The sequence below is a fragment of the Melospiza melodia genome, chromosome 12, assembly GCF_035770615.1.
Source record: "Melospiza melodia melodia isolate bMelMel2 chromosome 12, bMelMel2.pri, whole genome shotgun sequence".
Classification (NCBI taxonomy): Eukaryota; Metazoa; Chordata; class Aves; order Passeriformes; family Passerellidae; genus Melospiza; species Melospiza melodia.
Window position 1 is genome coordinate 7,245,203 of NC_086205.1, and position 69,309 is coordinate 7,314,511.

Below are 69,309 nucleotides of genomic sequence, written 5' to 3' on the forward strand. Positions count from 1 at the left end.
TGATGGATGGATGGATGGATGGATGGATGGATGGATGGATGGATGGATGGATTGATGGACGATGGATGGATGGATGATGGATGGATGGATGGATGGATGGATGATGGATGGATGGATGGATGGATGGATGGATGGATGGATGGATGGATGATGGATGGATGGATGGATGGATGGATGGATGGATGGATGGATGATGGATGGATGGATTGATGGATGGATGGATGGATGAGGGATGGATGGATGGATGGATGGATGGATGGATGGATGATGGATGGATGGATGATGGATGGATGGATGGATGGATGGATGGATGGATGGATGGATGGATGGATGATGGATGATGGATGGATGGATGATGGATGGATGGATGGATGATGGATGGATGGATGGATGGATGGATGGATGGATGGATGGATGATGGATGGATTGATGGATGGATGGATGGATGAGGGATGGATGGATGGATGGATGGATGGATGGATGGATGGATGGATGATGGATGGATGGATGATGGATGGATGGATGGATGGATGGATGGATGGATGGATGGATGATGGATGGATGATGGATGGATGGATGGATGGATGGATGGATGGATGGATGGATGGATTGATGGACGATGGATGGATGGATGATGGATGGATGGATGGATGGATGGATGGATGGATGGATGGATGGATGATGGATGGATGATGGATGGATGGATGATGGATGGATGGATGGATGGATGGATGGATGATGGATGATGGATGGATGGATGATGGATGGATGGATGGATGATGGATGGATGGATGGATGGATGGATGGATGGATGGATGGATGGATGATGGATGGATTGATGGATGGATGGATGGATGAGGGATGGATGGATGGATGGATGGATGGATGGATGGATGGATGGATGATGGATGGATGGATGATGGATGGATGGATGGATGATGGATGGATGATGGATGGATGGATGGATGGATGGATGATGGATGGATGGATGGATGGATGGATGGATGGATGGATGGATGGATGGATTGATGGACGATGGATGGATGGATGATGGATGGATGGATGGATGGATGGATGGATGGATGGATGGATGATGGATGGATGGATGGATGGATGGATGGATGGATGGATGGATGATGGATGGATGGATGGATGGATGGATGGATGGATGGATGGATGGATGATGGATGGATGGATTGATGGATGGATGGATGGATGAGGGATGGATGGATGGATGGATGGATGGATGGATGATGGATGGATGGATGATGGATGGATGGATGGATGGATGGATGGATGGATGGATGGATGATGGATGATGGATGGATGGATGATGGATGGATGGATGGATGATGGATGGATGGATGGATGGATGGATGGATGGATGGATGGATGATGGATGGATTGATGGATGGATGGATGGATGAGGGATGGATGGATGGATGGATGGATGGATGGATGGATGGATGATGGATGGATGGATGATGGATGGATGGATGGATGGATGGATGGATGGATGGATGATGGATGGATGGATGGATGGATGGATGATGGATGGATGATGGATGGATGGATGGATGGATGGATGGATGATGGATGGATGGATGGATGGATGGATGGATGGATGGATGGATGGATTGATGGACGATGGATGGATGGATGATGGATGGATGGATGGATGGATGGATGGATGGATGGATGGATGGATGGATGATGGATGGATGGATGGATGGATGGATGGATGGATGGATGGATGGATGGATGGATGGATGGATGGACGGACAGACAAGGCTACCCTGACTGGCTGATCTGAATAAGAGATTTATTTTGCAGGAGTTGTGCACACAGTGGCAGCTCCCCAAACAAGCTGCTGCTTTGTACAAAGCACACCATCACCAAAATGTTAGCACACCATGCAGAGCTTCACCCAAAAATGGGGTACAAAGGGCTGGTGGTCTGAAGACGTGGGAATAATGCAGGGGAACAATGCAGGAGAATAATGCAGGTGGGAATAATTCTCTCTGCAGGCTCTGGGGGGAGGCTGGTACCACCAGGTGCAGGTGGGTTGAAACCCAAAGGGAGGAGCAAGCTGTTCCCTGGTGCCATTCAGTTTAGAAAAGCAGCCAGGCTGTGTCTGGCAGAGTGACAAAACTCCCTGTTTCATGACTCATTTCAGGAGAACAGCTTTGGTAAGCAATAATTTTGCACTTCTGTGATTTCAGAGGGTGTAAACTAAAAAAAACCAAAACAAACCAAAACAAAACACCAAAAAAACAAAAAAAAACCCCCACAATAAAACACAAAAAAACCCTACCCAAAACAAACCAAACACAAAAAATCCCATGAGGGAACAGAGGGCTGAGGGTTTAGCTGTGTGCTCCGAGCCAGGAGTGGGGCACTGCTGCCCCTGTGCCCTGGGGCACGCCAAGCCAGGCAGAAATGGAAGTGTCTGAGCAAACCCAGGCTGGCTGCACACCAGGCTGGCTGTTGTCAGAGCAGGTGGCTGGGAATGCAGGGCAGGAATTGGGGCTGAGTGTGTCTCCTCCCCCTCACCTGCTCTGTGAGTCACCCATTGAGCTCATCCTGGAAGCAGGGATGGAAATGGGTGGAAATGCCACAGCTGCCCCAGGAGGTGCTGACCCACACCTCTGATGCTGCCTTGGGAGTGGGAGCCTGAGTTTCACAGTGCTCAGCAGTGCACTGAGCTGGGGGGAGCCCTTGTGCGGGGTGCCAGGGTGGAGGAGTGGAAAATGTCCCTGTTTCCAGCCTTGTCTTGCCTGTTCCTTCAGGCACAACCAAGGCAGCCAGCGTGCCTGTGCAGCACTGGCAATCTCGTTTTATCCCCCTGGAGGGCTCTGAGTGAAGCCATAAGAGCTCCACAGTGGGGATCTCATGGGCTTTCAGCATCTCTGCGGCAGCACAATGGGCACACTCTGCACATATTTTCCTCCCACCTCCATTGGGAACATCCCCAGTATCACCACCTCACTTTTTGGTGCTGTGACAAGCATCCACAGGGATCACTGACACCAAAAGAATGAGAGACTGCCATGGAAAGCCCTGGCACTCTAATTTGTTTTCAAAGTAAGATTGTTTTCTTTCCACTTCCATCTTGAAAGCAAAAAATTTTGAAGCCCAGGAGAGCACCACTAGCCCACCCACCGGCTTTCTGCTCTTCTCTGCTCCCTCTATACACTGCTTTTCTTTCTCTGCTGTCTCTGAGCATGAAAAGGAGCTTTGGAAAGGGTAGCTGAGGCTGCAGCCTGGGCTGCTGCTGCCCTCTCCTGGGTCCAAGGTGGCCAAGAAACCAAGAGATGATTTTTTTTAAAGAGATCCCTGCAAGCCTGGGTTCATGTCACCCTTGGCAGATGCTGTTTCATCCTTGCAGGGAGCAGCCCTGGAGGGTGCCAGGCCCGGGGATGGCACAGGGGCTGGCCTGGCTGTGCCATTTGATTTGTTATCAGATCCCTCCAGGAATCCCAGCAGAATTTATGGCAGGGCAATGGACGATCAGCTGGGAGTGCAGGGGTGCAGCTGTGCTGACCCAGTGCTGTGGGAGCTCAGGGTTTCTCACCTCATCTGCTGCCTGTTCTGTCCGGGATGGTTTTATTTATATTAAACTAAAAAGACTTCTAAATAAGAGGAATGGCTGATTCCTTGTGCTGCAGACAAGGTCCCAGCTCTGCCCCTCACCTTGGCTCCACTCCCAGCTGGAATTAAACCTCGTCTTGCACCTTTTGCTCTGTCTTAGCCAGGCTGACCCCGCCCAGGACCCTCTCCTGGCCAGAGGGAGGCACCAGCCAGGTGAGCACCCAGCCCTTCAGTGCAGGGTGGGGGGATCTCCTGCTTCTGCAGCCAAGTGGGGGCACCCTCCTTCCAAAATCTGAGCCCCTGGGGTCCTGCTGATTGCCTCTCTAAAAAGTGGCCAAGAAACCAAAGAAAGCTATAATGATTTGGGCTGGAAGAGACCTCAAAGACCATCTAGTTCCACCCTCCTGCTGTGGACAGGGACACCTTCCTCTAGGTGGGATGGCTGCCTCAGGATTGCAGGTTCCTCAGGTTCTCCAGACAGAAAATCCTGTGTAGGTGCCCCATGGCAGGGAGCAGTCCATGGGCACCTACAGAACACAGGAATAACAGACAGTTACTGCCACAGTTAATGATAAGAGGATGATGATAGGAGCCTCCCCTGCAGCTCTGAGAGCCTTTAATTCAGCAATTGGCTCATGGTTTCAGGAGCTACTTAAAGGCTTATTGCAGTGTCAGTGCCTTGTGAGAGGCTGGGAGCTCAGTGTTGGAGGGTTCTGGGGTTCTGGGGTGTTGGTGGAGCCCTGGGCCCCTGCTCAGTGGAGCACAGGAGGAGTTGTGTGACCGTGTTCACAGGGGTTCTTGGGCTGGGGAAGAGATGAGGATCTGACTCCATGTTTCAGAAGGCTTGATTTATTATTTTATGATATATATTACATTAAAACTATACTAAAAGAATAGAAGAAAGGATTTCCTCAGAAGGCTGGCTAAGAATAGAATAAGAAAGAATGATAACAAAGGCTTGTGGCTCAGGCTCTCTGTCCGAGCCAGCTGACTGTGATTGGCCATTAATTACAAACATCTAAGATGGGTTAATCAAAGTTCTACCTGTTGCATTCCACAGCAGCAGATAATCAATGTTTACATTTTGTTCCTGAGGTCTCTCAGCTTCTCAGGAGGAAAAATCCTAAAGAAAGGAATTTCCATAAATGATGTCTGTGACAGGGTGGTCTCAGCGGTCTCCCTGTTCCTGCAGCCTGCCAGGAGTGAGAGGCTTGGAGTCACCAACACAGACCCACATCTCCCAGGAAAGCCAGCACAAAGCAGGGAGAAGCCCCGGGAAACAAGCCGTGCCTGGAGCCCTGCCTGCCACAGAGTATGAGCCACATTTGGACACCAAAAGCTCTGCAGATGTGCTGCCACCAAACCCCGTGGTGGCCAGGAGCAGCAGCTGGACACCCACGAGGTGGTGCCAGGCCAGTGTGAGGGGAGCTGGGTGTCCTGCACACCCCCAGGTGGAAGCTCCTCACTTTCCCTCACTCACCAGCCCAGATCTTGCTTGCCTGATCTTTTTTGGTTGTTGCTTTGCTTTGTTTTGTTTTGGTGTGCTTGTTTTTGGGTATTTTTTCCCTCTGGGGTTGACTCATATTGGAGTTGGCACCGCACATGGAGCCGCTGGTGTTGCTCCAGGTGTTTAAGAGCCAAATCAAGAGCCAAATCACCCACTTATTGAAAACATGGAGTGTTTGAGGAGCTGGGCAGCAGAGGAGCTGCTGTGAAGTGACCTGCCTCCCTGGCAGAGCCAGCTGCCCAGCACAAGCACAAGGCCACCACCGTGGGCACAGGGACGTGGGCCAGGGGGCAGCTGTGCCTCCCTGCCCCTGGTGGGCCCTGCAGCACCTCCAGCCTCAACTTCTGGCCCTGTCAGCCCTGCCAGGAGCTGCGTGGGCAGTAATTCTTCCCCAAAATGCTCTTGCAGGCAGCAATGGAAAACTCTGTCATGGGCTATTAAATATGAAGCCCCTGAGCCACAAATCCTGCCCCAGTCGGAAGTGCCAGACTATTTATACACTCCCATGGAAGAGCCAGAGCAGACCCTTGGCTGTCTCTGTTGCTTTTTGAACATTTTCCAGTCCTGCTATATGCTTCCAAGACAGGGAGAGCAGAAATGTGCTCCATGAATTATGGATGTGTAAAGGTTTGTAATGATCCTCTCCTTTTTACAGGCTCCTCTTTTCCAAATGATTTTTAACCTGTGCCTCTTGGACCATCTGCTAACTCCAAACTCTCATTCCAGGGAGGGGGGAACTTGGGGCACATTAGAGAGACCATGAAAAGAAGAAAATAGGAAAAACCACATTTTTTGTTTGGTTTCCAATTTTTGGGGTTTTTTTTGTTTTCCTTTTTTTTTTTTTTTTTTTTGTTTTGTTTTGTTTTGTTTTGTTTAACCATTCAATACCAGCTGTCATTTTATTGTTTGCTTACCCAGTGTCACAGATTGTGATGGGCTCTTTACCACAACGACCACACAGAGGTGGAAGCTGTGAGCTGGAGGATTGGACATCAACACCAAGGTTTTCCCCAGCCTGGATAGATGAATCCTCCCAAGAATGGTTCCTCATTGTTCACCATCTCTTCTTGCTCCTCTTCATCCTCCCCTGGGGTTGGGAGGAGTGGGAGGAAGGCAGGAGGCAAATGGGAATATGGGTGGAGGGGACCAGGGTGGTGAGTCCTGGGGAGGGAGCAGTGATAGCCTGAGCCATTCCTGGCCCTGGGGGCACAGTGGTGGCAGCTACAGCAGTGCTCCCCATCCCATGGAATGTTGGAGCACGTCCTAAGAATGCACATCCCTGCGTCTGGAAGCAGCACCTGATGGGGCAGGAGGTGAGAAGGGAGCGCACAGGCTTCTCCATCTGCATCCCCTCCATCTCCCCAGCTCCTGGCAAGGGCTGGTCCAGCCCCTGCTCTGCTGGGAGCTCCTGCCCCCATCCCTGGGAGGCTGCAGGCAGGACACTGAGCAGCCCTGGCTTGTCCCTCAGCCTCGGGGTGGGGATGAGGGGGACCAGGCACCCAGGGCAGCTCCATCCCCTCTGCATGGAGTGTGACAACAGGGAGGGGTGACACACAGCAGGATCAAATTCTTGGTGTCCTAAGTAATAAAAGCCAGTGAGGTATCAAACCCTTTGTGGCCTGAACCCTTTTTGTCACACTGACAAACTGGAACACAAAAACCCCTCTTGCCAACCTCTCCCTTTGGTAAGAGCAGTGAGAGACACCCTTGGGGCCCCAGCCCTGCCCACAGCAAGATTTGCAGGGCCAGGGTCAGGGTTGTGGTGTGCCAAGATGCCTGATGAAGGCTTTGGAAGGCTTTGCTTTATCTGCTCATCCTCATCCTCACCCTCCATAACTGGTCCCAGCTCTGCCCCCTGGGCCATCTGCCCGCCGGCCGCGCTGCCGGTGCCCCCAGTTCCCCCGGCCCCATCCTGAGCCCCAGCACTCAGCCTGCTGAAATCCCCACTGGGCTGGGATTACCAGGCACTGTCTGGAGCTCAGATCACCTGGGTTTGCACCCTTGGGCAGAGGATAGAACTTTGTGGAAAATAAAGACAGGATGGGTTGGGAGTATAAGATGTCTCCTGAGGCTAAACAGCTGATTTAGCTCCTTGAAGGCTCCATGCCAGAGGGATTGGTTTTGCTGGACGTTTTAGAGCCTGTTTTGCTCTGCCTGGGCTGGGAGACAGCCACACTTCCCCATGCAGCTTAATACTTCAGGCATGATGGAAGAGCAGCTTAAGGAGCCATTAGAAAGGTGGCTGGGAGCCAGCAGGGGATGCAGGGGAGCTGGGGTGGGGGTGTAAAAACCATCATGGCACACAAGCACCTTTCATCCCTCCCCTGCCACATCCAGGGAGGGGTTTGGCTGGGCTCTGAAAATAAGCTGGAAGAGGAAACGTGTCAGGGCAGCTCCAGCAGCATCACACCAGCACCCTGCACAGGATGTCCATGGAGACCCTGGCTCAGCCCAGCTAGAATTGAGGCCAATGGCACTGGGAGTTCTGGGGGGTTTGAGTTTTTCTGCAGCCCGTCAGGAGAAACCAGACCCTCCAGCTGAATAAAGTCCTCACAGAACAGCCCTTGCCCTCCACCCACCTCCATCTTTCTGCAAATTTTTCCCCGAATTTTTCATAGCCTAGCAATGGGGGACCACTGCCAGTGGCTTGTGGAGGGGCTGTCCTGAGAGGTCCCCACCAGCTTTAGCCCTGCTTGATGACAGGTACTCGGGTTTCCAGGGGAGTGGAGGACTCACAGAGAATCCCTGGCAAGAGGAAATATTGAATTGCACCTACTGGGCAGAAGCCACCCCCATTCCAAAGGTATCCTCTCATAGGATGTGGCTGTGAAAGCCACGGCATCATCCACACCCAGGAACAACAAATCCAGAGCTGGGGAGAGAGCAGCCCTGGTGCCTTGGTCCCAGCTCCAGCCACACCATGCTGCAGGCCCCAAGTGCTGGGCTGTATCCTGGACCACTACAGACCCCACAAGCACATCCAGGGCTCCTCACAGCACAGGCAGCATCCCAGACACAGGCAAAGCAGGAGCCCAGGCAGTCAGGGAGGAACAGGAAGCAAGATCCTTTATTGTACACAGTACAGAATGTAATGCAGCTTTGCAGGAGATACATAGCCCTGCTTGAATAAAGATATTTCAAATCAGTCCTCAGATTAACTCCTTCTGCACTGCAGACCTGCCACACCGAGCAAATGGTTAAAAACCTGTCCCCCAAGGGTGGGGTTCCCAAAACCAAATGCTCCCCCATGGCTACAGGCCACTGCAGCCACCCTGGGGAGAGCAACCAAGTCATTGTAGAGTTAATCTTCATACTTCCCAAAAAAAAAAAAAAAAAAAAAAGAATCAGACAAAAAAAAAAAAAAAAAACAACCAAAAAAAAAAAAAACCCAAAACCAAACAAAAATTCCAACCAAAGCTAACTAAAGAAGAGAAAAAAATTCCTATACAGCATTTACAACAAAACATGTAGCCTGGTGCAGGGGAGGCAGGTATGGATATATATGAGTGGTGGAGGAGTGTTAAGAGGTGCAGCGAGGGGTGGGGGGAGCTGGAGAGAGGTGGGGATTGAGGAAGGGGGGGATCCCCCATCCCTGCCCACCTCAGCCTTGCAGCCCAGCTCCGAGGCCATGCCGAGCAGGGGGAGCATAGCTGGGCCACTATTGGGATTCAGGCCTGGCTCCCCTGGGAAAGAGGACTGGAGCAGTGAAATGGAGTGGACCAGATCCTTCGGCAGCCATCCCAGGAAGCCACGGGCATCGAGGGCTCCCCCTGCCACCAGGAAAGCCACTGGGGCGTCCCCAGGGGCTCCAGGGACAGCAGCCGAGCTGCAAAAAATAGCTTTGCCTTAAAATACAAAAAATCTACAAAAATCAGTTTAGAAACCTTTAGTATTTTCCTAAAACATCCCGAAAAAAAAAAAAAAAAACAACCGAAGAGGAAGTTAGTGTCAGGGTCTCCTCCCCCAAAATGCAACCCATGGCCCAGAGCCAGAGCTGGGGAGGATGGAGGGCACGGAGAGGATGCAGGAGGTTCTATGGGAACAACAGGAGGTTACATGGGGAGGGGGCTCAGGAAGAAGGCAGAAGGCTCCTCGGGGTTGGGGTAGGATGCTGCGCACATCAGCCCCGGGGCGCTGGCCCGGGCGGCCCCCCCGCATGCCTCCTCTCTCTCTCTGTGCAAATCAAAGCCCTTTCCACCACACAAGGCAGCTACGCAGATTGTGCTCGATGCAAAGCGGATTGTCGTGACAATTGGCTCGGCAGCCACGCAGCCCAGCCCCGGGGCACGGCCAGAGCCAGGGCCTGGGCAAGAGACCGCGCCTGCAGGCTCCCGGCGCCCCAAGACATCGCACTGATGCATGGCAGGAGGTGCCAGCCACGGGCAGTCCTGTGCACTAGCCCTTGGAAAGGAAGGGTGGGAATTCGGCGGCGACACACGTGGGGCGTTTTAAACTCCTCGAATTTGCGTGTGCACCCATGCTGTTTTGTCGCTGGGGTTTGGTTTCGTGGTTTGGTTTGTTTGTTTTTTTTTTTTTTTCCCCCTCTTATGGACAGCCAAAAATATTCTTTAGAAAACCGCGTTTGCCCCAGGTGCGTGCGCTAGTGCCAATGGCTCTGCCAGCCGGCCGAGTCAGTAGGCGAAGCCCTCCGCGTAGGGAAGGCTGCCGCAGGGATCCATCTCCAGCAGGAAGGCAGGGCTGTCCTCAAAGTGTGTCAGGGGCACCGTCTCCTCCTCGGGCACTGGGCAGTCCGGCTCTGTCTTCAGGAAAGGGCGCTGGTTGTCGGGATAGGCCATGGAGAAGAGGGCGTCGGGGTCACAGACGAATTTATAGACGTACCGCTCGCCGGCAACCTGCAGGAAGGACAAGGGGGTAAGGGAACATCTCCCTGCCCTAGGGGAGCAGCATACAACTCACATCAGACCTAATCCCCGCGCTGCTGCACCCTGGGACAGCAGGGGACGGTCACACCCTGCTGTGGCCTCACCTTCTGCATGATGCCCTTCTCGTAGTAGTAGCGCAGGGAGCGGCTGAGCTTGTCGTAGTTCATGGCTGGTCGGTTCTTCTGGATGCCCCAGCGCCGTGCTACCTACGGGGAGAGAGGGGCAGCCATCAGGGCTGGGACAGGGATCCTCAGGGGGAATCACAACTGAAACGTGGCTAGAGGCTGGCATGAGGGGGCTGGGGCAGCTGGAGTGAAGGTGTCACCGTGGTCTGGGAGTGGTTCCTTGCCTGCCATGATAAATGCTCAGGCTGTGCCCACACAGCCACCGCCAGATCAGGGGCCAAATCAAAAGTCATTTCATTAGGCAGAGCCTGCCAAAAAAGCTGCTTCAAAATACCGCAATTTCCATGCATGGCGCAAGAGACATTACGGGTAATCACCCACAATGTGCAGCTCGGGGCTGCCTACAGCTGCTCTCAATTACTCCCCAAACTGCTCCTTCCTCTGTGTCACCCTCCCGTGGAGCCGTGTGCTTCCAGCACGGAGCTGCTGCTGGAAACCCAGGGCAAAGGATGGGAGCAGCTTGGGAAGGAGGGCAGAGCAGCAGAACTCAGCAAGGCACAGCAGAGAGGCAACACCACCATGGCTGGTGAGCAGTGCCAGCTTTGGGAGCCAGCACGTGCCACGCCAAGGGGCAGTGAAAGGTACAGAAGGAAGGATCCACTCCTGCACCCCCCAGGCATCCCCAGCTCCAGGGCAGGACTCTCATACCTCCTCAGGCTCGATCAGCTTGAACTCCATGCCCCGGCCGGTCCAGGCGATGAAGTGGGCGTTGGCAGGGTCATCCAGGAGGGTGACCAGGAACTGCCAGAGCTGCAGGGAGCCACGCCGCTGGTAGGGAGGGCCCTCGCGGTACAGGGTGGGCTCCTGCTTCACTTTACCTGCTCACACAAAGAGACACCTGGGTAAACAGCCTGGCTCTGCCCCTCTCCCAGGCTGTGCCACCAGCAGGAGATATGTACAGCAACACAGGTCATCCCTGTGCTGAGACACCTGAGCAGCATCAGGCCATGGGGTGGGAGAGGTGCTGGGGATGGTGGTGCAGGCAGGGAGGTGTCAGTGACAGAGATGGAGCATGGCAGTGATGCCAAGCTGCCACGTGGGATGATGCTCAGCAGCTCTCAGAGCAACGTGCCAACACTGCTTGGCTTTACAAGCCAGGCACTGCAGATCCCAGCGCCCCCACATCTTCCTCCATGAGCCCCAGTTCCCCTGCAGGCCCCCCTGGGGCCAGACTCACCCTCCAGCCTCTCGGGTACCACGCACGTGTCATCAAAATACAATCGTGTGTCCTTTTCATATGAAAATCCTGTGGGGAAAAAACCCTTTGTGAGCATAAGGCCCCTCCACCACCCTGGCTGGACTCCAGAAAACCCTGCCTTGGCTGAATCCAGCTCAGGACCCCATCCACAGCTTGGGGAGCAGACCAATTCCCATTTCCTTCAGTGGCTGAGTGCTGTGCAGCTCTGCCCCCCTCGCTGCTCCCAAACCCTACTGGCAGCTCTGCATTATCCCAGATTCCATGGCACTGCTGTGCCCTCACAGGGGCTGCTGGCTGCTTTTGGGGCTGGTGCCAGCACGTGTGGCTCTCACAGGCCCCACAGTGCTCTCATGGGTGTTTCCTGGGTGCCCAGGGAGTGCTGCCTGACACGGGGGAGGGATGGGGTCACAACAGGGGACAGTGGGGGAGTCACTCACCGTCATGGCTGTTGGGGAAGACATTCCCCCGTAGGTACGAGGACTGGCAGTTAGGCACTTCTGAGGGGGAAATGAAATTACATTAGTGCTGTAAACCCATGGATTTGGCACATTTTCTTTACCCCAAGCATGTCCTGCAGTGAAATGTGGGAACCTTCCCCCCTCCCCACGCTCCCTGGTCTACTACACGTACCCTCAACACTGGGGAAAAGAAACCCAGTATGATTTGGGGTGGCACTGGAATTTAAACTGGAGCAGCTCGAGTTTTCACAGGCCCCACAATGAAGGGAGGCACTGCTGCACCTCCCCTACCATCTGCTTGGCTGTGCCACCCTCCATCCCGAGGTTGGGGTATTTTTAGGTCCTAAGGCGATTAGAGGATTTTTCCGTGATGCTGCTAGGGTCCAGCAGCCAGCAATCACAGCTGGCCCTAGGCCAGAGCCATGGGGGGACCCACCAGGCCCTGTGGGGCACCCCAGCCTGGGACTACAGCCCCGACCACACCACTGGCATCAGGTGAACTCCTGCTGTATGCCCTGGCTTTGGGAAAGGAGGAAAGAAGGGAAAAGCAGTATCCCAGCATCCCAGGAGCTCCAGGGTCACACAGCACCCACTCCCTGAGGCTCAACCCCACTTCTGATGTCACTGAAGCCCAGCTGGCTGTCCCCTGGCCCACACCCACCTGAGTCAATGCAGTAGTCCCGGGGCTCCTGCTTGATGCCCATGGGGGGCTGGAAGCTGTGCCCAGGAGGACCGGGCAGGCCAGGGCCGCCGTGCTCGTAGAGAGGGTCGTGGTACTCCTGCTTGAATCCCTGAGGGGGGCGGGGGGCAGCAGGGCCCAGGGGCTCCGACAGCTGCCGGTGGTACAGGGGGCGGCCGTCCCCAGGGACCCCGGCCTGCGGCGGGAAGGGGTGGCAGGGCTCCGACAGCTGCCTCTGAAACCTGGGGACAAGGACAGGGCATTACTGAGGAGTGGAGGGCAGCTCCCACCCCTAACCAGAGCTGCTGACAGCTGGGGTGGCTCCTCAGAAGCACAGCCACCACGGGGTGCTGAGAAGCCTGTGCCCCTCTAAGCACTGAGGACCCCAAGATGGAACAGCAGATAACACAGTAAAGCACTCTGGCCTTCTGGAAAGGAATGAGAAAAGGACCAAAAAACACCCCTCAGAGCTGGTATCTCTGTAACTCAGTAAAATCAGTGCCCACCGAGGGGGGCAGGGGCCAGGGATGCTGAGCAGGGGTGGGCGCTTACGCAAAGCCAAATCCACTGCGCAGCTCCAGCCGCTGCTAATCCGCCCGCGCAGCTGGGATTAAACCTTGAACCCGGCAGCAGGGAGCACTATTTTGGGCTCCGTGGTGCTGCCACCACGGCTCTGAGAGGTGGCAAAGGGTGAGGGACCATCCCGAGGGGGTGCTGCCACATCCCCTCGTCCTCCTCCGGCACCTTGAAAGGTGATCTTGGATCTCCGTGCGGCTCCTCTCCGCCGGGCCCTGCGCCATTTGCCTTTGTAACCCGAGCCCTCCCAGCTGCCGGGCTGGGATTACTCCATTTCCGAGCCGTGTCCCTCTGCCCTTCCTGAATGAAACCCAAGCCCTGTGCTGGCACCGTGCTTCCCAAGGGGTCGCAGCCAGCCCCCTGCACAGCCTGAAGGTCACACGGAGCTCTGCTGGGCAGGGATGCTTGCCTGCTTGGATGGGCACATTCCCATTCCAAGGGCTTCCCTGGCCCCACTGCACGGCCTTTGCCAGGCTGCCACATCTTGTCCCATGCCCACAGGAGCAAACCCAGGCTGAGGGAAGGCACTGGCAGAGCCTCCAGGGACGTGGGAGTGATGGGGAGTGAAGCCACAGCCTGGAGAGGAAGGAGGGAACAGGGGTCTCACACCACAGCCCATTAAATCATGGTGATGCCATGGGGAGCTCTGGACCACCCCCAGCCCAGGGTGCACACGGGCAGGACAGAGATGGGCACAGCTCCACAGCCCAACAGGGCTCGGGAGGCAGAGCTGCAGTGGGTGGGAATGAGCAGAGCAGAGCCCTGACTCAGGACCAGCACCTGCTGGAACAGGGGCGGATGCAGGAGTCAGACTCTGCCTCCCCTGCCCTTCCCAAGAGGGAGGCAAAGGCTCTGCAGCGTTCAGGGACTGGAAGGAGCATGAGAAAGAGAAATGCTTGTGCCTTTGTCCCCGTGCTGTGGCTGCACTCGGTGGGACAAACGTTGTCGGCTGTGGTGCCACGTGGCAAAACTTGCCACTTCCTACCGGGACCTTGTGGCTCTTTCTCCCCCACACTTTGGGACCACCAACCCACCCAAGAGCGCCCACAGAGCCCCGGGGGGGCACCCCTGTGGCCGCCGGGGTCTGCCTTACCTGTGCTCTGCGGGGAATTGGTTCTCAGACATCATCTTTGGCATGTGGATGGGCGGGTGCGGCGGCCTGGGCACGGCGAAGGGCGGCTGCTGCCGCTGCTCCTGCAGGGCCTGCGGGCCCGGGGTGGCCCCGTGAGCGGCGCCCGGCCCGGCGGGGCCCGGCGGCGGGGGCAGCGCCGGCCCGGGCTGCGCGGGGGACACCGGCGTGGCGGGCGGCGTTAATGGCTTGAACCCGGCGGGGGGTTTCCTGTCGTAGGCACTGCCAGGGGAAAAGGACCGGGGGATGGCGGTGGCACCGAGGGACGGCACCCCCCGAGGGCTCTGCGGGCAGCGGAGTGCCCCGGCTACCTACCAGCAGTTGTAGAGGCACTTGTCCCCATAGCCGGCACACAGAGCCTGCTCGTGGCTGCAGGAGGACAGCTCCGACGACGGGCTGGGCAGCTCCCGCTTGATCTTGGCCGGAGGTGGGGCGTGCAGGACCACTGCGGGGACAGCGAGGGGGACACGGGCTCACCCTCGGGGGACAGGGCCATGGGAGCACCGCCCCTGCAAGCACCAGCGCTGTGCTTGGGGTGAGGGGCTGAGTTATGCCCTGGGAGCACCAGCTCTGTGCTTGGGGTGAGGGGCTGAGTTTTTATGCCCTGCAAGCACCAGCGCTGTGCTTGGGGTGAGGGGCTGAGTTATGCCCTGGGAGCACCAGCGCTGTGCTTGGGGTGAGGGCTGAGTTATGCCCTGCAAGCACCAGCTCTGTGCTTGGGGTGAGGGGCTGAGTTATGCCCTGGGAGCACCAGCGCTGTGCTTGGGGTGAGGGGCTGAGTTTTTATGCCCTGCAAGCACCAGCTCTGTGCTTGGGGTGAGGGGCTGAGTTTTTATGCCCTGGGAGCATCAGCAGCTGAACCAGGGTGATGGGTGCCCTGCCAGACCCCAGCACTGGCTGAGATGTAGGGCGGCAGAGCTGGGACAGTGACAGCAGCCCAGGATATTGCTCTCAGGAGGGCTCCAAGGGCTGTGAGGCAGCTCCACAACAGCTTTGGATCAGACATTTGCTATCGCCAGCCCCTCAGTGAGTGGAGCAGAGCCCAGGCACCACAGGCAGTGGCTGTGACACAGAGCAGGGGGTGACAGACTGCAGCTCCAGGGCCTCACAAACACCAACCCACGCGCCCTCACAGGGGCATTCCCACACCACAAACCTGCCCTCAGAGGGCCATTCCCACTCACAGATCCACCACCCCACAGCCCAGGTGGTCCAATGGGATCTGGTCCTGGGGTCCCACAATTGCATGAGCTCGAGTGACAAACATCCCATTAAACCCAAATCCTCACCACCCACTCCCAAGCTCGCTTGCTATATATATAATTATAAACTGAGTACTATACGCTTAAGCTAATTAATTTCTAAAAGCAGGCGCCCTAGGAAAGGGAAAGCGCCTCAGAGCTCTGTACCTAAATAGTGCCTCAGAGGAGAGCCAAGACTAATCGGAAGTGGAGTATTAGCTTCATGTGAAGCCTAAACACAGCCCAGCTACACTGGAGAGGAGCAAATAGCTCCAGGACAACTGTTCACAGCTTGCCAGGTAATTAGCTGCCCCCCTAATTTGTCAAAACCTTTAAAGAGCTGCTGACTCCCCTTTCCTACCCATCCCCCCCTGGAAAGGCCTCCATACAGCTGGTACCAAGGGCATAAACCCCCCCCTCCAGCCGAGAAGGATTTGAAACACAAAGCCCAGCGCTGAGCCAGCACAGCCCCCCACACCCTGGATTTATCCCACTCCTCCTTCCCCCCTCCCCAGCCAGCTTTTGCCACTCTCAGCACTTCCAGCCCTAAAAAAAGGGGGGGCAGAATGGCGGCAGCAAAGCACAGGCACCCCCTGAGCCATGGGAAAGCCAAGGGGAACTGGCTTTGGAAGGGCTCCAGCTGCCTATCGCGGGCATGGCTCTCCCAAACAGGCTCCGTGTTGTTGGAGCAGAGTTGTTTTTCCGCCAGCCGTACAATGGGGTCTGGTTATTCATTGAAAGAAAAAAAAAAAAAGAAAAAAAAAAAAAAAAAAAAAAAAAAAGCCTCCAGTCCCCGAGCAGGCACCACCCTCCATTCACAAACACTTCGCAGCGCTCTCCATTCATGTGGCTGAGGGAGGGGAAAAAAAAAAAGAAAAAAAAAAAAAAAAAAAGAAAGGAAAAATTTCCCCAGAGCTTAGCACTGCCATTCAAAAAAAGGGGAAATGAGCCTTAAGATCCTAACAGAGACCAGCTGTCCAAGCCGGGGCTCTGAGCAACGTTTGGATTCCTTACACAAACACGGCGGGGCCGGCCGGCGCTGCTCAGCACGACGGCTCCAGTGCCAAGCTCACGGCCAGCCGGGCTCTGGAGGAGCCTGGGGGGCTCCCAGGGGCAGATTTTGGGGGGAAAACGCTGGGTTTGGCAGCCAGGTGGGAGGAGCAGCACCCGGCACCCAACACCTCAAAGGAACGGCGGGCGCACAAAGCGCTTTTACCCTTTCCGGTCCTGCCCTGGGCACTGTAATTAAAAGCTAAAAAAAATACAGAAAAATAGTCAGAGGGAGCAGCTCGGCTCTAGAGAGGGCTGGAGCAGATGTGTCAGCAGATCCACAGCAAGGCTGAGCAGTGAGGACACACGAGGGTGCCTGGCAGCCCCTCCGGAGGTGGAGGGACCCTGGGGACACCAGCCACATGTGCCACAGCTGTGCCCAGCCAGGAGGGGAGCTAGGGCAGGCTCACACAAACCCTCCCAGTGCCATGCAAGCAGTGGAACTGGAAATGCCCCTCATGCCAACCATCCCACGGAAAAGGGTGACACCACAGAGCCGCTCGAGGACTTGAATTCCCAGTGAAACCCTTTTTGGAGGACAGGGCGGGTTATTCCCACCCAGCAGCAAGACTGGACCTCCATGAGATTAAGCTCAGAGAGCACTGGTTTCCTCTGAATGAGCCAAGGGAAGGCAACCAAACCACACTTGCAGGCCAGGGACACTGGCACCCACTCAAGCTGTCACCTGGAGCCGAGCTCTGCCTGCCCCTCCATCCCCCAGCACACCCAAGGTCACACCAGGAGAGGAGTCAGAAATAGAAGCCAGGATCCTGCTTTCCTTTGTTTGAACAGCTCTTCCTCACAAACAAACCTCCCTCTCTCATTCTGGTGTGTAAGAAACTCCGTGCCCTGCCCGTGGTTATTGCCACGTGCTGCCTGGGCAGGGGAGGACACAGGTACCCTGGCATTAAAAAATCCCTTCTGGTGCTGCTTGATCTCCTCAGCACGATGCCATCACCTCCCAGGTACTTAAACAATCAGTGGAGACACAACACCCTCAGCCACAGGAACACATTGCTGGTGCACTCACACCGTGCCCAGCCAGGGGTGCAGCATGCTCAGCTCTGTGGGGTCACCACAGCCTCCTGCCTCCCATGGAAGCGTCCACCACTTCCCTGGGCAACTGAAAAGCTCTCAATCTGGCTTCTTGCCACCGGTCCAGGGCACTAAGAACAATGCATCCCTCATGTGGAGCAGCCTTGCTTTCCTTGCAGTGGGATTTCCTCCCCAGCACAGCGACCCACTGCCCTCCATGTTACTGTGCTACCAGGCCCCAGCTTTAATACCCTGTCTGCTGGGATCTTGGCTATGGAATTGGGAACAGAGAGTTGGGTATTACAGAGCTGCAGGCAGCTATGAGGGGGTTTCAGCAAGGCAAGAAGGATTCTGAGCACCTCCAAGACTCCACGTGGCACATTCCCCACTGCAGTGGGGTCCAAACTGAGCCTGGTTCGTCCCTTTTGAGAAGCTTGGCCCTGGGAATGCAAGATGGAGCCCAAGGCTGAGGTTTGCTCAGGATAAGAGAGCAGCAGGGAAAAGGCATGGAGCCACGGAGCTGCAGAAACAGAGCCCACAAACATCCACAGGGACTGAGGAGGGATCTACCTTTCCCCAGAAGCCAAGGGGTGCTGAACTCCACTGTGGCTGCCAGCCCAGGAAGGCAGCATGTCCCTGCTAGTGAAAGCTGGGTGCAGACCTCAGCCATCCTTCTCTCCCTTTCTACATGGCACACGGTTCAAAACTGGAGTTTCTCTGCTCTGGAAACTCTCAGTAGTGCAGGGATGCAAGAGCTGGGCTTCCCATTCCCCTCTGCCTCAGCCTGACACCCTGCAGCAGCAAGAGAGACCTTTGCTTTCTCTCCCCAGGCAAGATAAAGAAGGTTATTGCTGCAGGGAGCCACGCAGGCAGATCTTTCAAGTGACAAAATCGTTTCAACACCAGCTCCACAGGCTGAGCAGATCAGAACATTTTAAGAGTCCTGACCAAATGAACGCCTTTTTCTCCTTCTCCTCTTTTTTTCCTGCATCACCCAGAAAAGTTTGCCTCTCCTCTCTGAGCTCTTCAGGTTACAAGGAAAAAGAGACTGCCAAAAGGCACTGGAAACAGCTTCAGCTTCAAGAGCCACCCTCCCACGCACACTGCAGTTTCTGCTGCTCCGAGCAAGAGCTGCTGGGCTGTGCTGGGGATGTCAACAGACCCTTGTGCTTCTGACTCCGGGCTCGCCTTTTATCTCAGGGGAGACAGGGGGGAGAAAACACATCTGAAACTCGGGCTGTCTGGACGGGCTCAGTGGCAAGCTGCCCACTCCAGAGTAACCAAAGAGCAATAATTAACAGGAGGAGATACCCCGCTGCATGCTGTGACAGAGCTGGAATGAGAAAATCTGTTCGACTGCAGGCTAAATTTGATTTCCTTCGAGTTCCCTGGCTGCCTGGCTCGGCAGCAAAGCCCAGCCACCGACACCAAGCCACTACTTGTGTTTGCCAGGTAACAGCTCCAAACATCCTGAATCCGCCCCCGTTCTCCCCCGGGCGCCGTGCGAGGAGCCCCACGCGCCATCCCCGGCCCCTGCCCTCGCCACCAACCCTCTCTGGCAACACAGCCCGGCTCAGAACCCACTCTGGCTCTTATGCAATTCACCAGGGACTGCGTTTTCACTGGCCTCCTTTTAGAGAGGCTGCCTTGCCAGTGATTAATGCTGCTTAAAGCGGCTCAAGTTTCACCGCTCGCGCTCGCTCCTGCCAACAGCGCCGGGCCGGGGCTCGGAAAAGCTCTAGAAAACTGCAGAGATTGTGGCTAACCAAGCAGCCCAGCACGGGTTATCTCTGCCACTTGAAAAGGAAAAGGAGGGTTTAGGAGGGAATGCACCTCGCTGGGAACAAGCATCACGCCTCAGAGGAGCCCAGAGAGCAGCTCAGAGCCGTTTCCATGCATCTGGCCACGGTTTTTCCCCGTTAACAAAAGGCAGGAGGCCGCACGCTGCATCTCGATGAACCCAAAGCACACGTGCTTTCTCCCAAAAGCCCATGATTTCACGTTTTGAGCCCCAGGAACAACTGCTTTCCCAAGGAAGCAGCTCCAAACCCAGTGCAAATGTTTGCACAGGCACCCAAACGTCTCCCCCCCGGAGAACAAAACCCAGGAACGATCACTCACAGTTGTCAGACTGGAAATCTGGGACAAACTGTTCGTCATCGGGGACCTGAGCTAAAAAAAACAAACAAAAAAAGTGGGTTTATGGCTTTTTCAGTTCTCAAAAAGATGCTCACAGAGAGGTTTTACACGGCAAAAGGAGGGGGTGAAGACTTGCCTTCAGCTAGCCAGGCCTCTTGGAGCTGGCTGAGATCCTGGAAGAGCTCTGCAACAGAGTGAAAGACTTATGTGCTCCACAGAAGAATAAATAAAGCTGCCATTATTTGCAGGATTATTTGTAAAACAACGCTCTCACGGGGCCAGCCCTGCCTACCTTCCGAGTCATGGGCCAGGTCGGTCTCCAAAAATTTCCTTTTCCTATCGGACCCCGGCCGGCCTCGGCCCTCCTCTGTGCAGGACTTCTGCAAGGGACAGGGTGACAGCTGCCCGTGAGCGTGGCAGCCCCCAGGGCTGGGGGTGCCCCCAAGGACGAGGGGGGCACTCTCAACGATGAGGAGTGGGTGACCCGAGGACGGGGTGTCCCCAAGGTCGGGCAGGAACTTGTCAACGTGGGGATCAGGGCGGGCAAACTTACCCCGGGGCCCATGAAGGGAACCTGCTGGTCGTAGAAGCCGTCCATGGTGCGGGGGAAGCGGGCAGTGCCCCCGGCCCGCTCAGCATCGACGCCGGCCCGGGAAGGGGGGTCCCGCCCGGGCTCCGGCAGGTGCGCGCCTGGGGGCGGAGGGGACGGGGACGGGGAGGGGTCACACCGTGGCCCCTGCCACCCCCGGGGCTGGCTCGGTGCCGCCACGCCTCCCCGGGGAGCCGGCCCGCTCCTGTCGTGGCGGGTCGCAGCCCCCCGGCTCGTGATGTCACCTAATTTCTATAGAAACGGCCGTGACATCACGCGCCGTGGGAGCGGGGGGAGGCAGCGGGGAGGGCCGCGCTTGGCTTCCCTTCCCTTCCCTTCCCTTCCCTTCCCTTCCCTTCCCTTCCCTTCCCTTCCCTTCCCTTCCCTTCCCTTCCCTTCCCCCGCCCCTCACCGCAGCCGGGCTCGTTCCCACGCCACCCCGCGCGCCCCATTCATAAACTCCGCCTCCCCCCTTCCCCTCCCCGCGCTTCTCCCCCGGGCGCGCGCTCGAGCGCCCGCTGGCGCGCGCCCCCCGCCATTCACACCGCGCGGCCCGCGCCATTCATAAACACCGCCCCCGCCCCGGGCCCGCGCCCCGGCCGCGCTGCGCCCCGCCGCCAGGCCCACACCTACCCGGCCGGGGCGCCGCAGCCTCAGCGGCGGCGGGACGAGGCGGGAGCGGGGCCGGGGATGGAGCGGCGCCTCTCGGAGCCCGGGCACCGCGCTGCCGCTCTGCGCCGGCCCGCAGCCCCCGAGCCAGCGGCCTCCACCGCGCCCCGCCCCGCGCCGCTTGTTTACCCTCCGCGCCCGCCAATGGCGTGCCGCCGCTCCGCCGCCCGAGCCATCTGATTGGCTGCTGAGCTGCCCCGCGCCCGCCCGCGCGCCGCTCCGCCGAGCACCATTGAGAACGGCTGAGTGGGCGGGGGCGGAGGCGGCCAATGGGCGCGCGGGGATTTGCCTGGCTCCGCCCCGAACGTTTTTCATTCATAAAAAAATAGAAGGGGGAAAAGACTGACGGGTGGGGCCGAGGCCGCGCAGGATTTAAAGGGGCCGCGGCCCTTTGCAGCAGCGGGGACGGGGCTTCAACGGGCGGCCTGGGGGAGGGGGAATTGGGGTTACAACCCTCGGGTCCGGGTTTAGCGTGGCGAGGAGAGAAGGAGCGGGTCCGTGCACAACGTGCCCCAGAAGCTGGCACACAGCAAGGCACGCAGATGGCACAGAGCTCGGGCCTCACAGGCCCTGGGGTCCCCTCTGCTTTCTTGGGTTGTGGTTTCACACAAACAAGGCAGCGTCCGTGCGAGCTCAGGGCTAAGCCAAGCCCGAGTACTGATTTTGGCAGCCTTGCCCTGCAGCCACGGCTGCCTTTAAAATGGGGCATGGGAAAAATAGTTCCCACCTGCAAGGGCTTTGGAGCCACGGATCCCTCCAAGCAGATTCATGGATACACACTCTTGAACGTCCCAGAGGTTTGGGAACGAATTTAGCACACAATGGTGCTGCTGGGTGCCTGCCAGGCCCCTCACTGCAGCATTTCCCTGCTAAGTGCCTCAGTTTCCCCACCTGTAAGAGGGGGGTGAGACCTGCCGTGGGGAGCTGGCAGTGGCTGCTCAGGGACAGGATAAATGGGCTGTGGGGAGGCCTCACATTGCTGTGGAGGCAGACTAGGAAGTTATTGCTGGAGAAGGCAAAAACAAGGTGTTTGGTTACACTCTGCACATCCCAGCTCGGGAAGGAGAGGAACCTTCTGCTCGGATCCTGGGAAGCTGCCCAGGGATTGAGAAGCCTGTCAGCACAGAGATGTCCTGGCCAGCTTGAAATGCTCAGCCCGTGGGCTTGTCAGTGTCCTGGGCGAGCTGCCCAGCTGCCTTTGGGCTGCTGCTCTGTGGCTGCTGGGTCACTGGTGAGCTCCCAGAGTCCCCCAGGGATCGCGGCAGGTAGCTCATGTGCCGGCTGGAATGATGGGGGCAGGAAGCACAGAGGGCACGGGGTGTCCTTGCTGCTCTGAGCCCGCTCCTGGGGGCTCTGCAGGCTCTCACTTCCCCTCTGCACAGATGAAATCACTGCAGGTAAAATTAGCAGATGACACATGGGAGGGCAGGTGGCAAAACCCAGCCTGGGGAGCACGGGGGGCAGTGGGGATGAGGGAGAGCTGGGGGTCCAACAGGGCAGCTGCAGATCTGGGGCTGGAGCTGCTCAGCACCCCAGGGACACGCAGAGGTGACAGCCATGGCACAGATGACAGGGTGGGAGCTCACAGGAAGAGCTGAAACCCCTGGAGAGCCAGGGCTGCCAGGGGGGGGATGGTGACCGGTGCCTGCTAAATTTAGCCCCCACTGATGAAAAAAAAAAAAAAAAAAAAAAAAAAAAAAGAAATTTTTTTTGCAGGCTCCAAATTTAGCCGGATGCAGCTCGCACTGAGCACCACTCCATCGCTGCCTGCACCCCTTCAGCCCCGGCAGCATGGAGTGGCATTGTCCCTTTGTGTCCCCAGAGGGACACAGCTGGCCAGGAATGAGCCCCGGGCAGGCCAGGAGCAGTGAGGAGTTCATGACCATCTTTATTGGAGGCGAGGCCACAGCAGCCGGGCGCACACGGCAGCACACGCGACGGACAGCACTCCACGCACCACCACGGGACACACGGACACACACAGGCACTGGCTGAGCCCCTGGGGCTCCAGCTGGGGCTCCCCAGTGCCCAGGGGCTCGTTTGGGGGCTTGGTTCAACCCCGTGCCCTTGGGAGCTGGGCTGGACTGGGAGGCACTGGGGAATGGGGGGATAAAGGCTTCAGGTGCCCCCCAGCTGCAATGGCTTCATCCTCCCTGCACCAGGGACAGCTGGCATGGAGCCCAGCCCCTGGGGGTGCTGCTGGGCTCAGGACCATCAGGGTGAGGAGGTGGGAGAGGAGTCCCAGCCCCTGGGGGTGCTGCTGGGCTCAGGACCATCAGGGTGAGGAGGTGGGAGAGGAGTCCCAGCCCTGGGGGTCCTGCTGGGCTCAGGATCATCAGGGTGAGGAGGTGGGAGTGGAATCCCAGCCCATGTGGGTCCTGCTGGGCTCAGGAGCTTTGCACCACCAGGGTAAGGAGGAGGTGGGGCTGGCAGGCCTGCTGGCCCGGGCCTTTGGCAGTGTGGGAGCAGATGGAGCCCCTGGGGCAGGGATCACCTCCCTGGCCACCAGAGGGGTGTCTGGCTGGAGCCTGGCAGTGCTGCTGGTGTGTCACTGTCCCATGGCCCAGAGTGTGGCCCTGATTCCAGCCCAAGGCAGCAGGGACAGGCTCAGTGCCCTCCCAGCTCTGCCAGCTCAGCCCAGCAGAGCCCCCGGGGCTGCTCTTTGCCCAGAGCCCAGCAAACTGTGACAGGAGCAAGGGGCAGGAAAACCACAGCTCATTGCCCAAGCACTGCTGATCCCCAGCTGGGACAAAACACTGCCCTGAGGGCAGGGAAACAGAACCAAACCTGCTGACCTGGTGTGCTGCCATCCCCCACATTGTCACCTCCAGGTCTGGAGGTGGCTGAGGTGGATTTGTCACCCTCCCCGGGCGTGGGGCTGCGAGGCACTGCTGCCCTTGGCAATGGAGGAGGAGGAGAAGAAGAAGGGGAAGAAGAAGAAGGGGAAGGGGAAGAAAAAGAAGGGGAAGAAGGAGAAGGAGGGGAAGAAGAAGGAGGAGAAGGAGGAGAAGGAGGAGAAGGAGAAGAAGGAGAAGGAGGGGAAGAAGAAGGAGGAGAAGGAGAAGGAGAAGGAGAAGGAGGGGAAGAAGAAGGAGAAGAAGGAGAAGGAGGGGAAGAAGAAGGAAGAGAAGGAGAAGGAGGAGAAGGAGAAGGAGGGGAAGAAGAAGGAGGAGAAGAAGAAGAAGGTGAAGGAGGGGAAGAAGAAGGAGGAGAAGGAGAAGAACAGCAGTGGACTGATGCCCTGCAGTGACACTGCCTGGGCACACAGCTCCCCAGCAGGTCCCTCCCAGCCCCTCTGGAGCAGAGCTGGCAGCACCCTCTGCCAGGGAATGCTGCTGAACAGGGACCTGCAGCATCAGCAGGGACTGGGTGGGCACTGTGACTTGTCCCAGCCCTGTGGCAGGGACACAGTGGGGACAAGCAGGAGTTTTGCTGCTCCCAGCAGCCCAAGGGAGCAGGTTTAACTCAGGATGTGGCTGCATCCTGCGTGCAGGCTCACTGCTGGAGGCACTGGGTGACTGCTGGCCCCTTGCCATGGCCAGCCTTGCCAGCTCCTGCCCCTGGGAGTGCATCCAGACCACCACAAACTCCTTGCATCCATCTGCTTCTTGGTCCCTGGAGAGGAGCTGCACCCCCTGCTCTGTCCATCCAGGGGTGATGCCACGGACACCTGCCTGTGCATCCCAGCTGCCATCACCTGTGAGGCTTCTTGGGGCTGCAGAGGGCTGTGGGGAGAGCTGGCCCTAGAGAAAGGGAGGTGCAAGCACCCTGCCCCACTCCCTGCAGCACAGGGGCAGCACCAGCCTGGCAGAGCACACTGGCAGGTGTGTAAAAGGTGCTGGGGACACCTTAAAGTGAGAAGAGTTTCTGGTCTCCAGCCCCCAGGAGAGGCTGGCAGGATTTAGGAGAGAGGAGAAGTCCAGCAGAGAAGGGAGGTGGTGTCTGTGTCCAATCTGGGCTCCTAGAAAGGTGACCACCAGAGTCCCTTTTTTGTCCAAAGTTTGCTAAATAAATACATAAATATGAACACAAAGCCCAGAGCTGGGGCTGCTTCCCCCAAAATTCCCTTTTTTTGCCATTTCCCTGTAAAAACACAATCTCCTGCCATGCACCCCAGGCTTGTCCCTGTGCACTGGCTGTCCCCAGCCTGTCCCACTGGGCTGGCAGCAATGGTTCTTGCATCTCCCTCAAACCCCACAGCACAGAGCTGAGGGCCTGAGCTGGCTCCTCTGGGCTAAAGAAATAAATAATTCCTCCCATTGCAAGGACTGGGGGACAAAGCCACCCCACTGAGACATCAAGTGGCCTTCAGGAGGAGGATAAATAAATAAATGGAGCTCAGTGCTGCCTCAGGAGCACATTCACTGGCAGCTTGGCTGGAGGGAATTTAAATAAAGGGAGAAAAAAAAATAAAATCCCAGTCCTAGTGCTGCTCCAGCAAATGTGCTCACTGCTCCAGCCTGCCTTCTCCCCCTTCTTCCATCCCAGCTGGAGAGGATGCTTCTGGTGGTCAGGAAGGAGCCTGCAAGACCTTCCCAGGATAAACAATCCCCAGGTGGGATGCTGGCATGCTCCAGGCTGTGGATCCTTGGTGAGGCTTTAATCCCGAGTTCTGTTCCTCCTCTTCAGGAAGAAGAAGCTGCTCTTCTGGGGGGGCCCCAGCAGCATGGGCACCTGGCTCTTGTGGGTAATTTTCACCTAAAAAGAAGTAGAAAAACCCAGCTCAGTGAGAGGAGCCTGAGCTCTCCCAGGCACCCTCAGGAGTGACCCCATGGAGGTGGGAGCAGCTCAGCACCAGGGGAAGAGCTCTGGAATCACATCCAGGTCCTGCTGGGATGGGAAGGGAGGAGGAGAAATGGAAGGGAATCCTCCTGCAGCTCCCCAGAGAGGAATGCTGTGTGCCCATCCAGCAAGGAATGGGAGTGAGGTGAGTGCAGGGCACGGAGTCACAGCTCAGCTCTGTGGCACCCATCAGCAGCAGCACCAGGATCCCTTCAAACCCAGCCCAGGATCCCTGCAAACCCAGCCCAAGCTCCTCCAAACCCAGCCCCAGCTTCCATCCAAACCCAGCCCAGGCTCCTCCAAACCCAGCCCCAGCTTCCCTGCAAACCCTGCAGCTTTGTCAGGAGGAGCCAAGGTTGTCCCAGCCTGCTGCCCATCCTCAATGGGCACCCTACCACCCCCATCCCCACACCCTGCCAGACCCTGCCACCCATCCCCATGTCCTACCAGCCCCTCTCCCCAATCCCCACACCCTGCTACCCCTCCTGCCCATCCCACACTCTGCCACCCCCTTTGCTCCATCCCCACCCCGTGGGAGCCCCTGCCACCCATCCCCACACCCTGCTGCCCCTCCTTGCCCATCCCCACGTCCTGCCAGCCCATCCTGCCCATCCCACACTCTGCCAGCCCCTGGTGCCCATCCCCACGTCCTGCCAGCCCCTCTGTCCATCCCCATGTCTTACCAGCCCTCTCCCCAATCCCCACACCCTGCCAGCCCCTCTGTCCATCCCCATGTCTTACCAGCCCTCTCCCCAATCCCCACACCCTGCCAGCCCTTCCCACCCATCCCACACCCTGCCACCCCCTCTGCCCATCTCCTGCCACCCATCTCCATCCCCTGCTATCTATCCCCACCCCCTCTGCCAATCCCCACCCCCTGCCACCCCTGCTGCCCATCCTGCCCATCCCCACCCCCTGGCACCCCTGCTGCCCATCCTGCCCATCGCCACCCCCTGGCAGCCCCCCAGGCCCTGGCTGGGCACGCACGGTGCAGGACGGCTGCATCCAGGGCTCCCCATCCACCTGCATGGGCAGCAGCTTGGACGTCCTGCAAGGCGCAAAGAAGGGGAAATTGGTGACACGGGTGTCAGGTTTCGGTGACACGGGTGTCGGGTTTCCTAGGAAGGGGACAAGTACCTGATGATGACGGAGGAGCACTGGGCCAGCCTCTTCCCCGCGCTCTTCAGCCCCGTGTAGATCTGCCCCATTTCCATGGCGCCCTCCAGCCCCACCACCTCCAGGAGATGATCGCTGAGGTCTGCAGGACACAGGGGGCTGAGCTGGAATCCCCCTCCTCCTGCCCTCACTGGAACCCTCAGGGTGTGCTGGTGGCTCTGAGGGGATTTATCCTGATGTGCTCTGTGTCCTGAGACCACCAAGCTGGGCGTTCCCAGCACTGGGCAATGCTGCCGGCCAAAATCTTTGGAGAAAAAAATCTGGAAGAGCAGCTGGGTCTGCGTGGTGCCAGCCCAGATCCTCACCAGGCCTTGCTCTGTTTGCAGTGTATGAAATGATGGCAGCCCTTCAAACCCCAGGGGATGGCCTCTTCTCACAGCTCCTCCTGCTCCTCTGGGCCACCAGCAAGGACACCTGGCCATGGCACAGCTCTGCCTCAGGGTCCCCTTTCACACCCACCCCTATGGGCCTCCCACACCCTTTACCCACCCAGGAGTGGGGATGTCCCCAGGGCACCACCCCTGCTGTCCCCTGCAGCCCTTTGGGAGTGCTGCCCACCCAGCCCTTTGCTGCCCCCACCCTGCCCTGGTGCCCCCCACTCACCCTGCACGCAGAATTTCAGCTCCTTGGCATCGGTGACCACCGTGCCTGGCACCTTGTCTGGCACCTTCTTGCCCAGCCTGTTGTAGCCACGCTGCTTCTTGGTCTCTCCCCAGAGGTTGGAGCCCCCGTACATGCTGGGGATGTTGAGCACAGCAATGCCCTCCAGGGATGTGGTGCTCAGGTCCAGCAGGGTCCCATCACACTGCCAGGGCACAGGGTGGGTGTCAGGAGGGAGCTGGGCCCACCACAGGGAGCCCCCTCCTCTCCCTGCCATGGAAATGTGGCTCCCTGGGCACAGAGTGACACTGGGTGGCTCCAGGGGACACTGGCAGATCCAGAGTGGTGGGGCTGGAGATCCAAACATCCCCTCACTTTTTCCTAGAGTTATTGCCCTTGACACTCCCTGTGCTGCTCTCCCCTCTGCTTCCATAGGAGTTTTATCACAGGTCCAAAATGGCAGTTTCAAAAAGGAAATTTCTAGAGGACATAAAAACTTGGCTGGACTCAGTGCTGTCACCCAAAATGGGAAGCAACACCACCCTGTCACAGACATCTTTTATGGAAAATCCTTTCCTTAGGATTTTTCCTCCTGAGAAGCTGGGAGGCCTCAGGAACAAAATGTAACCAATGGTTATCTGCTGCTGTGGAATGCAACAGGTGCATCTGGGATTGGTCTCATGTGGTTGTTTCTAATTAATGGCCAATCTCAGTCAGCTGGTTTGGACTCTCTGTCCCAGCTACAAGCCTTTGTTATCATTCTTTTCTATTCTATTCTTAGCCAGCCTTCTGATGAAATCCTTTCTTCTATTCTTTTAGTATACTTTTAATATAATATATATAATAAAATAATAAATCAAGCCTTCTGAAACATGGAGTCAGATCCTCATCTCTTCCCTCATCCTGGGACCCCTGTGAACACCGTCACACCACCCTGACCCTAAAGCAGCTTCCACCCAAGGAGCTCCAGCACCTGCCTTCCCCCTCTCCTCATCCAAACTGACTCCAAAGCACTGGAAAGTTTGGCTGCCCAAAATGTAGCTCAAACCAGTTTGTCTTCAAGAGCCATTTGGAAAAGAGAAATAAGGCTGGAAGGAAATTAGGGGAAGGTGTCAGAGGGAGAAATGTCAGGTTTTGGAGAGCAAAGCACAGCACAGCACACAGAACTGGCATCCCAGGCTTTGCTGTCATGCAGCAGGGCTGAAAATTCCCTGTGCAAGTTAAAATATCCATTGCCTGCAGCTTTCCCACAGAACTGGAAGCACCAGCCATGGAAATGCATTTCCTAACTTCAGCTCTTGTCACACTCCCCAGACATGGACCTCCTTCCTAAACACCTCTGGTCAAAGCAGCCACTTTTCCATCCAGCTTGAATTTCTCTAAAACATCCCTATTTCCCTTCAGGCATCTATCTGCTCTTTACCTGCCACTCTGTGCCTCAGCAAATCCCAGCACAGTTTGTCCTTGCATTTTGGTGATGCAAAGGCAGGCCTGCCCTCACTTCTTGTGCTGAGAGGAACGAAATGGGCTGATGAGCTGCTCCTTGTCTGGGTGTTTTCCTTGAACAAAGGTCTGGAGCTGATTTTTCCCACCCCTCTGGCCATTGCTGAGGACTCCAGCCCCGTGTGTGAGGAGCTGGGTGCTCACACCTCCATGTGCCAGATCCTTCCTGCCTCCCCTGGTGCTGCAGGAGCTTATTTTTAGAAAAGTGAAAAAAGGTAAAAAAAAAGCAAAAAAAGCAGGAATCTTCTGGTTTGGGAGGAAGAGCTGTCTGTCCAAGGCTTGGAAAGGATGTTAATCCCCGAGTTCTCAGTACAATGTAATGATATTGTGATTTGTAGGGGGAGAAAAGACCTCAATGCTCTGAGCAGTGGATAGCAATGGGATGGGATGGGATGGGATGGATGGATGGATGGATGGATGGATGGATGGATGGATGGATGGATGGATGGATGGATGGATGGAATGGGGTGGGATGGAATGGGGTGGGATGGAATGGGGTGGGGTGGGATGCATGGAATGGCATGGGATCAGTGGGATGGGATCAATGGGATGGGATCAATGGGATCAATGGGATGGAATGGGATGGGATCAATTGGATGGGATGGATGGGGTGGGATGGGATGGGATGGGGTGGGGTGGGATGGGATCAGGGAGATCAGTGGGATGGGGTGGGGTGGGATGCATGAGATGGGATAGGATGGATGGAGTGGGATGGGATGGGATAGGATAGGATGGAGGGGGTGGTTTGGGATGGGATAGGATAGGATAGGATGGATGGGGTGGTTTGGGACGGGGTGGGGTGGAATCAATGGGGTGGGATGGCATGGATGAGATGGGGTGGGATGGCATGGGATGGATGGGGTGGTTTGGGACGGGTGGGATGGAATCAATGGGGTGGGATGGGATGAGGTGGGATGGCATGGGATAGATGGGGTGGTTTGGGATGGGGTGGGGTGGAATCAGTGGGGTGGGATGGGATGGATGGGATGGGGTGGGAGCTGGCTGGCAGGAGTGCAGGATGCTGGGATGCTGCAGCAGGAGCCTGTTCCTGCCCAGAGCCGCCCACGCCTGCCCAGAGCCGCGGGCAGGAGCGATTCTGGATTGTGGATTCTCCCTGCAGAGCCCTCCCTGCTCTCCCTGCTCCTGCTCCTGCTCCTGCTCCTGCCAGGGAGCCACAATGGGCCCTTTGAGCTGGGGCAGCTGACGGCAGCGAGGCTGGAAGGAGAAATTTGCAGCTGGGGGAAAAAGCAAATTCATTTCCAGGAGTTGTAGGGGGAAGGAGTGCCAATTTCCAAAACAAAACTGCTATTTCTCTGCGAGGCTGACAGTTGCCTGGGAGCTGGAGGGAGGACAGGCGGCTCCTTTCAACTCCAAACGCTGTGGGGTTAACCCCTTCCTGCCCGTGGGCTCGGCTGCTGGGCATGCACACTCGGTGGGGAGCACCCTGAGAAGGAACAGGGGGCACCTTGTGCCCATCTCCAGCAGCACCCAACTCCACAAACACGGATTTTATCCACCCTGGGACAGTGCAGCATGGATGGGGAAGGGGTGAGATGGTTGTGATGCTGCTCCAGCCCCTTCCCACAAGTTTCCAAGGGTGCAGCTACCCACCCCAGGCTTTGGGAAGGGAAGAAACTCCCTGTATAGGAATAGGCATCCAAATCCCTCTGCCCATGGGCACAGCTCTGCTCTGTGCCCACCAGCAGCACCCTGCACCCACCACCTCTTGGCAAGTGCTATTTTCTCCCCTCACCCTCCAGCCTAAGTTATAAAAGGGTGGATTATCCAGAGATAAGAAGAGATGGAAGTTTACAGCCCAAATCCCCAGCACAGAGAAGTGACAGCACTCTTAGCAACCACGGGCCCTCCTCCCAGCTCTAATTAAAGGCTGTTTCCATGTCATCCAATGAGGGCTGGGAGCAGTGCAGAATTTACAGGGAGAATGTTCCAGGCATGCTCTCAAATACAGCTGGAAGTGGGGGAATACAGGATTATTCTTCTGCCCACAGCTGGCTGGCTTTGCAGTGTGGTGGAATAAGGGGTCCTGCCTTGTCCTTCTGCCACAGGGAGGGGTCAAAGTGGTGGCACCCTCTCCTCAAACAGCTGAGGGATCCAAAAAGAATTTGTGCCATGGCTAGAGCCAGGGACCATGCCAGGAAACCCACCTCAACCTCAACATGGTCATGGAGCTTCTTGCAGGTGGCTGCAAAGGTCTCTGAGGTCCCAAATTCGAAGTACCACAGCTTGTTCTTCATCCTGGGGCACAGAGACATGTCAGGACCCCCCTTGGAAGCACATCTTACCCCAGCCAGCAGCAGGAGGGGCTGCCAGAGACTGAATGGAGCTGCTGTGGTGGGGACACGAGCCATGGTGGAGAGGCAGGCTGGCCCTAGGGAGCTGTGTGGGTGTCTGGGGCTGTCACAGGGTGGCTCTGACACCCATCACAGGGGGAGGATGGGGGTGCTGGGTTGTTGAAGATTGCAATGCAAGATGTTTTCCATTACCATCTGTATGGCAGGCTACCTTTGTCAAGTGGGCAGTTTGCCTTATCTCTCTCTTTGAGTGACCACACTCACACCTCCCTCGGGAGGGGACATTGCTGATAACAGACTATTGAATGTCCCTGCATGGCTGATAAGAGCTACAGCTTCCCATTGGGAGATGTGAGCCCAGAGGGAGGAGCCAAGCATTGCTACCCAGATATAATCCAGAGGTTTGAGACACCACCAGTTTCTCCACGGGATTCCCAGAGGAACAGCAGCTGCCTCTCCTTCCACTGGATCTTCAGAGGAAGAATCCATCCTTCTCTACAGGATCCCTGCTCCAGCAGAACCACCCCTGACACTGCAGGAGGGCTGAGCCACAATTCCAATGGGACTGCCACCAACACCCTGACCCACAGGGTGTCAGGTTGGGTTCTGACTCTGTCACTGTTGTTCTGGTGTACTGCATTGTTCATCTTATCCTTTTATTTTCTTCCCTATTAAAGAACTGTTATTTTCTTCCTGCTGCCATATTTTTTGCCTGAGAGCCCCTTAATTTAAAATTTATAGCAATTGGGAGGGGTGGGGAGGGTTCACATTCTCCATTTCAGGGGAGGCTCCTGCCTTCCTTAGCAGACTCCTGTCTTTCCAAACCAAGACATGGGTGCTCCCTGGCCATGGGGTGTGCTGTCAGAGCACAGGGCACCCTATGGAGGGGATGTCCCACAGCTCAGCAGCCTCAGCACCCCCTGACCGTGGCTCATTCCCTGCATCAGCTGCTGGGCCAGGCTTGGAGGGGGAGCTGGGAGAGCTGTAATCCAGGAGGAGCTGAATTTGAGGGCAGACCCAGACATTTTGGTCCACTGAGGCATTTCTAAACCTGGGATGGGGCTCACCAGTCACAGCTCCTGCTGCCACCACCCCATTTCCTGAGCACAGCAGAATGAGCTGTGACCTGCTGCCTGCCCTGCCCTCCCTGCCTGGCCTGCTCCTGCCTGTCCTGGCATTCCACACTAATTATAAAGCATGAATGAACCTAACTGGGGGTGTGGCTGAGCTTCAGCAGCCTGACACACCGCACAGGACTTGAAGGAGCATCCCAAACCCCCACCACCATGGCTGGTGCCTGTCCCCTCAGGCTGTACAAACACCAAACTCTCCTGGCATGGTGCATGGGGTGCTGGGTGTCCCCATGGGGTGGCAGGGGGTCCCCCCAAACCCCCCCAGCCCTCAGGGGGTCCTTGGGGAGCCCTCACCTGCTGTTGAATTTCTCGGGGTGCTTTTCTCTCATGATGTGGAAGCGGTGGGCGATGGAGGCGTCCTGTGGGGAGCACAGAGACATCAGAGGCACAGAAACAGAACCAGAACCCACACCCTGTGCCCCCTGGGCATGAGGCAGGGCAGGGCTGCTCAGCTCTTCATGCTGGTCCCTGTGGCACAGTGACATGGCGTCACTGAGGATGACATTGGTGGCCCAAGGTGATGGAGGGACCCAGTGGGGCTCTGAGGACATGCCAAGGCCCTGCAACCTGGCAGCTCCCCTGGCAGGATGGCAGCTCTCCTGAAACTCAGCCCAACCTCTCCCTGTGCACAGTTGGGGGTGTTTAAGCCCTGTCACCAAATGCCATCTGCATTGGCAGGAGCCAGTGTGAGCCCAGGAGCATCCTGCAGTGCTGCAGGTGAGTGACCCCTGCCACGGGGGCAGCCCTGGCACAGGATAAAAATGCTGCAAGCCCTTAGGAAGAGAGGGGCTCTCCCCAAAACACTCCTGCTCTCAGGACTGACCCCCATGGCGCAGGGCTGTCACCCTCCCCAGGCTCCCCAACGTCCCTAGGTCAGGAAAATGTGGGAACATGGGTCTAAACACCAAAGCAGGGCTTTGCTGACGTCTTGGCAGGTGGGGTGTCCTTGTCTTTGGCACCTCAAACTTCCTTGAACCCCGTCTAAGCTCCTTTCACACCCATTCTTGCAACTTTCCTGCTGGGAAGATAGAGATCCCATGCCTGCTTATGAGTCTTGGTGCTGCCATTACAAATGACAATAAAACCAGAAAAAACCCAAAACCAGGATGTCATGGACATATTTTCTGAAAAATCCTTTCATTAGGATCTTTTCTCCTGAGAAGTTGAGAAGCTTCAGCTTCCCCATGTTTTGCTGCTTTGGAATGTGATTTGGAGAATTGTTCACCCAGCATTGGAAATTGTTTTTACTTGATGACCAATGACAGCCACCTGTGTCGAGGCTGTGAGCAGTCACAAGGTTTTATTATAATTCTATTTTTTTCTTTTCTGATGAAATCTTTTCTTTTATTCTTTTAGTAGAGTTTTAGTATATAATTTTCTTTTAATATAATATATATAATAATACATATTATGATATATAATATACAATAATATACATTATATATTGTATATTATATTTATATATTATATATTATATATTATATTTATATATATATTATATATTATATATTATATATTATATATTATATATTATATATCAGCCTTCTGAAACAGGGAGTCAAGATTCTCATCTCTTCCCATGTCAGGATTGCCTACAAATTCAACACCAGGAGATGGAGGGAGGTTGGGAGAGTGAGCAAGGAGGAACAGGGAGGGAAAAAACCAACTCCTGCCCCATGGAACTCACCACCCCAATGGAGAAGTAGTTGTTGATGATGGAGGAGGGGACAGGATCCCCGTTGGCCTCCCTGTCAGTGGGAATGATGTCGATGTGCCAGCGGTCCAGCATCACCTCCGTGCTGTGCTCTATGTCCTTCAGCACCTTCATCAGGTTGCCTCCTTCATAGCCTGGGAGGGAAAAGAGGATGAAGGAGGAGGAAGGGAAGCACAGCCATGCCACAGGCAGGTGCCAAGCACTGGGGATGCTGTTATGGCACATCCTTGCAGCAGAGGCAGAGATTGTGGCTCACGGCAGGGCTCTCAAAATGGAAAAGCTTGGGCAGGACCCATTGTTGGGGGAAATGAAACAGGAAAGCATCTTTATAAAAAGATGATTGCCTGGCAAAAGATTTTGAGAATATAGAAAGCAAGATTGAAATGAAAGCAAGCGTTGAGATACCTCAGTTACCGAATAACTGGAAAACAATGGTGTGGCCAGCTGAAGGTAATCCCCTTTTGATGGAACAACACCCTCTGCTTGCAGGCAGGCCCCAGGGTCAGAGCAGACCCTGCCAGCTTGGCAGAAGGGGCCCAAAGAGGAGTTTTTAGGGTTTAAAATGTAACACAGTATGGCAATGCAATGATTCTTATACACTGTACGAAAATGCTGTAGGATTTGTATCTTGTACTAGATTGGTTAGTGAGAATCAGAATATTCAACACAGAAGAAGATTTACGGTATTGTAATGGGAATCTTGCTCTCTTACCCTTTTACTCTCTTACCCTTTTTACTCCCTTACCCTCTTACCTTCTCATCCTCTCTCCCCCTCTATTCTCTCAGTCCTGCTCTGAGCTGTGGCTGCAGCTCCCAGCAGGGCCCTGCACCCAGGCCCTTTGCAATAAACCCCAAATCCCAGCAGGGCCCTGCACCCAGGCCCTTGGCAATAAACCCCAAATCCCAGCAGGGCCCTGCACCCAGGCCCTTTGCAATAAACCCCAAATCCCAGCAGGGCCCTGCACCCAGGCCCTTTGCAATAAACCCCAAATCCCAGCAGGGCCCTGCACCCAGGCCCTTTGCAATGAACCCCAAATCCCAGCAGGGCCCTGCACCCAGGCCCTTTGCAATAAACCCCAAATCCCAGCAGGGCCCTGCACCCAGGCCCTTTGCAATAAACCCCAAATCCCAGCAGGGCCCTGCACCCAGGCCCTTTGCAATAAACCCCAAGTTCCTGACCTGGCTGCAGAGATCTCTCATCTCCGTCCATCCCCACTGTCCTACCCCCTGACGCTCCCACACCCAGCTATGGAGGGTTCAGAAAGCAGCAGCAGCTCTTTTTGGAAGGATTTAGAGGCACCAGGCTCTGAACTGCACCCCAGGAGCCCGGGAGCCCTCCCTGCCCTGGGGATGGCCCCGCTGAGGGTTCCCAAGGGCTGTGCTCACCTCCTCCCCAGCGCAGGCACCGAGCGAGGTCATTGCCTGTCCCCAGGGGCAGCACGGCCACCGGCGGGTGCTTCACCAGGTTGGCCTTATCTGCAGGGCAAGGGAGAAGAGAAAAGAGAGGGTTGGGGCTGGCAAAGCTCATTCCCTGCTCCTCCCTGCGTCCCTGGAATGATGCTGCTGGCTAAGGGTCACTGTGAAAAACGCGCGTTTTATGATTGGCTTTTCGCAAATATTAAAATGAATGTTATATGTCTTGTGTTAGAAACTGATGCTGTATTAATTCTCATAAGTAGTGTGTTAAATATAGTTTTAGGTTGTAACAAAAGGTTAAAATAGAAACTGTGCTATGTAGGATATTTTTATCTGAAGAAAGGACTTGCACTGAGACAGCAGCCACAGGACACCTGAGTCTTTCAGAGAAAGAGAATTTACTGCTCCATTATCAGGAGAAATGAACTTCTTCCCACCTCGCTCAGGTAGGATGACACTGTCAGGATTCAGAGGAAGAAGCTGACACTGACCTAACAGAATCCTGTCTTTGAATAGAATTTATGCATCATGTATGAGGTGTATGAATATGCAACAGGTTATTGCTTTTAAGGGTTAGTCCTCTGTTAATGTGTGTCCTTTTTTGGGCTTATGCTGCCCAGAAAAAGGTACCTGGACTGTCTGTAAATCTTTGTTTTTATTGTCTCATATTGTCCTAATCCAAATTATGATTACTGTAGTTATATTACTATTTTATAACTATTTATAACTATTTATTACTATTTTTATAGCATTTTATTACTATGAAACTTCTAAAATTTTAAAAACAAGTGATTGGTGTTTTTCACAATCCCCACCCCACTTTCCCTGAGGGAATTTGAGGAATCTTAGGCACACCATCAAGGATGCAGGAGGATGATGCTCAGCAGGAACACAGCTGAGCCTGGCTCACCTATGCAGTCCAGGATCCAACCCACTGTGCCATCCCCTCCACAGGCCAGCACACGGAAATCTGGGGTGTCCCGAAAGAAATTCAGCCTGGGGACAGCCAGGAGAGACAAGGGGTGATGTGAGAGAGGGGGCAGAGGATTGAGAGGAATAGCAGATTTTTCTCTACAAACCAGCTGTGGATCTGCTGGTAGATAAAACTAACTCTGGAAGATAAAAGAAGCAATGGGAAGGATTCCACTGATTGATGAATGGAAAAAGATATTTACTTTTACAAATAAACTTTGGGTTTGCTGATAAATGAAATTAGACATTGAGAGATGAAAGAAACAATGGGGAAGAGAGAAATCCCTAAATTCCATAAGAATTAAAAATTAAAAGGGAGGGTTATACATTAGAGGGGAATCTTTGGTATCAGGTGTTTTGGGAAGTCTGAACCTCTCAAGTACCTCAGCCAATGGGGAAAGAGAGAAGGGAAATGTGGCTGGGAAATTGGGATAAAAAGGAGGCTGCATCCTCCAAAAATTTGAGAGACCCCAGGGGAATGCCCCATGGCCTCTCCCTTTATTGGAATAAAGCCAAAAGGACTCCTCTGTCTCCTTTTTGGACATAAAGCTGTGGTGTTTGTGGATGAATTTTCCTGACAGGTTCCCCTGCAGCAGCTCCTTACCCTGGCGTGGGCCCGCCACGGTCCAGGTTGTACACTTGGCGTGGGTTGAGCAGGTAGTGAAACTTCCGGAGCACCCTGGCAGGAGAGAGACAGCAGGGATGTAATTTATGCTATAAAATAATCTGTAACATATGTTATAAAACAATTACTGCCAAGGGAAATTAAAAACCACAGCATTCTGTGTACTAAAACCAGCGTCGGGCAACAGGCAGTAATAAGGTAAGTGATAAGGATAGAAATTCAAACACCAGGAGGATGACTGTCTCCAGAGAAGGATATTTCAAGGGATTTTTTTTATCTGACAAGACCTCAGCAGGAGGTATTTGATAGGCATCATCAGAAGTTTATCCCAAAAAGTTTTCACTGACAGGATTCCAGCAGTTATCCACCAGGAAACACAGCAGCACGAAAGAAAAACTATGATAATATGCAAAAATATGCTAAAGAGAAGCCCCTTCCAGAGCCCAAAAGGCTGTATAAAATGAAAAATGACATTTTTAGTTTAGAAATAGACATTAGAAATGACATTTGGACACCCACGGGGATTTGGTGCAATAGAAGCCAAATCCTGGGTTTCCCCAACTCTGGCTGCCTGGCTCAGAGTCGAAATTGCTTGTGGCTTTTTCCAAATTAATACTTTTATTATTTAATAAACCTCCTTAATTATTAAATTGGAGTACTCATTTCTAACAGCATGAAGGTGATTCCCACACCAGGAGGGATGCCCAGCAGGACCCCACCTACCGCTCCCCTTGCCTTCCTCCACTCTTGGGGTTCACAAACACGAGCAGCGGGTGCGTCCCGGGCTGGGGGCTGATCTGGGGGGCAGAAAAGGCACCTGTGAATTCCTCGACCTGTGCAGTTTTCAGTGGCACAGCTCACCTGCAGCACCTGGAACCCACCTGCAGCCCTTGGCCATCCACGGTGGTGGAGTTGAACTTGAAGGCCTGGCTGTCCTCGGGGCTGGTGCTGGCAGGGGAGTCGCTCTCAGAGCGCCGGCAGTGGGACTGCCTGTCCTTTGGGAACCAAGGAGTGGGTGCCCACCCTGCCCACGAGGCAGTGCCAGCAGCCAGGGCAGGCACAGCAGCCTCAGCAGGGACCTGCTGGGTCCCCATCACTGGCAGGGAGGAGGGGGACACTCACCGGGACAAGGGGGACACTCACCGGGACAAGGGGGGAATATACCAGGTCAAGGGGGAGGAATTCACCAGGAAAAGGGGGACATTCACCAGGACAAGGGGGGCACTCTACCAGGACAAAGGGAGGGAATTTACCAGGAAAAGGAGGGGAATATACCAGGACAAGGGGGTGAATTCACCAGGACAAGGTGGGGGAATTCACCAGGACAAGGGGGACATTCACCAGGACAAGGGGAGCACTCACTAGGACAAGGGGGGCACTCTACCAGGACAAAGGGAGGGAATTTACCAGGAAAAGGAGGGGAATATACCAGGAAAAGGAGGGGAATTTACCAGGACACTTTACAAGATAAGGAGGGCACTCTACCAGGACAAGGGGGGCACTCACCAGGACACTTTACCAGGACAAGGGGGGCACTTACCAGGACGACTGGGCAGATGTAGGATGGCAGCAGGATGTGGTCCCGCAGCGGGCCCCCATCACACTCTGGCTTCACATGGGAGGCACACTTGTTGTGGAGCTGCAGGGGTGGGAGGAAGGGACATGGAGCAGAGGACACCTGCCCTGCCCTGAGCAGGAGCCCAGAGCTGGCCATGCAGGCACTGAGGGTGTGCCCAGCCCGGGGGACTCACCGTGATCTGGCACCAGACACAGTGCAGGCCAGTGATGCCCTGGTAGCACTTGATGCTCTTGTGACATCTGTCACACTTGGCAGGAGAGTTGCCCTCGATCCAGGTGTGCTGCATCACCTGCAAGGCACGGGGACACTGTGGCACAGCACCCACTGACCCACAGGCACCTCCCTCCTGCTAAGGGTGTCCATCAGGATTTTGGCAGCTTGTCCTGCAGGATGCTGCCGATCCAACCCTGCCCCTGTGCCAATCTTGGAGCTGGAGGTGGTGTGGATGTCTGGGGACTGGGGATGGGGTGCATTCTGCAAAGCTCTGCATGCTAGGAATGCCCATGAGCTGCTGCCTAGAATGTGAGGAGCAAAACCCAGGGGAAGAAGCAGTGGGGAAGCAGAGCAGGAGACCAGGACACCCAGTGGCTCAGAAATGCACCAGCTGCTACTCACACTTGTGTTTTTCTTGGATTTAACGTAGGTGCTGATGCAGGAAGCAATGTCTTTGGACACACACCTCTCATGGACCGTGTACTTGCAGACTGGTGAGAGAGAAAATCATAAAGGCACAGAATCATTTAGGTTTGAAATCATTTCAGTTCCAGTCCAGCTGTTACCACCAGGGCACCACCACCCCAAGTGCCACCAAGGAAATGGTCGGGGCATCACTCCCCAGCATGGCAACTGCCCCCTCCCCGCTCAGCCTGCAACACCCATGGGGCTCAGCACTAACAGGGAGCAATCCTCCATCCCCAGGGCAGCACTGGCTGTGGCAGGAGCCAGCAGACTGGGAGTGCAGCCTTCTGGCCAGGACTCACAGGAGCAGCAGAGGCCCTGCTTGCGCACCCCCAGCAGCATGGTGCGGCAGAAGTTGCAGTAGGCAGGTTTCTTGAAGTGCTTCAGCCTCCAGGCATGCTGCCCATCATCCTTCACGTTCTGCAGGGCAAGAAAGTGGAGGGTGGAGGTCACTCCCCTGCTGCCAAGAGTCCCAGCACCCTCAGCACATCATTGTGATAATTTTTTTCCCCCCTAAAACCCCCATGGTGTTTCTGGGAGTTTGCTCCTGGCAGGATCATGGGCTCCCCATTTCCTTCTCTCTTGGTGCTCCCCAGAGCATCCCTGGCATTGCATCCCCCTGGGCACATCCAGCTCCAGCTCCCACAGAGTTGGTATCTCCAGGAGGGAGAGATAGGAATGTATTCATGGAATCACAGAATCATTTAGGTTGGAAAAGCCTTCTAAGATCATCAAGTCCAACCATTAACCAGCACAAGGACAGAAATGTCCCCCCATCTCCATGGCTTTGAAATACCTCCAGGGATGGTGACTTCACCACTGCCCTGGCACAGCCCAGCCACTGGGAAGATCTTGGCAGCTGACAGGAAGGTGACTTCACATTTGGGGCCAAGCCACCACTGCCACCAAGGGGTGACAAAAGCACAAACCCCTTCATCTGGGGCCAGGCATGAGTCCTTTGCAGGAGCCAGCTAAAATCCCCTGCTTTCTTGATTTTTTCTGCCAGAAAGCCTGTCCACCACCCCACCTCTACAGGGAAACCATGAGCAAAACCTTCTTTCCCTGCAAATTATTCCCTGATGGCCAGGGATGCACTTGAAAGAAATGAAGGCCAAAAGGATGGAAAAACAAGACAGAAATAAAGGAGGCCCCAACAGCCCCACCTTTGCTCTTTAAGGCTCACTCTGCAAGAGGAGATGCCATTTTAGGTATCTGAAATGCCATTTTAGGTATCTAAAATGCAGAAGGGATGCTCCTGGCAGAGGGGCCCTTCCTCAGGGGCTGGCAGGGGCTGGGGCAAGGGGCAGCTGTGACTGTGACCTTCTCATTTTAGGCTTTGATTAAATGTTCATCAAACTAGAATGCACTGCAATAGCAAGGAGCAAGCCCAGCCTGCTTGGGCACAGCAGCTCAAAAATGAACTTGGAAAGATTTGGGGGTGAAGGGGGCAGGGTGGCGGTGTCAGCAGGGGCTGTGTGGTGCTCTATGAGTGCATGGCTGGTTGCTGGGGGTAGGTTGGACCAGGTGTCCTCAGGGACACTCACTGTCTCCATGCCCAGCAGGACCAGCAGGGGGATGGTGGTCATGCCACCCCGGATCCACTCCTCCAGCGTCACAGTGCCATCGTGGTTGTAGTCTATCTCCTCCATCATGGCCTTCAGGATCTGGAGGGGGACACAAAATGTGGTGTGTGGGACAGTGATGGCACCCAGGGCTCTGGCTGAGAGCCCCTGGAGCTGCCCCTGGTGCCCCCAGTCCCAGCACTCACAGGCTTCAGCTCGGTGGAGTCCCACTCCAGGTACTCAGCCACGTGCACCATCTGGTTGATGATACGATCCAGCTCCTACAGTCACACACAGAAAACAGTGCCCAGGGTTAGGGATGGCTCCAGGCATCAGCAGAGTGTCCAGCCCCAAGCCCCCAGGGTCTACATCCCAAAATGCCCACATAGGAGGGGCAGCAACACCCCAGTCCTCAATGGATGCTCCTTTTCTTTCAGGGCCTTCTGCCCTGCAAGAAAATCTATAAAGGGTTTTCCTTGGGAAGAACTATTCTGAAAAACCAGATTCATTTGCAGCAGGTTTCACAGACATTACCCAAAGAACAAAGAAAAAAACATCATAGCAGAAGGAGCTGTGCATGATTTTTTTCTTCCCTCAAACACCATGACCTGATGTAGTGCTACAGCTCTTGGTGGGTGGATTTTTCCCCAGCTCCCGCTGGATGCAGCGGAGCTGCCATGTCATCCCCAGCTCTGCAGCCCAGCTGCTGCTTTCCTCCTCCCTCCCCACACCCCTGCCCCTTTGTGCAGCCCCTCAGCAGGGCAGGGGATACCCATATTCCCAGCCCCTGCCCTGTGTCCCAAGGGAAGGCTCACCGAGCTGTCCAGGAGCCCGTTTCCATCGGTGTCGTAGAGGCGAAACATAACTGGGGAGGAGAGAAGGTGATGATGATGAGAGCCCAGCCCCAGGGCACCCAGGCTGCCCCAGACACCCTGTTCCAGGCTGCTGGAGCTCCAGGGTGGGAGCAGCACTGTGCTGGCTCAGCCAGGCTGAGATGGGACCCCAGAGCTGTGGAGAATCAAGGCCCCTTGGGCAGACACTGTGCTCAGCACACCCTGCATGTCCCTGCCCCAGTGGCTGCTGGCACCCCCTGCCAGGGCCACTCATCCCACAGCCTGCCTTGGGATGCCCATTGGTATCTCCAGGAGGGAGAAATAGAACTGTATTCACAGAATCATGGAATAATTTAGGTTGGAAAAGCCCTCTAAGAGCATCAAGTCCAACCATTAACCAGCACTAAGATAGAAATGTCCCACATCTCCATGGCTTTGAAATAACTCCAGGGATGGTGACTTCACCACTGCCCTGGACAGACTGGTTCAGTGCTTGACTTCCCTTTTGGGGAAGAAATTTTCTTGAATATCCAATCTGAACCTCCTCTGGTGTGGCTTGTGGCCATTCCTTCTTGTCCTGTCACTGGATTTGTCCATGCAAACTTCCACACAAGTAGTACAGACACAGGCAGGAGCAGAAGGGGATGCTGAGGGGGTTTCCCAAGTGGCAGGAGCAGCCAGACCCCCCTGCAGATGACACCCTGAGCCCCTGGTCCCCTCCCCAGCCCAGGGTGACACTCACATTCCAGCTTGTCCTCGGCTCGTCCCCTCTCCAGCAGGGACAGGTAGCAGACGATGTCCTTCAGGTGCACCACCTGGGCCACAGGGGTGGGAGGAGGAGGAGGGGTGGCCTTCAGGGAGCTGGAGCCTTTCCTCAGGCTGAAGGGCAACCTCTTCTCCACGTTCTTCGTGCCTGTGGGCAGGGACAGAGGCCACACACAGGGATGACACTGGAGCGGGAATTGTCACCAGGTGGGACATGGGAACTCTGGGGGAGGGACCCATTCAGTGTGGGACTGAGTGTCACCACAGGGCAGGGCTGGGACACAGAGGGGACAAAGGAATGGGGATGAAAAGGGCACTTGGGGCTGGCTGCCATTGCAGGCCTGGGGGCACGAAGCAGATTTTGGGGCTGGTGCCATCAAAGGCTCAAGGCTGGCCAGTGCCACTCAGTCCTTGTGGTGCAGGCTTCCGTGGCACTCACATTCTCTAAAATAATCCATTTTTTCTCCTGGGAAGCTGGAAGCCTCAGAGAAAAGGAAAACAATTCCAATCTCATTTGCTTCTCCTATTGTTTTGCCCCTTTGGAATGTGTTTGGAGATTGTTTACCCACAGGTGATTGTTTTGTTGGATTCTGCTGTGAGTTGTTTTCACTCTTTGGCCAATCAGTGCCAAGCTGTGCTGGGACTCTGGAGAGAGTCACGAGTTTTCATTATTATCTTTTTAGCATTCAGTAAGTATCCTTTCTGTATTCTCTAGTATAGTATAGCATTCTTTAATATCATACAGTATCATAAAATAATAAATTAGGCTTCTGAGAACATGGAGTCAGATTAATCATTCCTTCCTCCCTGCCATGGGAGTCCTCTCAAATACAGCAGACTGCCACACCTCCATCACTGCAGCCACAGGCAGAATGGGCAGCTGGAGCCCATGGAAACGTGTCCTGATGGGCACAACCATCCACCCAGAGGGAGGGAGAAGCTCAGTGGGCAGCAAGGCAGCTTGCCAGGGTGCCAGGACAGCCCAGGCTCACTGATGCCCGTGCCAAGGGCAGGAGGGATGCTCCTGGCAAAGGAGCCTTTCCTCAGGGGCTGGGGCAAGGGGCAGCTGTGACTCACTGCCCAGTTCCCCCTCCCTACAAGGTGCTGCCAGGTAATTATGGGGGCTCTGTGGGATGGGATCTGTAACTTAAGTTTGCCAGGATGCCCAGAACCCACTGAGTTTGGGAGGTCACTGCCACCATGCTGGGGACTTGCCCAGAAGCTGAGGAGGGCTTGTCACTTGTCAGTGCCCCAGTGTCCCTGTGGAGCCCCAGCCAAGCTCACCTGGTGACTGAGGGTTGAGCAGAGAGACGGAGGAGATCTTGGAGGAGCCCGAGGAGTTGTGGGCAGAGGTGGTGCCAGTGGTGGATTTCTGGGAGGATGATCTGGACCAGCTGGGGGAGGCATTGGGGATGGATGCCAGGGTGAGGGATGCTGGCTGGGGCTCGGCTGTGTTGCCCTTGGGCTCTGGAGTGTTTCGTCCCAGGGCACTTCGAAGGCTTTTCCCATTGATCCCTGCAAGCAGACATGCCCAGGGGCAGTGTGACACCAGGGTGTCCATGTCCCTACCTACAGGAACTGGTGCTGGGTGCTCACCCTGTGCCCTCTCTGCTAGCCCCAGGCATTCCAGCCCCAGGGTGCCACAGACATCTTTCATGAAAAATCCTTTCCTTAGGATTTTTCCTCCTGAGAAGCTGGGAGGCCTCAGGAGCAAAATGTAAACAATGATTATCTGCTGCTGTGGAATGCAACAGGTGCATCTGGGATTGGTCTCATGTGGTTGTTTCTAATTAATGGCCAATCACAGTCAGCTAGCTCGGCTCTCTGTCCGAGCCACGAGCCTTTGTTATGATTCTTTGCTATTCTATTCTTAGCCAGCCTTCTGATGAGAACCTTTTCTTCTATTCTTTTAGTATAGTTTTAATGTAACATATATAATAAAATAACAAATCAGCCTTCTGAAACATGGAGTCAGATCCTCATCTCTTCCCTCATCCAAGAACTCCTGTGAAGACCGTCACACCAGGGCTCTCTGAGGGGCACCACAAGTGCCCCCTCACCCTCCTGCCCCCCCTGCCTGGCCCAGCAGTGCCCACATCCCTGGGTGACAGCCCCACAGTGCTCAGAGCAGGCAGCATGTGCTCCTCCATCACCAGCCAGAGCTGGGGACGTGCTCCCTTTTCCCTTTGCAATTTATGGTGCTTTCAGCAGATGTCACCACCAGCCAGGAATGCACCCGGGTAGGGCTGGGTGCCTGGCACACACAGCCTGCTCTGGGTGCAGGGTGGCTGCTGGCACCTGTGACACAGGCACAGGCCACCTCAGCCTGTACAGAGATTCTGACAGAGTGACCTGGGCTCTGAATGTCCTTTCCTCTGCACTTTCTCCATTGCATCCTGGAGAAACCCCTCCCTGCAGCAGCCTTGGCAACCCATCTGACAGATGGGGTTGTCTGTATATGTCTATATGCCATAGGAAAAAAAAATAAATCTCTGTTCTCAAAACCCCTCAACCCCAAAAAATAAATTAAAAAAAAACCTAGCGTCCCAAAAATAAAAAACTGTTACTTTTTTAAAACTAAGAAAAATATCCTTAAAAGAAAAACACTAAAAGCAGCCCTAGTCCATTTAGTGTATTTACAGTAGTAAATACACTAAACAAACATTAAAAAAGTCACAATAGCAAATGTTCTCCAAACGTAACATAAAAGCACAAAGTTTCAACTGTGTTTCCTAAAAAAGCCTATAGTTAAAAAAAAAACTTCTCTCTTTTCCTGAAAGACCCTATAGTAAAAAAACTCCTCTCTTCTTAATAAACTAAAAATCGACTCTCTAAAAGGTAGTAATGAACTGAGAGTCAATTATTTAAAAGGTAATCTGGTAAATTAAAAATCCAAAGTTTTGTCTCACTGTGTTATGTTAAAAATTAGGAGGGAAAAAATGGTTTTAGAAAGTTTTCATTCTAAGTTCTGTGTGTTCATATTGTAAATTAATGAAGTTATTTCCTTTATTCCTAAGCCAAAGCCTACTTTTCTCTATTTCTAGTCACATCTCAGAGCAAGCATTAAAAAAAATAGATACATTTTCATAAAAGCACTGAGATTACACCATAACATTGGCACAAAGGTGCCACCCCTTCAGGTGCCACCCCCAAGCTCCATTCCTGTGGCTGCGTGGTGCCCCAGTGCCCAGCTGGGTGGCAGGGCTGGCTCACCCAGGGTGCTGTGCTGGGGCACTCCAGGGCTCTGCTGCTGGCTCTCGGGGGAGGCTGGGCAGATCTTACGCTTGAAGGAGGTGAAGAGGTGCTGGCAGAGCTCCTCGGGCACGTCAGCCTCCAGGTAGGTCTTCATGAAGAGGCAGAAACCCTCGTAGTCGATGGGCTGGGGAGCAGAGAGAGGAGGAGGAGGATGGAGGTGGCCCAGGTCACCATGAGGGGCTGCACAGCCTGGGCCCCCCTCACTGGGCACAGCAGAGCCCTCCCCAGAACTGCAGCTTTCCCAAATCCCGGTGTCTGGGGTAACCTAAAGGGACCCAGCAATGCCCAGGCCAGTGTGGCTGAGCCAGGTGACAGCAGGAGCTGGGGGAGTGGTGTCGCAGACGTCTTTTATGAAAAATCCTTTCCTTAGGATTTTTCCTCCTGAGAAGCTGAGAAGCCTCAGGAACAAAATGTAAACAATGATTATCTGCTGCTGTGGAATGCAACAGGTGCATCTGTGATTGGTCTCATGTGGTTGTTTCTAATTAATGGCCAGTCACAGTCAGCTGGCTCAGACAGCCACAAGCCTTTGTTATTCATTCCTTTCTATTCTTAGCTTAGCCAGCCTTCTGAGGAAACCTTTTCTTCTATTCTTTTAGTATAGTTTTAATGTAATATACATAATAAAATAATAAATCAAGCCTTCTGAACATGGAGTCAGATCCTCATCTCTTCCCTCATCTGAAAACCCCTGTGAACACGGTCACAGAGTGGCAGGAAAGGGCAGAGCAGTGGAACTTTCCAGCCCAGCCCCATGGGGACTGTCCTCCTCCTCCTGAGGACTCTGTGCCCACTCCTTCCCTGCTGGGCAGTGCCATGGTGTGAGGATGATGATTTCTAAATGGCTTTTGTGGCCCCAGCTGGAATGAGGGTCCTGTGGTGCCCTGGAATAACAAGGTACCTTTGTGCCCCTCCTTGCATGTTCAGCCCACTGGTTTTTCTCATTTTGCCTTGATTGCAGTGATTACAGCCCCACAGGGCACAAGGTACCGTTGTGCCCCTCCTTGCATGCTCAGCCCACTGGTTTTTCTCATTTTGCCTTGATTCCAGTGATTACAGCCCCACACAAGGCTCTGTCCTGCTGGCACACCTACAGGTCCCTCTGAAAGCACCGCTTGGAAAAAATAATCCCAACCTGCTTTGGAGGAGAGCAAGAGGGCACAGAGCTGTCCCATCCCATGCTGGCCAAGTCATTTGCTTTTAGGAGGAGAGTGAATCCCTCCCAGATTTTGCCTGGCAAGGCAATGCCCCAAAAAGCTCTCAGCAAGGTGGGATGGCCACGCAGCGGGCACGGTCTGGGGATGGCTGGGGAATGAAGTTCTGGGAGCAAAACCACGGGGATATCTGGGGGCCAGCAGCCAGCCCTGCCTTCCCCTGGCTGCTCCCAGCTGGGGGAGCTGGGCTGGGGGGGCTGCAGGGGCTGGGGGTGCCAGCAGCACGGGGAGACAGCACGGGGCCGTACCTGTTCGGGGTTGTACCTCGAGAGGACACCGTCCCCGTGGAACTCCTCCAGAACATCCTTCAGCTTCTTGCTGGAGTCTGGGGAGAGAAAAGCACCTTGCTGAGCATGGCCCTGCTGGGCTGCCTCTGTCATCCACCAGCAGGGTGCTGCAGAGGGGTTTATGTGCTGGGTGTACAATTTCTGGATCCTTCCGTGCCGGGAAGAGGCTGGGCATGCCCTGCTTCCCCTTCCACCTTCAGAGGGCAGGGCAGATATGGAAAGCTGGTCTGGGAGCTTTACATACACAGAGAACTTCCTCTTGCCAGTATGAAAATAAACACAGAGCCAGAACAAAGCAAGGAAGGCGTGGATCACACTCCAGTCCCAGCTGCTCTGGCGTGCTCAGCACACCCTGCATGTCCCTGCCCCAGTGCAGGTGGCTGCTGGCAGGGCCACTCATCACCCCCTGGCAGGGCCACTCATCCCACAGCCTGCCTTGGGATGCCCATTGGTATCTCCAGGAGGGAGAAACAGAACTGTATTCATAGAACCACAGAATCATTTAGGTTGGAAAAGCCCTCTAAGGTCATCAAGTCCAACCATTAACCAGCACTAAGACAGAAATGTCCCACATCTCCATGGCTTTGAAATAGCTCCAGGGATGGTGACTTCACCACTGCCCTGGACAGACTGGTTCAGTGCTTGACTACCCTTTTGGAGAATAAATTTTCCTGAATATCCAATGTGAACCTCCCCTAGTGTGGCTTGTGGCCATTCCTTCTTGTCCTGTCACTGGATTTGTCCATGCAAACTTCCACACACCCTGGCTGAGTGTCCTTAAGGCTGGAGTGTCTGGAGGGACATTCATCATTTCAAAATAGGGAAAAAAAGGGAAAAACAGAAAAAAAATATCAAGGTGAGTGAACATTCAGCCCTCACCTCACACACATCCCTGGGCATGTGCAATTAAAAGGTTCTCAGACACTCCAGCCTTGTTAATTACTGGGAAATCCTCTCTGCACGTGGGGGCTGTGCTGGCTCTGATCCCCCCCAGCCCTGTGCTGGGGACAGAACCTGGCACTGGTCCCCAGTGCCAGGGATGTCTGGGGCACTCAAGGAGAGAGATCCTGGCATCCTCAGAGCCCCCAAATCCCATTCCCCAGTGCTGAGCCATCCTACAGGGGAGAAGGCAGCTGCCCCTGCTTGGCCACACTTTGGTTAATGGAACTGAAAGATGCCATCAGTGCTCTGAGGCCAGCATTGCAGAGGGTGTTTCATGGTCTGGGATTGAGGAAAGCAAAGCCCATCATCCTCCAGAGAGGCAGAATGAGATGAACAGAGGGATACTGCACACACAGAGCTCTGCCTGAGGTCTCTGGCTGGTGGGGCAGGAGCATCACTTGGAAAAAATAATCCCAACCTTCTTTGGAGGAGAGCAAGAGGGCACAGAGCTGTCCCATCCCCATGCTGGCCAGGTCATCTGCTTTGAGGGGGAGAGCAAATCCTTCCCAGATTCTGCCTGGCAAGGCAATGCCCCAAAAAGCTCTCAGCAGGGTGGGCTGGGGTGGGATGGCCATGAGGAACTTGTCCCCAGCCCATTTTGATGTACAGCATCCCCAAAGACAGCCTCAGAGAGCTCACCATGGCTCTCAGTCATCTCCCAGCCAGCCTGCTCACCCCAAGGTGATGACAATTCTGCAAAGCAACACCCTTGTAATATCACACCCTTCTCCCTTCACCCTGTGGTTTTCCTGCCCTACCCTGCCCTGCTCTCAGCACCTTCACGAGCTGCACTGCTTCTCCATCCTCTGCTGCAAACAGCACGCCCACACTCCAGCTCTGGGGCAGGCAGGGCCTCAAGGACCTGGTTTTGGACCTCAAGGACCTGGTTTTGGACCTCTGGCCCTCACCCAGGCTCTGTCTGCAGCTTCCCCCAGCTCCAGGACCCCTTTGGTGCTGCTGCACATCTCTCCTCAGCAGTAGCTGCAGCAGAGTGTTGCTCTGCAAAAGCACTAAGGAAAATTACTGCAGAGAGCTGGCAGCCCAAAGCAGGCTGTGGAGCAGCTCTGGTGTGTTTGGGAAAAGCCAGGCTGCTTTTCCTGCTTGGCATTTCACTCTGCTGAGAACGTGGGAGCCACCGCCTTCAGACGGACTGAGCCCAGCTCACGTGTGCAGCCCCCAGAGCTCAGCTCCATCCTCCCAGCCAGGCTGGCAGGGGAACCCAACCAGCCAAGGTGAGGGTCAGGGGCTTCATAAAAACCTAAGGAATCACCTAGTTGTCCAGGAGGACACTGAGGAAAGGTAGGACACCAGTGCAGCACAGATCAGCAGGATTTTTCAGCACACCCAACCCTCTCATCCCAGGGTACTCACAGTCTGTGTACTGCTGGAGCTGGGCAAACTCAGCGGGGCTGAGCGAGATCCACGTGCCATCACTCATCTTTGGGCAGCAGGGACACTGCAGGGGCCACCAGCCACTGCCTCTGTGCCAGCCTCAGTGCCACAGGTGCCAGCAGAGCTCGGTCACATCGGCAGGGAGAGGGGCAGGGGTGGCACTGGCACTGCTGGAATCATCCTGCTGAGCCTGGGAGAAGCCAGCCCAGAGCTTCAGGGCACCTGCCCAGCCTGGAGGGGACACAGAGAGAGAGGAGGGGTCAGCAGGAGGCAGAGACAGGGTCCTGCTGTCCCTGGGGACAGTCACCTTCAGTGGTGGGAGCTTGGAAATGGGGTGCTAGGGGGCTTTGCCCTGTCCAGACACCTTTCATGAAAAATCATTTCCTTAAGATTTTTCCTCCTGAGAAGCTGAGAAGCCTCAGGAACAAAATGCAAACAATGGTTATCTGCTGCTGTGGAATGCAACAGGTGCATCTGTGATGGGCCTCATGTGGTTGTTTCTAATTAATGGCAAATCACAGCCCAGCTAGCTTAGACACAGAACACAAACCACAAACTTTTGTTATCATTCTTTCTTTTCTATTCTTAGCTGATCTTCTGATGAAATCTTTTCTTCTATTCTTTTTGTATAGTTTTAATGTAATATATATCGTAAAACAATAAATCAAACCTTCTAAAACATAGAGTCAGATTTTCTTTTACATTTTGTTTCTCAGGAGGAAAAATCCTAAGGAAAGGATTTTCCATAAAAGATGCTTGTGACACCCCAGCATTTCCCAGGGGAGCCCAGCAAGGGGAGCAGAAGGAAGGGCACGATTATTTAAAGATGCAAAAACTGGAAGCAGGGAATACAAACTTACAGCATGCTCCTGCACCTTTGAAGCTGGTGTTTACTTCCAGACAATCATTGTAAATGAAAATCTACAGTGCCACAGAAAAACCCTGACCAAAGGGCTCTCTCCAGCCCACCCATTTATAAGCTTCAAAATTTTTTAGTCTTTTTCATTTAATCAAATTGGTCATCAGGCAAAGGGCAGCATTTGGAGGAGGTGGTTGCTCTCCACGGAGTTTGATCTCCATTTTAGGGCTGTTTCCCTGTTAAATGTTGGCTCCCAGTTTCCACCAGCCTAAGCTGACAGACTGGAGAAAGCAGAGCAAGGATGAGGTGGGAAGGAGCCCAGGATTTGGGATGATGCTTGGGGAGCACCCACTTCCCCCAGCTGGCTGCACCTTTCCATTCACAGAAAAACACCCTTGATTGAGAGGAACAAGTAATTTTGGGGAGCCACACCAACCCCACAGAGAGTCCCCAGGGGTATTCACATATGGGGGTGCACCAGGAGCAGTCATTTCACTCCCCATCCTCAGGATTTTACCCACATTTCTGCACTAATGCTATTGTGGCTCTACATTCAGCTGCTCCAGGGCAAGAGATGGCCCCAGGGGCAAAGCCTGGTGTTGGCAGAGGAGGGAGCAAACCCTCTTTGGGGCTGTGGGGAGGATGGTGACCCCTGAGGGCTGCCTGGGTGGCTGCCAACACAGAGAGGAGCCCACCAAAGCCTGGCCACACGTTTGCCAGAGTTCAATGGCACAATCCTCCTTAGTCCTGGAGGACAAAGTCACTGGGCTCTTGTTCCACCCCTCCATGGCCTGGCACCTCTTGGCTGCCCCTGAGGCTGCCTGGAGGGCTCTGGGGACCCCTCAAGGGGCTGTTCCTGCCCAGAAAGGGCTGTGCCAGGACAGGGGGCAGTGCCCTCACTGGAATGTTATTCCTGGTGGATAATTCATAAATCCTGGGGAAAATTTTACCTTCCCACCCTCACTGGGGCCCTGCAGCCCCATGGCAGCTTGCCTGCAGCCTGTGACTACCCCAGCTTGTCCCATGCCACCAACTGGGGACAGGCTGGACACGGCAGGGCTATGGCTAGGGAAAAACAACCCAATGTCTTTGGTTTTGTGGGGAGTTTCATCTTGCTGAAAGCATAAGCAAGAATATGGTGTTAGCTCCTGTGCTGGATGATGGGTTTGTCCCAAATCACCTCCAAGGCTGGTCCAGAAGAGCTCAGCCTGTAAGAAATGCCCAGGAACACACACAGACTTCATGTCTCCTGGCACACAAGCTGTTTGGTTTGATCAGAACCTCTTTTTTATCCTAAACTTATCCAAGGAGAGGCTGAGAGTGCAGAAGAAAAGGCAAAGGGGGGGACCTGGCTGGCTCCAGCTCCTCAGAGGAATCTGGGGGCACTGAGGGCAGCAAAAACATCCCTGGCTTCTTTTACTGGTGGGTGATGGGGTAGCACAAAGCTCCAGAAGGAAAGCATAGCAGAGCTAATTGGGCCATCCCAAGGGGCTTTCCCCCAGCAATTGCTGGAATAACAAATGCCACTGGTGGCACGTCAGCCTCGGCTTTCAGGAAGGGCAGGAAAAAGCCTCCTCAGGAATCCAGCTGCTCCTCGTTTGGCCGCCCTCTGAATTGTCAGCAGCAAATTATGTTCTATTAAATCAAATTTGCCTCTCTCTAAAAATAGCTCCCTACTAGTGTTACAAATAACACCGGATTACCCTGCCTGGAGGCGCTCACCGGCGGGCCCTGACTCACAATGGGGGAGGATGGACAGGACAGGGGAGACCCTGGGGCCTCCCAAACCTTCCTGGGAGGGAATGAGCAGGGCTGGAGCACTTGGGGAGCTGCTGGAACATCCTGGCAGATGCAGGGATGGAAGAGGAGTTGCTGGGAGCGGGGATGGGTGCAGCTCTGTGGGAGCCAGGGCGCAGCCATGTAGGGCCTGAAATGCATCAACAGGGAAATGAAATGCCAGGCTGGAGTGAGCCATGGCCGGCCCACAGTGGTGACTGGAGCCTGGACACCAGAGAGGACCAGGCCACAGCCCATGTCCCTCAGAAAGGGCTGCCCCTGGGCACCTCTGGTGTTCATGGATGGGGAATCCCAGCAGCAGAAGCAGTGGGATGGCAGAGGAGCTGTTTTCCCAGCTCTGGGAGCCATCTTCCCCAGCTCCAGGTGCTGCTGTGGATGGAAGATCCAGCTCCTCATGCAGAGCACAGAGCTCTGGGGTCACCGTGGCATTGGGAGCCTTGTCCCACTGCCACCCACCTGTCCCCCAGGGCCACAGCTACTGATGGGTGTCAGAGTGTCAGGGGTAGGATGGTGGGGACGGACGGAGATGAAAGATCTCTGCAACCATGTCAGGAACTTGGGGTTCATTGCAAAGGGCCTGGGTGCAGGGCCCTGCTGGGATTTGGGGTTTATTGCAAAGGGCCTGTGTGCAGGGCCCTGCTGGGATTTGGGGTTTATTGCAAAGGGCCTGGGTGCAGGGCCCTGCTGGGATTTGGGGTTTATTGCAAAGGGCCTGGGTGCAGGGCCCTGCTGGAATTTGGGGTTCATTGCAAAGGGCCTGGGTGCAGGGCCCTGCTGGGAGCTGCAGCCACAGCTCAGAGCAGGCCTGAGAGAAAAGAGGGGTAGAGAGGATGAGGGGGTAAGAGAGTAAAAGGGTAAGAGAGCAAAAGAATAAGAGAGTAAAAAGGGTAAGAGCTAAGAGAGCGAAGTTCTCGTTATCATACAATAGATCATCTTTTGTGTTGAATATTCTGATTTTCACTAACTAATTTAGTACAACATATAAATCCTACAGCATCCCATAGCATATACTATACAGCCTATAAGAATCACTACATTACCAGACTGTGCTACATTTTAAACCCTAAAAACTCCTCTTTGGGCCCCTTCTGCCAAGCTGTAGGGTCTGCTCTGACCCTTGGAGCTGTCTGCAAGCAGAGGGTGTTGTTCCATCAAAAGGGGATTACCTTCACCCAGCCACACCATTGTTTTCCAGTTGTTCAGTAACTAAAGGATCTCAAAGCTTGCTTTCATTTCAGTCTCGCTTATAGTTTCTATATTCTCAAAATATTTTGCCAGACAATCAATCATATTTATAAGGCTTTCCTGTTTCATCTTCCCTGCCAATGGGGACCCAACTCTGCCCACGTTAGGGCACAGCACCACAGACAACGGGCTGGGCTGGCAGCTCCCAGGTGCTGGCAGAGCCTCCAGCCTCCCATCAGCTCCACAGGAAACGTGTGGATGGGGCTGCAGCACCTGCCCCACAGGAGATTCCTGCTCCAGATGCCCTTTGGGAAGGAAACCATGGGCTCCTTGAGCTGCAGGAGGTGGCAGGAGGAGGCTGAGCTCACACACACATGCAGAGCTCCCTGGCAGCAGTGGGATACAGCAGGGAGTGATGCTGGGCTCATCCCTGCCTCCCTGCCCGGGCTTGCAGAAGCCACAGTCACGTGCCACATCTCCTGGGGCACAAGCATGGCAGGTCCCTGCAGGAATGGCATTTTCCAGGCCTCCCCCACCATCTTTTGGAAAGATCAGCCTATTTTTGTGTTGGATGGGGAGAGGCCCCTGAGGCGGTGGGTGGAGTATAAATCCCTCCTGTCCCACTGCAGCAAACAAACCCCAACCAAGTCACGCTCAAACTATTTTCTGCAGCCACAGGAGAAGGCACTTTTCCTGCATTTTGCCAGCTCAGGAGGACACTCAGGATGGGGTTTTTCCATTATCCAAACCTGTTGCTATCTACACATTGCCCTGACCCTTTGAGCAACACCCACACAGAGCAAGGCACGCTGTCCAGGTGCTTCACACCAGCTTTGCTTTGGACACCCTAATGGCACCAGGGTGATAAAAGGTGCTGGCAGGGGTGCCCAGAGCATCCAGGCACCAGTGACACAGGGAAAGGTGGGTGTCTGCAGCCAGCCCTCCAGCCCCAGGGCTGGGCTGTGGCTGCACCAGCTCCCAGCTGGGTGCTGGGAGAGCTTGGCTCAACCCTGTGGCAGCACAGCCTTGCTTGGAACTCACCCACTGCCAGGGCCAGGACAGCTCAGCTCATCCCCTAGAGACACCAACAACTTCCTGACTTAGTACTGCTGGATTTTTAGAGAATAATTTTGCTGGCTGAGTTCAGAGCAGACTGGATCTGAGCTAGGATATCTCTGGAGCAAGATCCTTCCCCTTGGACCTGCAGGTTTCACTCAAAACAGATCTTGTCTCATGGAAAAACCCTTTCCTACACCAGACAGGGCAGCAAATGCTGGGCCTGCAGCATTTGGAAGGACTGGGATCCACCCCAGGAACCCAATTCCATCACCTTGCACATGTAAGCCCAGGACTACAGGACCCCTCCAAACCTGTCAGATGGAAGCTCTGACTCTCTCTCCCTGCAGGAATCCTGTGGTCATGAGTCCCGTGGGTTATAACCACAACTTGTGCAGGATGAAGCTGCTTCCTGGTGGCTTTGAAAATCATTCTCCCCTTTCATCCCCCAACACAACCTGCAGAACGAGTCACATCCATCGCCCTTCCACGGGCCAGCCACACCAGCACCGCCTCAGCCCTCCCAAAACCCCCAAAGCCAACAGCCCTGGCAATTCCTACTTAACAAGAAAGACACTAACGAGCTTTTCCAGCCTGGCAACACACGGGAGCAGCTGCATCGGGCTGTTCTTCTGCCCAGCCAAAGCACTGTGGTGGTTTTATAGCCGGGCTGAGAACCAACACACGCTGAGACACCAGGGACGGTGGTTGAAGGTGGTGTAGGGGGTTTAGGGTGGTGTAGGGGGGTTTAGGGTGGTGTAGGGGGGTTTAGGGGCTGGTTGCCATCCTCCTCTCCCTGCGGACAAGGCTACGCTGCCCTCTCTGCACCCTTCAGGAAGCTTTCCTCAGGAGTGGAACCACGAACCGGGGAATCCCAATTCCCCATCCCCATCCCTGCCCCGCTCCCAAAACGCCGGGGAAGGGGTCGGGGCTGCCCCGGGTGAGGGTCGCGGGCTCCGAGGGCGGCACACGGGGCTCGACGAGCGCTGCCGAGCCGCTCCCGCGTGGGGTGGGGAATCCCGAGCGGATCCGGGGGATTCCCCACGACTGAAAGGGGTGAGCCCACAGGATCCCCCCGCCCAGCCCCGCGTCCCCCGGCCGCTGTCCCCTTACTTGGCGGCGGCAGCGCGGTGCCATCGGCGGGACCGGCGGCGGTTCCGGGGCTGGCGGTACCGGCAGAGCTGCTCAGCCCGGCGGTTCCGGGGCTGGCGGTGCCGGCAGAGCTGTTCAGACCGGTGGTTCCGGGCAGGGTCGCTCAGCCCGGTGCCTCTGGAGCTGGCGGTACCGGGCAGAGCTGCTCAGCCCGGTGGTTCCGGGATTGGCGGTGCCTGGAGGGTGGCTCAGCCCCGCGGTTCCGGTACTGGCGGTGTCTGGCAGCGCTGCTCAGCCCGGCGCTCCCGCGGCGGGGCGGGGATGGGGATGGGGCTGGGGATGCGAACGGGCCCGGCCCGCCCCGCTCCGCTCCGCCCGCCTCCGCCGGCACCGGGCGGCCGGGCCGGGAGGGAGAGGAAGACGAGGAGGAGGAGGAGGAGGAGGAGGAGTTGGAGGGAAGAGCCCGGCGGGCCCGGGGCAGCGCCCGGAGCAGCGAGGCGGGAGCAGCCGGTGCGGGGGCGGCGGGAGACAGACGGGTTTGCACCGTGAAACTCATTGGTGATGGATCCCCACCTCCCCACGGCGGCGGGGCTTTCCCCGCTTTCCCATGCCCCGCAGCCCTTACGCTCCCCGTGCCTGTCCCCATCCCCTCACACGTCCCAGTCTTCATTCTCGTTCATGTCCCAATCCCCTTTTATGTCCCCATCCCTGTCCCCATCCACATCTTCATCCCATCCCCATCGCAGTCCCCATTTCACTCCTCCTCGGGCCTTCCCTCCCCCTGCACCTCGGTCTCTCACTTCCAGACAGTTTCACCCATGGCAAAGGTTGCTCTTTCCTCAGGAACAGAACAAACCACCGAAAACAAACAAACAAAAAAAATGCCAAAACAGATAAAAAGCATTTTTATTTTCTTTCCATGACGCGTCTGCCTGCCTGCTTGGGAGTGACACTATTTCAGGCATGTCTATTATTTATGTTTCGCTATATTTATATTAATTAGAGACGTGATCTGCGCACGTAGCTCTCCAACTTCAAAAAAAAAGCAGGAGAAGGAGACTGACAGCTGGGACTGAACTTTCTTGAGAGAAACAGGAGCAGGTTCCACAGGCACAGCTGTTCACTGTGTGCCAGTCCTAGGTGATGTTCCTGCTCTATGTGGGGATCTTTCCAGCCCCAGCCCCACCTTCCCTCCCTCTCTTCTGGCTGGGACCCCAGAGAGAAGGGTTGGGGCTCTTGGCTGGGATGCTGAGAATGATGGAGTCCCCAGAGCCACACCAGTTTTGGGGGAGACAGGATCCTGGAATCATTTAGGTGGGAAAAGACCTCTGAGTCAAACCTTTAACTTCTGATGGTGGCACTTGTCAGCTGTGCCTGGGAAAGAGGAGCATCCCTTCAAAGAGCTGACTGGTCTCTGATGGTGGGCTGTGCCAGAGCACAGAGAAATGTCACACTCCAGAGCAGGAGAAAGGAGCCTGAGCTCCCTGCTCCCATCCATGCCAGCCATGTCCCTCAGGAGCTGTAACCTGTGTCAGCCCTGGGCTAAAGCAGGAGGCATCTCCTGTCCCCTGAGTGTCCCAACCCTGTCCTCATCCTCTCTGGCTTATTTCTCCATGCCAGCAATTAGGGAGCAGGATGAGGGTGGAGAAGTGGGGCCTCAGGGCACAGTGCAGGGCTGGGGTGGGAAGCAGGGAAAGCCTGTGGGGGAGGCAGGGTAGGAAATGAATAATAAATGAATTTTATCATTAGCAACTACAGCATGGAGACGGCAGTTTGTCAAACACACGGGTGAGAGGAGGAGGAGGAGGATGAGGATGAAGCAGTCTCCTGGCCAGACACCCGTGTCTGTCTGCATCCAGGGTGCCAGGGCTCATGGTCTCTGGGCTGGGCAGGAAGAGACCTGCCCAGGGCTGGTGAAATTCCTCCTGCAAGGGCTCAGCTGGTAGACACAGAGCCCTTTTCCCAAAAGAAAACTCACAGCAGATGATGCCTTTCCCAGCTCAGGGCTGATCCCAGCCCTCACAGGAGCAACACGCTCAGGATGCTTTATTACCTCCTGCCATCATTTCCAGCCAGCAGCAGTCTCCCAGGGCTTTCCAGACAACCAGGAGCTCTCACAGGTTTTCCAGCCATGGGAATGGCCCTGCAGGAGTGAGGAATGAATATTTTTTCCAGGCAGTGTGGCCAGCTCAATCATGAGAAGCTGCTGGCCCACTGAGATGCTGGACTGCTCTGCCAGGGCTATTGGTGAAATCCTCAGCACTCCCAGATGAGTGTTTCATTCTTTCCCTGCATCCCAGTGAGTATCCCTTCCAGGGATTAATTAGTAAATTAAAAGGGCAGAAAAACCAAATGATTATGGTTAGGCACAAGCCCCAGTGATGATGTGTCTGTGTCCTGACACACTCCCAGTCCCTAAAAGGGCTGAAGCTGCAGATTCACCCCCCAAGATTGATTCCCTTAGTGGGACTCTGGGGTCACATTTGGGAGGAGGAGACCTGCTTAACACTGATCTCAGAGTCTGAAAGCACTGACCATGCTGCAGACCCGAGGATCAGGAGCAGGATGTCTTTGCTGGGGCCAGGGGGTCTGGCAGGAGCTGTGAGGATGAGGAGGAGCAGGATCCCTTTGCTAGGGTGGAAGTGCCCACAGGCAGGGGGGCCGGCAGGAGCTATGAGGATGAGGAGGAGCAGGATGGGTCCCTTTGCTGGATCCCTTTGCTGTGATGGCAGTGCCCATGAGGATGAGGAAGAGCAGGATCCCTTTGCTGGATCCCTTTGCTGGGCTGGCAGTGCCCATGAGGAGGAGGAGGAGCAGGATGGATCCCTTTGCTGGATCCCTTTACTGTGATGGCAGTGCCCATGAGGAGGAGGAGGAGCAGCATCCCTTTGCTGGGCTGGCAGTGCCCATGAGGATGAGGAGGAGCAGGATCCCTTTTCTGGATCCCTTTGCTGGGCTGGCAGTGCCCATGAGGAGGAGGAGGAGCAGGATCCCTTTGCTGGGCGGCAGTGCCCATGTGCCAGGGGGGCTGGCAGGAGCTATGAGGATGAGGAGGAGCAGGATGGGTCCCTTTGCTGGATCCCTTTGCTGTGATGTCAGTGCCCATGAGGATGAGGAGGAGCAGGATCCCTTTGCTGGGTGGCAGTGCCCATGAGGATGAGGAAGAGCAGGATCCCTTTGCTGGATCCCTTTGCTGGGCTGGCAGTGCCCATGAGGAGGAGGAGGAGCAGGATCCCTTTGCTGGGTGGCAGTGCCCATGAGGAGGAGAAGGAGCAGGATCCCTTTGTTGGATCCCTTTGCTGGGTGGCAGTGCCCATGAGGAGGAGAAGGAGCAGGATCCCTTTGTTGGATCCCTTTGCTGTGATGGCAGTGCCCATGAGGATGAGGAGGAGCAGGATCCCTTTGCTGGATCCCTTTGCTGGGTGGCAGTGCCCATGAGGAGGAGGAGGAGCAGGATCCCTTTGCTGGATCCCTTTGCTGGGTGGCAGTGCCCATGTGCCAGGGGGGCTGGCAGGAGCTGTGGAGCCTCTGAGCTCTGTCTCTGCACATGCAGGAGGAAAAGCCCAGTTTGGAGAAGCAGGAAGGACAAGCTGCCAGAATGGAGATGCCACCCTGGGCATTTGTGATGCGTCCCTGGTCCCTGCCAGTTTCCCAATATTCCCTCTGCTCATCCCATTGGGATGCCCCACCACCCACCAAACACCCCCAGGTGTGTCTGCAGGTGCCCCTTGGCACAACAGCCTCAAGGGCAGGTCTGTCCAAGCCTCACTCCCCAGATTAAGGCATTTGATGGGTTAATGAGAGCTGCGGCCCTGTTTTCTATCCCTGTCCAAAAAAGCCATTACATTTTGCCTGGCAAAAAATTGTTCTTCCTAAACCTGAGTCACTCATGATTCCTTGCTCTGAAATCGTGCTCAGTGATTCCTTCTCTTTCCCTGGTTGCCCCTGGCAGAGCTCAAACCCAGCAGGGATTGGGGCTGAACCTTCCCTGACACCCTGGGCACACCCAGGGCATTGCCCTGCAAAGGATGGGCACTGATCCAGCCTTATTTTGGGGGCACTCACAGGCAAGAAGATGCTTTATTTCAGTATGACAAGAAAAGGAGAGGTTAAAAATCTCTTTTTGTCACCTGGGCAGATTTGGGAGATTTTTATCAGCTCTCTTCTTGGTTTAACTCTGGTTAATTTTCCCTTGAAATGTTGGCCCAAGGCAATGCCAAGGCTGGCTGCTGACTCAGTTGTAGCTCTGCTTCCCCTCCTGGGCTCTGTGACGTAGGAGAGAAGGAATCCCAAGCAATTATAACTTGATTATTTTAGTGAACGTGTGATTACAAATGGGAACTGCAGAGCAATGAGCACTGCAGTCAAGATAAAATGAAAATGAGCCCAGGCTCCCCCAGTCCCAGCTCTTGCTCCAAAGACAAACAGCTGCTTGGGAAGCACTTCACAGCCCAGTTATTTCTCAGTGACCACAGGAAAGGTGATAAAAACCCCATAAAACCAGAAGAAATTTCCAGGATGATTTTTTTGTACAGTTCTGCTCAGCACAGATCTGCTCTCTGGGAGAAGGATGAGCTCATGGGTGGTTGCCAGTGTTATATTAAGTCTCAGTGAGCCTGGAGAGAGGTAGATTAGGTTGGAAATTAGAAAACCCTGCAGGGATGGGATGTCCCCTGAGAGGGACCTGACTGAAGAGCCAGGAGATGCCAACGTGGCCAAATTGGCTCTTTCCCAGCTGCCAGCCATGGTGATCTGGGTGTCCCTGGGCACTGTGCTGGGCTCCTGCAGGCGCTGAGAGGAGCCAGAGGCAGGGCAGGGCACTCACTTGCTCTTTCACCACTGTGGGTATTCCCAAAGGACTTGGTGTCACCTCAGCAGGCTTTTCCCAAGCCCTGGGGTGCTGAGCATCACAGAGGGAACAACAACCTGCCTGCCAGCTGATTCCATCCCTGCCTCTGCACCTGGAGAACTGCATGGGTGACTTCTAGGCAGGATGGCTTTCTGGAGGGTGAAATAACTCTGATTTGGGAAACCATGGGGCTGACAGGAAGCAAGAGAGAGTTGCAGCAGCACAGTCAGAAGGAACATCCACAGCAGTGCCAGCAGCAGCTCTCCAGGGCTCTGTGGCTCGTGCCCAAGCCCAGCTCCAATTGCAGAACCAGCCTGCTGTCAGGGAAAGATGGTGTGAGTCAGGGATTTTGGCAAAGCAGCTTCTTCCTGAGGCTGGAGGAGGACTCTGAGCTGAGAGCATGGAGCCTTGAGAGCCATGGCTAACTCAGAGCCCAGGAGATCAGCACAAGCTGGGGACACCCAGCAGGGAGACTGAGAGTGGTCAGGGCACCCATGGGTACTTTCAGTTTCACCCCTGCCCCATTTCCCCTCGAGTGACCCAGAGCTGATAGAAGGTGACCACAGAATTATAGAATTGCTGAATGGTTTGGGTTTGAAGAGACCTAAAAGGTCATCCAGTTCCAACCTCTCATCCCCACAGGTGGAGACACTTTCTGTCACAGACATCTTTTATGAAAAGTCCTTTCATTAGGATTTTTCCTCCTGAGAAGATGAGAGGCCTCGGGAACAAAATGTAAACAATGGTTATCTGCTGCTGTGGAATGCAACAGGTGCATCTGTGATTGGTCTCATGTTGGTTGTTTCTAATTAATGGCCAATCACAGTCAGCTGGCTTGGACAGAGTCCCAGACACAAACCTTTGTTATCATTCTTTCTTTTTCTATTCTTAGCCAGCCTTCTGATGAAATTCTTTCTTCTATTCTTTTAGTATAGTTTTAATATAATATATATCATAAAATAATAAACCAAGCCTTCTGAAACATGGAGTCAGATCCTCGTCTCTTCCCTCATCCTCAGACCCCTGTGAACACTGTCACAACCTTGCACTATCCCAGGTTGCTCCAAGCCCCATCCAAACTGGCCTGAAACACTTCCAGGGAGGGGGCATCCATATCTTCTCTTGGCAGTCTGTGCCAGGGCCTCACCATCCTCACAGGGAAGAATTACTCCCCAAATCCAGTCTAAGCCTGTCCTCTGTCAGTGTACAGCCATTCTGCCTTGTCCTGTCACCTAGCCCTGTCCTTGTTCAAAGTGCCTTTCCAGCTCTCTTGGAAGAGTACCTTTAGGTACTGAGAAGGTCCCCCTGGAGCCTTCTCTTCCTCAGACTGAACAATCCTCACAATTTCCTTATAGGAGAAGGATTCCATCCCTCCAAACAACTTTGTGGCCTCTTCTAGACTTGAGATGGCCACAGTGACAATGCAACAGCTCAGAACACGATAATGTCACAGCATCATGACATCAGAACCCATTGGCACAGAGAACCTAGTGAAAAAAATCCCAAATGTAACAAAATATGTGGAAAACCCCCTTTTGTAAGAAATCTGATGTATCATCTGCAACCTCAAGCATCCAGTGCTGGGGGTGACACCACACTGCACAGCCATGGGTGCAGCGGAGCAAATTCAGAGTGCAGGAATCCATGGAAAGGAGAGCCCCAGCTCTGTGCCCTCGGGGCAGGTGTGGGAGCAGAGGGATCTGCCTCCTGTCTGCATCTCTGGCTGCTGCCTGGCTCGCAGATTGTGAGGAGAAGAGCAGGGGAGGGAGCACAGGAGCTGTCAGATGTTGTTAGTGCTGTGACACCTCTTAATAAGGCCCATCTGTCTGGAAGGCAGCAGATCCAGCAGGATTTCTGCAGACCTGATTGGGAGTGTTGGTGCCAGGGTTTTACAATCAGCACTAATAAACAGGCTGGGGCAGCATTTGGCACCACAAGCTCCAACACCCCAGCGTGAAAGAGAGAAAATCAGGAGTGCAATAAAATCCTCCCTGCAGCACAGAGCTCCTGGGAAACTCCTGGCATCTTTTGGGATGTGTTGATCCAGTTGTGGGTCACTTTCTGAGGATGTACCTGGTTCCCACAGACACCCCTGTCACCTGGGAATGTGCACATGGATCCTTAATCAAAAGAATGAACAGGTTTTTCAGCAGCCTTTATCAGAATCTCCATCCTGTCTTGTCCTTGTCCCAAGAGACACAGGCAGCTGCATGAAGCAATAACTGTGAGAAGGAAATCCCTGTCTGTGGGGAGAAGGATGGTGGGGAGACTGCGGGGATAAAATCTGCGGTGACAAAGCCCTGTGTCATCTCAGGGCAGCACGTGTCACCGGGCAGAGGGCACTCCTGGAGCAGGAGGGCACCACACAGAGGAGCAGCTGGGCCTGGAGGTGTGGAACAGCAGCAGAACAAGCCCATGTGATTTGGGAAATGCCACATTGAGGCACGATGAAAGGGTAGAGCTGAGTCAAGTGGCTATCGATGAATCACCGGGCTGCAGGGAACGCGCGGGTGGGTGGTGCAAAGCTCTGGAAAGCTTGCCTCAGCTGCAGCAGACATTTGGGCAGGCAGGAACGTGTTCTGCTGCCTCTTCTGAAGATTTTCCCACCAGGGCTGGGGATACTTTGTGGGATCAAGGGGAGCCAAACCCCACAGTGTCCATTGGGGTCCCCAAAGCAGGGGAAGGGGTCACTATAAACACGAGCGCGCTGCTGCTCTCGAGGTGAAGAAAAAGGGAAGTTTATTTTCTGACTTTAACATTTAGTTTTCTAAAAGTGACAGTGGATTGGAGGGTAACAGTGCCACCTCTCTAATGACACTGGGCAAACCAACAGCCCATCAAATTTCTATTCTTCCATAAAAGAACGCAAAACTGTTGTCATTATATTGCAAGAGTTCCATATTACCAGAGTTTTGTACCCCCTTGATGTTTCTTGTAGGCAGCTCCTCTGGGCACTGACTCTTCTTTGTCCTCTCAACAGCCAACTGGCTCCAGTTCCCACCAATCCACTCTTTTAGAACACTCTTCTTACTTGCTACAGCTGTGACCTGTTAACATCAGGCCTGCTCCTAATCTTTAGTAATTGGCTCAGCTGCAACTCTTTAGGGGATAAGATTACATTCTATACCACCTTCATTTACCCATGCTGTGTCCCCCTACACAAAACAATGTTATTTACAGAAAGTGTGTGAGAAAATTTGCTACGAGAATGTAAACATCAGAAGGCTTAGAAAATCTTAAAAAATCAGGGTGACAGGAAGGGACCTGCAGATGGGTGCCTTAGGGTGGAGCATGGCATCATGGTGTGAACTGAGCTTTGCCATGACTGGCCTGCCCAGGGAAGGTCTGGTGCCACCTCCAGCTCCTGAGCCCTGCAGAGCTCCCTCAGATGATTTGGCCTCTCCTGAGTGAGAAAAATTAAACTAATTTCACTAGAAACCCTGTTATGTTGAGCAGTGTGGAGCACCATGCTGCAGGGGACTGTGAGTTTCCCCTCTGCTGGGGATAGGGGGGTCCCCAGATCAAAGGTATTGATCCTGAGCATCCCCACAGACCCTTCCCTGTAGGAGCCAGGGGGGAATGATGGTTGGATGGACAGAGATGAGACATCTCTGCAGCCAGGTCGGAAACTTGGGGTTTATTGCAAAGGGCCTGGGTGCAGGGCCCTGCTGGGATTTGGGGTTTATTGCAAAGGGCCTGGGTGCAGGGCCCTGCTGGGATTTGGGGTTTATTGCAAAGGGCCTGGGTGCAGGGCCCTGCTGGGATTTGGGGTTTATTGCAAAGGGCCTGGGTGCAGGGCCCTGCTGGGATTTGGGGTTTATTGCAAAGGGCCTGGGTGCAGGGCCCTGCTGGGATTTGGGGTTTATTGCCAAGGGCCTGGGTGCAGGGCCCTGCTGGGAGCTGCCAGGCACAGCTCAGAGCAGGACTGAGAAAAGTAAAGAGAGTGGGAAAGAGAGAGAAGGCAAGAGCGTGGTAAAGAGAAAATCAGAGAGCAAAGAAGAGTAAAGAGAGCGAGGTTCCCATTACAATACCATAAATCTTCTTCTGTGTTGAATATTCTGATTCTCACTAACCAATCTAGTACAATATACAAATCCTATAGCATTTACATACAGCCTGTAAGAATCATTAAATTACCAGACTGTGTTACATTTTAAACCCTAAAAACTCCTCTTTGGGCCCCTTCTGCCAAGCTGTAGGGTCTGCTCTGACCCTTGGGCCTGTCTGCAAGCAGAGGGTGTTGTTCCATCAAAAGGGGATTACCTTCAGCCAGCCACACCATTGTTTTCCAGTTATTCAGTAACTGAGGTATCTCAAAGCTTGCTTTCATTTCAATCTCGCTTATAGTTTCCATATTCTCGAAATCTTTTGCCAGGCAATCATATTTATAAGGCTTTCCTGTTTCATCTTCCCCAACACTTCCCCTTTGTGTTATTCCCACAGGTGGCCCAGCCTGTTGTCCCCATTGAGGGGAAAGTCGTGGTGCAGGGTTTTAGCTCTGTCCCCAGCCCTGGGCACTGGCTGGAGAGCTCCTCGCTGCCAGCGATAAGAATCACTGGAAGTCTACACTTCCCTAAATCCCTTCAACTCCTGGATTCAAATACGGATGTGGGATTTAACTTGGAAGGTTTCTGAAGGAGATATTTTTGTTATACATCATCACGCGTGTCACGAGCCTCAAATATTTGGAAGGGCTGTATAAATAACTGTGTGATCACCTTTCCTCATCTGGCTTCTGCCTCTCCCTATCCCACAGCTGCCACGGAGTGGGAAGTGTGTGTGGCACTCAGAATCTGCAAGTTTACTCTCAGCTACCTTCATGAGAGGTTTCTTGAGTTTTCATGAGAGGGGCTGTCACAAGACTTGTTTAATCGGAGAGGAGAGGAGAGGAGAGGAGAGGAGAGGAGAGGAGAGGAGAGGAGAGGAGAGGAGAGGAGAGGAGAGGAGAGGAGAGGAGAGGAGAGGAGAGGAGAGGAGAGGAGAGGAGAGGAGAGGAGAGGAGCAGGATTCGCAAGGATGCTGCTTCCACAAACATTCATCAGACACCTGCAGGTGTCAGGACAAAACTTTGACACTGAAGTAGCATCTGGAACAAAACGCATACTGGGAACTACACCATGCACTGGGCAATATTTGTGTCAATCCCAGAAGTCCTGACATGTGAAATCTCAGAATAATGGATGAGATTTTTTATTACATTTTCAGTGGAGAGAGGGGCAAAATAAGCCAGAAGCTGTTTCCCACCTTGATGGCTGAACCAACCAGGGATACCTGGGGTTGTGACCTGGCATGTGCCACATCCTCATCCCCATCACCACAGAGCAGCAGCCAGCAGCAATGCCCCAAGGCCTGCACCCCAAAAATGCCCTCCTGGCCCTGGGGCCTGGGGTAGGGGCACCCTGAGTGATTTTTCCCCAAAAAGATGTTGCTATAAAAAGACTTTCTGGGTCTGTGATGTGAATCCTGAGCCAGACAGCTTCTCTTGGGTTCAGCTGAAAACCCTCCATGCCAGGCTGCCGCAGTCACCAGGAGAACAGAAATGCCATATGCTGAGGGATTACTGTATAAAACTGAGATGCTTGGCTGCATGCCAAGGCACAGGGTTTCCAAATAGAGTCTGAATCCTGGACAGAAAAGTTCCAACTAAATATAGACATGACAGCCTCTGAGTTGACTTCTTTTTTTTTCTTCCTTTTTTTTTTTTTTTTTTTTTTTTTTTGGTTTGAGTTCACTTAAAATAGCTTGTTGAGGATTTTTTTTTTGTGCCCTGCTGAGGGGGCAGGTAGAGGCATGTTTACAAACACAGTTACAAACCCAAGGCCATGGTGGGATGATGGGAACATCACCCTTCCTCCTGCACATCCTTGAATGGTGCTGAGGGTGGAGCAGATGTGGGTGCTGAGCTCTCAGGCTGTCTCCAACCCTTGGGCAGGAACCAGGAGAGTTGTCCTCTTCTCACACCCTGCCCAGAAAGGTCTGACAGCCTAAAAAACACTGCAGGGAGCCCAAAAATGTGGGACACAACAAGTGGGTGGCACCTGTGGAGACTCAGTCACACACAGCTCAGCAAGGAGAAGCTTTGCTGGGTGGCTGCAGAAGAGCCAGTCCTGCTGCTGGGATGGAAAGCTGAGAAAAACTCAGCAAGGAGATGCTGCTTGCACTTGGAAAAGGCAGTGTGGATTTTCTGAGCTGCTCACACCTCCTGGAGATGTGGGCTGGATTACTCAGCCACAGAACTACTGGCAAGTGAAGCAAAAAATTCCAAGTCCAGCATGAGGATGGAGCAAGGGATCTCAGTGGCTTTGGGATGCAGCTGCTCCTGGTGCTGTAAGTGAAATACTTTTGCAAAAGCCCATAGAGAAAGCAACGAAGCCTAAATATCTGAAATGGGAAGGGAGGTGTTGGATGTGCTCCTCACACCCAGCATGGAGTGCTGGGAAAAAGCATTGGAGAAGGACTGGAGGGAACTCATCCTCATGAGCTGGCCACGTGTGCTTGAGGCAGTGGGATGCTGGAAGCTCTTTCAAGGGTTGGAGGAGAAAACTCCCAGAAAGCTGTAAGTCATTCACATATATATATAAAATATAATATGAGAAAATATTAATAGTCTTGATGACAGAAGGAGGTGAGACAAGCCCCTACATGCATGTTGGCTTGTACAGTATCCACTAAGGGCTGCCCAATACATTTGCATTCCAAGCAGAAATAATTTATTTACAGGTCCACAGCTCCCAGAACAGCTGATAGGGATAAAAATTAAGCAGATGTTTGAAACAGGCCTTAAATGAGGGTGGCCCTACAAAACATAGGATGTCTTAGTATCAAATAATCAGTTGCCCGAAAGGAAAAAAAAAGGTTTGAACTGATATAAAAAGGCAGGAAAGTGGCTGAGGTGGGATCCCACTCCAGCAGAGGAGCTGCCAGGAGGAAGAAGTCTGGCTCTGTAAAATTCCTGTTCCTAAACAATGGTGCTGGGAAGGTTGGTGACACGGGGGAGGTAGGGCTAATAATAACAAATACCATTAGAGTTATACCTTACATAGAGAAAACTGCACTGGAACTGGCTTTCCAAGAGCCCAGCAAAAAGCTTTTGTTTAATTTATGGGGCTCAGGCTATTTTTAGCTGGCAGATCCTTGGGGTTTTATCTGGGATCGCTGCTCTGAGCCAGCAGCTGGAACATTTTAATTGTTTGCTCTGGATTTAGGGTGGGTTTGTTTTTGGTTTTTTTTTTTTTTTTTTTGCTAAAGGGAGAAAGAGGAAAGCAGGTGCTGGGGTCTGACCTTGCTGGTCTCCAGAGTGGGGAGAGCAAGTGGGTCTTGGAGCAGCTCTGTGCCTCTTGGGAGACGTTTTGGGGTCGTGCTGGGGGGTGATCAGTTGAAACCCTAATTCTCCAGCCCAGCCATCACCCCACAGCCATCCCCAGCCCCTGCCAAAGGCCACAGCCAGCAGGTGGGAGGGTGGCAGGAGGACACCGTGTCTCCCCATCCTCTGGTTGCTATGCAGTTCTAAAAATAGCCCGGGCAGCGCAGCAAGGAGGGAGCATCCCCTTCCTTCTTCCAGGAAAGCCAGGAGCGCTCCAGGGCTGCGTGCGGCGCTGCTTTGTTTGTCAGGAAAGCCCTTTGGTGTGAGAGGAGCCATCTGCTCGGGGACAGGAGGTGTTTACAGCAGCCGGGCACAGACGCCCTCTGCAGAGCCTGGCCCGGCTCGGAGCCTGGCCCCGCTGCTGAAGGCAGACGTCTCTGTTTATGAAAACAGCGGCTCCTCCACGCTGGGAGCTCCCGGGGCAGCTCAGAAATCCCTGCTGGCTGGTGCCTGCTCAGAGCTGGCACGGGGTGGGGGACAGAAAGAGCTGGGCTGGTGTCCCGTCCATGCAGGGCACTGGGGATGCTGCTGGCAGCCTGTGCCCCAAGGCTGGGCACAGCCAGAGCTGGGCTGGTGTCCCGGCCATGCAGGGCACCGGGGATGCTGCTGGCAGCCCCTCCAGAGCTGTGCCCCAGGGCTGAGCATCCTGGATGGGCTTCAGCCCTTGGCAGAACCACTGGCCCTTAGGGGACACCACAGCTCCAGGAGGTGTTTTGGGGTTCCTGTCCCACTGCCTGTGCTCAGGGTGTTGCAGACATCTTTTATGAAAAATCCTTTCTTCAGGATTTTTCCTCCTGAGAAGCTGAGAGGCCTCAGAAACGAAATGTAAACATTGGTTATCTGCTGCTGTGGAATGCAACAAGTAGATCTTTGATTAGCCCATGTTAGATGTTTCTAATTAATGGCCAGTCACAACCCAGCTAGCTCAGAGTCCAAGACAGAGCCTTTGTTATCATTCTTTGCTATTCTATTCTTAGCTAGCCTTCTGATGAAATCCTTTCCTCTATTCTTTTAGTATAGTTATAATATAATATATATAATAAAATAATAAAGCAAGCCTTCTGAAACATTAAGTCAGATCCTCGTCTCTTCCCTCATCCAAAAACCCCTGTGAACACTGTCACATCAGGGTGCAGGCAGACAGCTCTCCCTGTGCTCCTGTGAAGGTGTTGGGGAGTTGATATGACAGAAAGGAGCCAATTAAAAGCAAAGCAAAGCAAAACACCTCAGCCTTGAATATGCTCCCAGGAGAGGGTGAAATACTCCAAGACCCCCATCTGCACCCTGAGCGTAGGCAGTGGGACAGGTGATCCCAAAACACCCTCTGGAGCTGCTGTAGTGTCCCCGAAGGGGCAGTGGTTCTGCCAAGAGCTGCAGCCCAGCATTCCCCCCAGCCCTGCCCATCCAGGATGCTCAGCCCTGGGGCACAGCTCTGGAGG

At 54.5% G+C, this 69,309-nt stretch overlaps 2 protein-coding genes across 4 annotated transcripts; both read right to left on the reverse strand.

Annotated features, from left to right (window-relative positions):
* Positions 1–8,145: 8,145 nt before the first annotated feature.
* On the reverse strand, positions 8,146–20,375 carry ETV5 (ETS variant transcription factor 5). Its single transcript, XM_063166606.1, has 12 exons — positions 20,225–20,375; positions 19,964–20,051; positions 19,808–19,855; positions 19,654–19,704; positions 14,522–14,651; positions 14,171–14,428; positions 12,484–12,743; positions 11,802–11,861; positions 11,344–11,412; positions 10,815–10,984; positions 10,086–10,187; positions 8,146–9,951 (listed from the first exon to the last, which is right to left on the reverse strand). The coding sequence occupies exons 1-12, from the start codon at positions 20,267–20,269 to the stop codon at positions 9,730–9,732; spliced, it is 1,503 nt and encodes a 500-aa protein (XP_063022676.1). The 5' UTR covers positions 20,270–20,375; the 3' UTR covers positions 8,146–9,729.
* A 2,419-nt stretch (positions 20,376–22,794) lies between these two features.
* Positions 22,795–55,983, reverse strand: LOC134423547 (diacylglycerol kinase beta-like). Of its 3 annotated transcripts, none has more exons than XM_063166608.1 (25): positions 55,680–55,983; positions 49,649–49,900; positions 47,297–47,373; positions 45,862–45,958; positions 43,864–44,094; positions 42,557–42,727; positions 41,797–41,846; positions 41,188–41,262; positions 40,964–41,083; positions 39,722–39,839; positions 39,357–39,445; positions 38,914–39,030; positions 38,703–38,801; positions 38,044–38,157; positions 37,886–37,959; positions 37,142–37,216; positions 36,476–36,561; positions 35,536–35,625; positions 34,123–34,283; positions 32,730–32,794; positions 31,156–31,246; positions 27,491–27,692; positions 26,849–26,969; positions 26,699–26,759; positions 22,795–25,627 (listed from the first exon to the last, which is right to left on the reverse strand). In XM_063166608.1, the coding sequence occupies exons 2-25, from the start codon at positions 49,713–49,715 to the stop codon at positions 25,529–25,531; spliced, it is 2,550 nt and encodes an 849-aa protein (XP_063022678.1). In that variant the 5' UTR covers positions 49,716–49,900; positions 55,680–55,983; the 3' UTR covers positions 22,795–25,528. The 3 variants fall into 3 exon arrangements, with proteins under 3 accessions (XP_063022678.1, XP_063022677.1, XP_063022680.1); XM_063166607.1 differs by having other exon boundaries at positions 45,793–45,958; positions 55,680–55,982; XM_063166610.1 differs by lacking the exons at positions 49,649–49,900; positions 55,680–55,983 and having other exon boundaries at positions 45,793–45,958; positions 47,313–47,367.
* Between the last annotated feature and the right edge of the window lie 13,326 nt (positions 55,984–69,309).

What these genes read in the sequence shown, in the direction of transcription:
- LOC134423547 (XM_063166607.1), bottom strand. Translation starts at nt 49,715, where the DNA reads ATGAGTGATGGCACGTGGATCTCGCTCAGCCCCGCTGAGTTTGCCCAG. An exon ending in ACGGGCTCCTGGACAGCTCG is followed by an intron (nt 41,263 to 41,796) that starts GTGAGCCTTCCC and finishes GTGTGACTGTAG; the next exon opens with GAGCTGGATCGTATCATCAA. An exon ending in AATCCAAGAAAAACACAAGT is followed by an intron (nt 39,031 to 39,356) that starts GTGAGTAGCAGC and finishes CGTGCCTTGCAG; the next exon opens with GTGATGCAGCACACCTGGAT.
- ETV5 (XM_063166606.1), bottom strand. Translation starts at nt 20,269, where the DNA reads ATGGACGGCTTCTACGACCAGCAGGTTCCCTTCATGGGCCCCGGG. An exon ending in AAGTGCCTCTACAACTGCTG is followed by an intron (nt 14,429 to 14,521) that starts GTAGGTAGCCGG and finishes TTCCCCTGGCAG; the next exon opens with TGCCTACGACAGGAAACCCC. An exon ending in GGACTACTGCATTGACTCAG is followed by an intron (nt 11,862 to 12,483) that starts GTGGGTGTGGGC and finishes TTTCCCCCTCAG; the next exon opens with AAGTGCCTAACTGCCAGTCC.